Source organism: Lactuca saligna, chromosome 4 (assembly GCF_052625555.1).
Source record: "Lactuca saligna cultivar CGN05327 chromosome 4, ASM5262555v1, whole genome shotgun sequence".
Lineage (NCBI taxonomy): Eukaryota > Viridiplantae > Streptophyta > Magnoliopsida > Asterales > Asteraceae > Lactuca > Lactuca saligna.
In genome coordinates this window covers 51,848,821-51,920,909 of record NC_136420.1, presented here as the reverse complement: position 1 = coordinate 51,920,909, position 72,089 = coordinate 51,848,821, and the positions used below count along the sequence as shown (strand labels likewise).

The 72,089-nt window shown below is 36.0% G+C and overlaps 2 protein-coding genes, 2 non-coding genes and 1 pseudogene across 4 annotated transcripts; 2 read left to right on the top strand and 3 right to left on the bottom strand.

The window, feature by feature from the left end:
• Positions 1-5,328: 5,328 nt before the first annotated feature.
• Positions 5,329-7,504, bottom strand: LOC145041838 (hypothetical protein At1g04090-like). Its single transcript, XM_078990045.1, has 2 exons — positions 7,150-7,504; positions 5,329-7,029 (listed from the first exon to the last, which is right to left on the bottom strand). Exons 1-2 carry the CDS (start codon positions 7,331-7,333, stop codon positions 5,456-5,458), a joined length of 1,758 nt encoding a protein of 585 aa, XP_078846171.1. The 5' UTR covers positions 7,334-7,504; the 3' UTR covers positions 5,329-5,455.
• A 47,457-nt stretch (positions 7,505-54,961) lies between these two features.
• LOC145039604 (hypothetical protein At1g04090 pseudogene) lies at positions 54,962-56,987 on the bottom strand (annotated as a pseudogene).
• Positions 56,988-60,657: 3,670 nt separating this feature from the next.
• LOC145044386 (U6 spliceosomal RNA) lies at positions 60,658-60,760 on the top strand. Its single transcript, XR_013681340.1, has one exon. It is a non-coding gene; the product is annotated as a U6 spliceosomal RNA (small nuclear RNA).
• Positions 60,761-66,872: 6,112 nt separating this feature from the next.
• On the top strand, positions 66,873-66,944 carry TRNAD-GUC (transfer RNA aspartic acid (anticodon GUC)). The gene has a single exon. It is a non-coding gene; the product is annotated as a tRNA-Asp (tRNA).
• Positions 66,945-67,073: 129 nt separating this feature from the next.
• LOC145041837 (hypothetical protein At1g04090-like) lies at positions 67,074-69,006 on the bottom strand. Its single transcript, XM_078990044.1, has 2 exons — positions 68,859-69,006; positions 67,074-68,653 (listed from the first exon to the last, which is right to left on the bottom strand). The coding sequence occupies exons 1-2, from the start codon at positions 68,971-68,973 to the stop codon at positions 67,098-67,100; spliced, it is 1,671 nt and encodes a 556-aa protein (XP_078846170.1). The 5' UTR covers positions 68,974-69,006; the 3' UTR covers positions 67,074-67,097.
• Positions 69,007-72,089: the final 3,083 nt, after the last annotated feature.

Here is a 72,089-nt window from a genome sequence, read left to right as displayed (position 1 = left end):
CAAGTGTTTACCATGCATTTTTGCTAGTTGTTGATCGGGATATGTGTGGAACAAGGGTTGGTTCCAGGGTGCTAATAAGTGCTCCAACAAGGAGTTTGTCTTGACGAATCCAAGTAGTATAAGCAGGATTCGTAGTGGTGGTGGATGTAACTGTAGTTGATGTAGTGGTAACAGTAGGAGATGGTGCTGGAAAGGTACCATCTAGGATCTTGAAGAGACCGTATCCAATGAGGGCTACTTCGATTGGATTTTCCATGACAAATAGTGTAACATCCCGATTTTAGGTACTTTTTATTAATTATTGAATCTTTATCAAAAGTGGCACATTTGGTTCCTTAGAGTGAATGGCTTGCAAATTGGTTATACGCAGGGCGTATGTAAGAGTACGCGCGACGTACTCATGCAGTTTGGAACACGGATGACCAACTAGTACGCTGGGCATACGTGTGGTGCGTTGGACGTACTAGCCCAGACTTCAAACCCTAATTTTAAGGGTTGACCCTATTTAAAGAACATTTTGTCTTCATTTGATCAACCTTATCAGCCACCAAACCCTCCCTAAAACCCTAATCCCGAGTTATCTTGCTTGTGTGAGCTTTCACAAGTTTTTGAGTGTTCTTGGTGCTTGTAGTGGAAGAAGGAGACTAGAGAAGAAGGAGTGAGTGCTAACAAGCTTGAAGATCCAGAAACCTTTCCTCTTTGTGCATCATTTTCAGGTATAAAGTCTATACCTTGGCAAGCTTTTCATTAGATCTTCATGGTTGAAGTTTTATGAACTTTTGTCCCCAAGATTGCACCTTTATGGCTTTGGAGCACACCAGGAAATTGTAGCTGTCCTTTCATGCATTTTAGGACCTATGGATTCATAAAAATGGTTTCTTCATTATTCTCTTTGGTTCATGTATGAGTGTAGTATCTTAGAGTGTGTTACAAGTTAAATTTGTTGCATTGGGTCCTTCCTAGCCATGCAAAGGTTTAAAGCCAACGACTTTATGGTTTAAGATATCTTAAAATAGTCAGATCTAAGGTTGGGTTAGTTGTATTAAGGGATTAAGACACTAAGTTGGTGGAAGTAGAGGCAGACGAAGTACGTCGGGTGTAATCCTAGGCGTAGCCAGTTCTGCGCTCGATGGATGCTGATTTCGTTGTACTCCCCGCGTAAGAAGTGGTGTGCTTAATGTACTCGCTGGACAGTTGACTTTTGACCTTTGGTCAAGATTTGGGGTTTTGGACCATGAGAAGGGCAAAATAGTATTTTTTTTTCCCTTAGGAGATTTAGGTGTGGGATTTGGACTCACAAGTGGATTGTGGACCTTAATTATTAATCAGGGTTAATTATTTTGTTGATTAGGCAGAGTCTAGATCTGACAGTTCAGATGTGAGATTTACTTGTCGTCAATATCAGGTTAGTCTCCTCACTTATGCTTACCCGTGTGGTAGAATAGATGTATTTGTACTGACCAACTGGGTCTAGATGTTATGATTATGTTATGTTGTGTATATTGTTGATAGTCCCCAGAGTTGCTGATAACCCATAACTATTTATTTTATGTTGTGTTGTATGTGGTTCCGAGGACCGCGGGAAGGCGAATGTCTAATTGTACACACCCGGTGAGAGATTTACTACTAGGCCAGTTTTATGAACTCTGATATTTGTGATACTAGTTGTTTTGGGATAATATGTATTTGATAACTTGGTTGTAAGGATGGCAAAAAAAGCCCGAACTCAATAGGGAAACCCGAAATCCGATTATTTCGGGTCGGATAACGGGTCGTTATCGGGTTTTTTATTGGGTTCGGGGCAGGGAGTGGATTCTCCTCGCCCACGTATTCAAAGATAAAATACTTACTGTGGACAATCTTTTTAGTTTTTAAAAATATTGTATGAATGATATTTTTTATGTTTTGACGTATTATACTAAACTTATATCAAATAATTTTTTTAGTTATTAACAATTATTTATGTTTTGACGTATTATACTAAACTTAAATCAAATAATTTTTAATATAACGTTCAATTTATTTTATTAAATTGATGCATCATATTTTTAAATTTAAATGGGAGGCTAAAACATGTTTTTTTATAAGACATCGGGATACTCTAAAACGGAATAAAGATTTTGTTATTAATTGTTATAAACCCGATAAGATACCCGAAACCTGATGGGAAAACCCGAACCCATTGGGGCGCCCCGATAAGATACCCGAAAAATATCGGAGCGGGTTTGGGAAACCATGCCCCACCTCGAACCCGCCCCATTGCCATTCCTACTTGGTTGTGAAATCTTAATTTTGGTAATTTGAAAATGAAAATTTTGGGTTAAGTTTTGTGGTGTTACAAATAGTTGGTAGTTGTTAGTTTTAGGACGTTGGTGAGATTAACAGCTACCAGTGGAGTATCGGGATCATTTGTATTTGGAATGGTGACTTAAGCCATTAAAGACATGCTTGAGAAAGCAAGAAGAAAAAAAAAATGAATTGGGGCTAGGATGAAGCCTGCTCTAATACCATGAAGAGGATACGGGAATTAGGGACGTCAACGGGGGCAAACGGGGTGGGGATTGCATCCGCCGCCCCCACCCCCAAAGTTTTCTTGTTCCCCCGCCCCCGCCCCCGCCCCCGAATCCCAAGATTACCCCCGCCCCCGCCCCCGTTTCCCCGTCCCCGTTTAGGTTGACTTTTTTTTGGGCGAACGAAGGTGTTCTTTAGGCTAAAAGAAGTTATTTTTTGAGCTAAAAAAACCATTTTGGATAAAAATAGTTATTTATAACACAATTTTATATATTTAAAATAAAAATATTATAACATCTTAAAAACGTTATAGTATAAACTTAAAAACATGATATTTGATTGAATTTTGAAAGTTCAAAATCATTGCTATTATTTATTATATTTTTATAATTAATATATATTAATATAAATAATATATTAACGGGATCCCCATTGGGGGTTTGGGACGGGACTACCCACCCCCGCCCCCGCCCCCGAATCTAAAACGGGGATTAACATTGCCCCCGCCCCCGCTCCCGTCCCCGACTTTTTAAACAAATATTTCTCATTCGGGATCGAAACTCCACGGGACTTTTTGACATCCCTAACGGGAATATTGAGAAGCAATATAAATATCTTCTATTGATACATGGGTATATATAGTACATAACATATGCTACAAAAGTGGAACAGAAGTATAATATCCTAAAATATAGGAACTAATTAAATATAGGAACTAATTATCTTGAATGAATATTCTTATCTTTATCTCTTATACGCCTCGACATGGTCAAAGGGACATTGCCACATGAAGAAAATTTTGGAATTAGGGAGTGGTTTGACAAAAAAAAAAAAAACTTATAGTTTATTAACTTATATAGCTTATTGGCTTGTAAACTAAACTAATAAGTTAGAGTCGAGTAATTTATGAAATGCTACACAAGTTCATATTATGCCTAAAAAGAGGTATGCCTTCCCACATAGGGTGTTTCAATACTAATTTATCAGAAGACTCCACAGGGATCTCGAACATTCTGGAAGGGACTTGGGCTGTTTTGTATTTGATATTAGGTCATATATATCTCTTTTGTACGTATATATGATATATCCCACAACAACTGTAAAATGTAAAACTTAATAGAAACATATTTAGTTTGTGTATGTATATAGCATGACTATCCCAATCGTGTGAAAGACAAAATTCTTATATGTTTTTTTATTAGTATTTATATCGTATATTAATATGCACATTTCTTTTTTAACCCAAACACATATTTGCACGCCACAATTTAAAAATATAATTTCGTTATGAAATTTAAGAGAGTTTTTTTTTTTTGCCGGAAGATAAATCTTGCAAGAAACAACATAATAGAATTGGTTGTCATGTAGTAAGATAAAAGAAACCTGAAAAGAAACAACAATCTAATATTTAGAATGATGATTCCAAATAATTTATACTAGAAGATATTCAAAATTAGATGGAAGTCAAAAAGATAAAATATGAGTGTGCATAATATGTAGAAACGTAACGTATTGGAAACCATTTGAAATATGCTTCTTATCCTAACACCAATATCTTTCTTCATATAAATTCGATTTTAGAATATAGAAATTATAATATTTATTAAATTAATGTATTATAGGGTTGTTATTCGGGTCAGAATCGAACCGAACTGACCCAAACTCGAATAACATGGAAACCGAATACCGAAAATCGAACCGATTAACCAATACGGGTTCGGTTCGGTTCAGATATTAATTTGTTTGGTTCGGTTATTACCCGAATAACCTGAATGATATATACAAGATGATTAAGGACCTAGTATAACTGAAAAAACCGAATAAACCGTATTAGGATTCTATAACCGGAATAATAGAATATGAATGTACTTTTATGCATCAATGTAAAACATTCAAATATTAATATAACACAATAACATATTGGAAGAATAACATTTACATAGTAGATTAACATAATGAAAATTAACTTCTTACTTGAGTTTATTGAGTTAAAGTCTAATTTTTTATGATTAGACAAAATAGGAATTCGTAAATCCTTAGAAATAATAGAAGGGGTCGATTTTTGAAAGTCTGAAATAAGAGGAATGATCGAAAAAAGTGATTTCGAGTTTGGAAATAGTCGAGAAGATTAGTCGATTTTGAAACGACGAGAACGAGCGTAGGGTTTTTTTTTTTCCTGTTATGAACGACGAGGACAAAAGTATGAATCGTGATTTTGATTTCTGACGTTAAGAGAAAGGGGACGAAGAATGTTTATTCGGGTCGGGTATTTAGAACCGAATAAGTTCTTATTTGGATAACCCGAGAACCCCGAGAACTGAATAAACATAATATTGATACCTGAAACCTGGATTAAATTGCTTATTGAGGCCTAATTTGGTTCGGGTTTCGGTTCGGTTCGGATTTTCGAACCAAATTCTCATCCGTAAATGAAAATTCTAACTTTTTAAGTTGCAAGTTAAATTAGTTTCTTGTAAAAAGCCAATATTATATGAATTGATTTAAACTACATGACAAATAAAACTTTACAAGTTTTAAACGACCAAATTGAATATTGGTTGATTCGGCCTATGAAAACTTGAAACAACGTTTGTCAAGATGCTCCATATTTGTCTTTATATTATTTTATATAAACTGAAATGTCCATTTTAATTCGTCATAAATATATTACTATTAAGATTTTTTAATTGTACTTTACTGTTTTACTTATTACAAATTTATCCAAAATGATATTACTACCTTTGACATCATCGGCGTTAGATACCAAATGACATAACATGTCAAATAGTACAACGTATAACACAAAACGAAGGAATATGCCGTTTATACACGATCTTATATATCACAAACAACCCTTGATTTTTCATATATATGATACATTTTTTATCATTTTATAAACCAATCAGAAATTTGTAACAAAATTTAAGTATAAAACAAGAATTCATCACATTTCATCTCTACTCCAACTGTTTTTCACTTTAGGTCCCGTGGGCCCATCCTCACCCAACACCTCTCTAGGAATACTCTTGATTAACTTGTCAAAAGCAGATTTCAACTTCCCTATCATAACCTTCTCCAATTTATTAATTTCTTTGTCAAGGTCATAATCAATTTTTGGACCCCATTTTCTCAAATAGTTTAACCATGGTGGCTCAACCACTATCGACCCTAAGTACTCCGCCGCAACCACCATCGCCCTAACGCCGGTATCCATCACCTTATCACTTTTTGCAGTATCGTCTCTTATTCCAATATCGACTCCTTGGGGACCAATCAACACTAACCCTGGTTTAGGGTAGGAGGCGTGACCATTTAACGATGAGTACACTATTGGTTTATTACCACTAGCGTACTCAAGAACCGAAGCACTCACCCATGTCCCCCAACTATGTTGTGCAAAAAAGACGCTGTTTAATTCACCATTAAAATTGCTGACCCTTAATGTTACATGCTCCCAATCACCCACATGTTCCCCTATTTTTCCCAATGAAATGTTGATTAACCCTACTTTGGCTCTTGATGCCCCATTAAAAGGATAAAAGAGCCAAATGGCAATATCCGTAAATAACCCTCCATACATGGGTTTGATGTGGAAATAAGCATTTGAATCTTGTAAGTCGCCTTTCTTAACCCTTTCTTTACTTGAACCATCTTTTGGGAGGTCAAGCCAATATGTGTCATCATTTGAACCACCTTGTGGGAGATTTGAACCATTTTGGGCAATAGGGATAGGGTTTGACTCATCTCCTTTGTGATACACCAAAGCCCCATTTTGAAAGAACCAATCAACGGAAGAAGGAAGGTAGAGTTCGTTAGGATGAAAGTAAACAAGTGGAGAATATGTTTGAACTAAGGTTTCAATTTGGTTCAAATTTGGCATCGAATTTACCAAACTACCCTTCAAATTCTTCAAACAAGATATTGACAATGGGTTACTCCCTATCCCATTTTCAACCACAAAACCTCCCATCGGTGCACCCATGGCTTCAACACCTCTATTTATTGGCCTAGTGCTATACACATTGAACCCATTCACATTTAAACTCTTATTTGGTCCCCATATCCATGTGTCGCTCTCCAAAGAGTCCGTTAAGTCAGACCTAACACAACGGACTCTTTCAAGAGGAGGTTTATCTGGTGTGCTAGTAACGACGTACCCGATGGCCCTATAGCCATCGGGTGGGTTTGGAAACCAAATGTAGCCATCCCCATCTTTCTTGATATTGAAAGAGACACTACTCCAAACAAGAGTGTAATCAATTGGTAGTTTGAGAGTAGGGTTTGAAGAGTCATTTGTGACATCTTTACCAACAAGAACATGCCCAAATAAAGGCATGTTGTTTGGTTGGCTATAAAACCCTAAAATAAAAAACCCTTGGGGGATGGAAACCGGGTTATAAAAGGTTGCACCGACATTTCCGGGTCCTCCCTCATTGGCTGCCCATATCTTGTCGAATGTTGATACTTGACTCACTTGTAATCCTCCTAAATCCATGGTTCCACCACCAAACCCTCCACCTAAAACCAAATTTGAAAACTACACATCAAATATCCTTGTGAATATATATACAAGTCAATGTCAATGTGGTTTCAATGTCTTAAGGGAGAAAATGGAAAGAAATATATATACAAACAAACCTGGAGGCCAATTAGGCAACGGGGAAGGAAGTTTGAAGCTAGTTTGGATCCCAGCAAGCTCCCTCCTTGACGAACCATCTTCTAAAGAAGACAATGACAGGTTCAACGATTCCACCATTGTTGTGACACTGAAGAATAAGAAGATTATAACAACAGTGAAGAATACACTGAGTGATGAATCCATCTTGAAGAAGATGGACCCAACTCTCGATAACAAAATACAAATGATGCTTTCTTTATTGTACGAATCCTGGGGGTTGCTCAGAACTGGTTTTGTGTGTATATGTAGTCGTGGATATCATCGACTATTTGTTGTGTGGTGTTATGGATATGCATGTGAATGGTCAGTATGCTAATTAAATAGAGATAGATAGATGGGAAGTTACCAGAAATTTGGGAGAATGGCAAATATTGGTACCTTTATTTTAATAGTAGTTATGGATATTATATTTTTCTTTAATGTGTATTAAATTGGTTTGTAACGTTTCTGTTTTATAAACATATATATGTTATTAACTGTAGTATTTTATTTTTGGAAATGTGTTAGTTATAAATTATTATTAGAAAAGAGAAGTTGTTATCGAATGAATTGGTACGTTTACACTCGAACAACATTAGTTTTATCATTGTTTTGTCGGATCTAATGTTTAACATTTTGACTTTAGGCCTTTGTTTCATTTTTCTATATCTTCTACCACGACACTTATTTTGGGAGAGAATATTAGGTGTAGATGTATGCAGGTTAACTTGGTTTGCTAACATGATCGATCAAATGATTACACAAAGAATATGTTAGCTTGAGCATTATTATGAAACGTGTATAATCATGGTTGATAGGATTGATCGTGAACACATTGAGTTTGACTTTTTTTACTTTAAATTTTCATTTTAGTCACAAAAAAAAAAAAAAAAAAAATCTCATGCTGTTCCAGCACACACACACAAATATATATATATATATATATATATATATATATATATATATATATATATATATATATATATATATATATATATATATATATATATATATATATATATATATATATTCAAAATAAAAACAGTAAATAGTATAAAAACGTAAAAATATTATATTTATATTATTATTCAGTAACGAATGTTGTATATATGTATTGTTGAAGTAGTTCTAATATGAATATTAACGTTTGATTATTCATATATTCATTTTAATGTTACTATTCTATTATAAATTTATATTTGTGTATTTTTATAGTAAATTCTAATTTTAGTTTTTCCTATGACTAATCATTTATTCATTGTTGAATAATGACATAAAACTATGGATATAAAATTCATCGCAGAATAATAACATAAAAATAGTATTTTTACGTTTTCACACTATTTATTATCTTTATTTGAATTATATATATATATATATATATATATATATATATATATATATATATATATATATATATATATATATATATATAGAGTTAGGTTCATGTGAGACGGCCTAATTTTGTGAGATCGTGAGATGCATTTTTTTGTTATTTTTATTATTTTTAATTTTTTTAATTTTTAAAATTTTTTTTTAATTAATTCAAGTTCCGAAAATAATATTTAAAAAAAGAATTTTTTGATTTTTCCATTTATTTTGCATTTTAAAATTATTTTTAGAATATGTACATTGTAATATTATATTTAGAATATTTCACGTATTTTTTAAAAAAAAAAAGGATTTTTTTTAATTTTTTTTAGTTAATTCAAGTTCCGAAAATAATATTTAAAAAAAAGAATATTTAGATTTTTCCATTTATTTTGCATTTTAAAATTATTTTTTAGAATATGTCAGTGTAATATTCTATTTAGAATATTTCACGTATTTAAAAAAAAAACGGGATTTTTTTTTTATTTTTTGTAATTAATTCAAGTTTCGAAAATAATATTTAAAAAAAGAATTTTTGGATTTTTCCATTTATTTTGCATTTTAAAATTATTTTTAGATTTGGTCTCACGGTCTCACAAAATTAGAATAGTCTCAAATGAACTTGAACATATATATATATATATATATATATATATATATATATATATATATATATATATATATATATATATATATATATATATATATATAACATTTTAGATATTTCTTGAAATTTAAGAAGTACAACTCTTACTACATCATGTACAACCAACTTATGCTTACTATTCAATAGAGAGATTAAATTTCCATTTCAGAAACTAATTACATTAAATATTAATGCTTAATAAATAATTAAACAATACTCTTCAATCAATTAAATCACTTTCCTTCTTTATTCCCCAATCACATGTTCTTATCCCTAGCATTTCCCCATTAAAACTCACACTCAGTTTATCTAGTCATTTCAATTTCAAATTGTGAATCCTAAAATCACATATTCTCTATTTACAAAGTTCCAAGGAATATGAGCACATAATAAAAAAATTTATTGTTTAGGTGAAATTTCTATAATAATCTTTCTCTGAATGTTACTTTTTTTCTTACCATAGACCTAATTTGATTTATTGTTAAAATAACGTGCCCTCAATGGAAATAATGGTAATTTTGGGTCTCGATGGTGATGTTGATATGATTCACCATCGATCCAGATTGCTTCACCGACCTCTACTGATGGTTTGTCTGTTGCTCCTATACAAGGTATGCGATTCAAAACTATCATTTGGCTATGGTTTCTTACTGTAATTCAAAGCAGGAAGTATCAACTTTCTTCACCTTCTCTATCTATCTCCAGTCAAACCATATCTCCCCCCCCCCTCTTTCTCTATCCACTTTCTAAATTCACCTCGACTTCAATGTAAACTTAGTTATTTAGTCGGCTAATTTCAAGTGGTTTATGCTCTGAGTTAAAAATTATGATGCGTATTTGTTAATGGAAGTTGCCACTGAATAAAACCATTTATGGTTTTACTTTCTCCGTTTGTTATGCCTTGAATTGGTAAGAACGATATTATAGAAATTTAGGTAAGTGACAAAGAACACCATGTGTTTGATAAAATGCCTATTTGAAATAAGCAATTTTGTGATTAGAAAGTAAAAGATACATTTTTCACTTAAACATTACCATTTCAACTACATTTTTGTTGTTTAAAAAGATAAGGGAGATGATTTTAGTTTTCTTTGAAGCTAATTGAGAACATAACTAGCAGAATTGACTTTGGTTTGTTTTCTTAACTGTAGAAAATAAGATCACTTACTTATCTTCAACAGAAGCTATACAGACATGTGCACCTTACAGATGCTAGACCTGAAACAAGATATGGATGGAAAATGTGAAAATTTGAAGAGATAAATGGTGGGAAAATGGAAAATTTAGAATGAGATATGGAGAAAATAACAACAGTGAATTGAAGCTTAGTCCTGACCTTCACTAGATTCGACACCTATCTGATGTAAGAATCTTTTAAATTGGTCTTTATTTAAATGATGGCCAAAAAATGAGAAAACCAAGTCAATGAAGGCAAGATCCGTCTTTTGACCCCCCTTACAAAATGAGTACGTTTGAGCTTTCTCACGAGTGCTTTTCTTTTCCTTCATTTATCCCTCTTTTGGGGTGTGTGCTTTTTATAGTTTATGAACTGCGCTTTGTTTATATTCATTTTCCCTTGGTGTTTGTGATATTTATGTTCTTTTGTTTTGCCAAATCCATTAAATTTAAATTTACTTGATGCATTTCTTTTGTGTATGTTACAAAGTTGTTTTGACACCTCTAACAAGCCAAAGGTCCTATGGGAATGTCCCTTAGCCACACGATCTTATTCACAAAGAACAACAAAAGGAGGTCATCTTATTTCCTAATCCACCGGAGTTTCTGACATTGTCCCAAGGGTATATATAAAATAAGACCAAAATGATTATTACTTTCTTGGCAAACTTCAAATTAAAAATTACATGTTTCTCTATGATGCTATCTGGTATGGATTTTAGAGCTATTATGAATGATGTTGAGAACACCAAAAACATGATATGCATTCACAATGAAATTAGAGGTAGAGTGTTAGCATTTTAATTTTTGATTCAATTTAGTTTGATGTTTCTTAATCAGGGTAACAGACTATTCAAAGAAGGAAAATTTTCACTTGCCAAAGCCAAGTACGATAAGGTATACAACATCATTATTAAAGACTTTGAAATCAATGGTTTTTATATGCATTTTGTTGCTTGAAGGTTCTATGTGAATTAAATCATGTAAATACTCAAGATAATGAGGTAAAAGAGTTTCGTTCTTAAATCTAATTACATACTATACCATAATATATATATATATATATATATATATATATATATATATATATATATATATATATATATATATCATGATTGCTTTAAATAATGTGGTTTGTAGGCTGGAACTAGGTAAGTAACAACATATTTTTGCTTTTCAAAATGCACAACAAGTGTTCGATGGATTGCCTCAATAAAACCAATGAAAGTAAGTTTATTTTTTCTTGACTTTTAACAAGAATGATCCATTACATCAATGTGAACATGTGGTTAGTACGTCTCTGAAAATGATCGATCTTGATTTCCTTTTTCAAGGAGTAGTACAACCTCAACCCATCCCACATAACCTGTCGACATATAACATAACTAATGCATATACAGATAATCAGACAGTAACACAACTAGTCGTACAGATCTACCAAAATGGCATAGAAACTAGCATGCATAACTAATTCATACTCAACATAATACCAAATACTAGGATATCAGATCCAATGAGCCGATATTGGTGTCTTCGACCCCTTAGTATAGTGAGGATAACTCACCTCACAAATGTCGTACTGAAGTGATAAGCTCAAACTCTTGAATTACAGCCACAGACTCCATCACCTATATTTGCCACAATACCATTTCTATAAATTTTCAATTTACTAAAATACCCCTAAAAGTCAAACTGATCAATCATTGGTCAAAGTCAAAGTCAATGATCAAGGTCAATAGTCCATGTTGACCTAACTCGTCGAGTCCTTCTAGAACTCGAGAAGTCGTGAAACCCCCAGTTGACTCGTCGAGTTTCCAGACAACTCGTCGAGTCCATGTGTGTCCACAAGTCGAGAAAACCCTAATTGACTTGTCGAGTCATCTCGTTGACTCGCCGAGTTCATGTAGAACCTTTAAAGGCTAATCTTCATTGGACTCGCCAAGTTGGTCATGCAACTCGTCAAGTCTCTTCAGTCCTTTCTCCATTCAGATATTTTTAAGCCACCCCAAAGCTCCATATTTTCGATCTAAGCTCCTAAGGCATACTTCATACGTAAAGTTGGAAACTTTACGTACATGCAAGGTGTTAAGGGCCAAAATAAAGCTAAAGAAGAAGTTCTAGGTGAGGAAAATTCATTATCCTGCTAAAGGCTAAAGCTTTATGATTATAAGGACCAAGATGAGCCTAGATCTAAAGTTACAACTTCAGATCATGGCTGAACACCCGAAATGAATCACCGATCATGCTAAAATGGCCGTAATCTCAAACATAGAAAGATCTAGCTAGAAGGAGGTCAAGGTGATGACTTATTACCCTCAAGTTATGCTAGAATGGAGTAGAATTCAGACCCATAACTTTTCCTTGCTCCAAGATTCTTGATCTTCAAGCTCCTCTCACGAAGATCTTCCTTCCAAGCTTAATAGCACATAGATATGGAAAGTAATTGCGATTTAGGGTTTCTGAGGTCAAAGGGACCTGTAAGGGAGGCTAAGGGAGGCCAATGACCCTTTAAATAGGGTCTTATTTAAATGGTGCAAAACCTCAAAAATCAGGGTTTCATCCTCCAGCTCCAAATCGTCGACTCGTATCCTACGACTCGTCGAGTTGGTAACTTAAGACACGTGGCCAAATCCATTCCTACTCGGCGAGTCAGGGCATCCAACTCGTTGAGTAGACCTTTCAAAATGAAAATATGAGACTGTAAAGTTTATACCTGAGAGTCAGAGTGTTACAGTCTACCCACATTTTCATTGATAATAACGAAAAACAAGGTAATTGTTGTTGGAATTATATGACAATTTTTTTAACTTTATTTATAAGAAAATATCACATTTCTTCTCATACCTTTTTTTACCTTTCATCATCTATGAACAAATGAATTACCATTTCACCCTTACAGACCAACAACCTTTTTTCAGATTATCCATCGGCACAAGTTGCGAAGGAAAAAAGGGAAAATAGGTAAAGGATTGATTTCTTAATACGTTAGTCCATTTTTTCCGGCTTAAACCATTAATTCAAAAAGAGACAACCGTGTACAATGGTCTATATTAAGTTCCTAACATAAACGAAAGCTATGATGCTATAATTTGACATAAAACATAATACTTTACTCATTTTATAGCAGCCTACTTTCTATTTAAAGCACAATGGCTATAAGATGACATGATTAGAGAGTAGGTTTCTAGAAAATTCCGTTTTTTTGGCTTCTATCTATTAACCCGAAAATTTATACAAAGCTCTATCTCTCTCTTTTGACATAAGTACTCTAATCGACACATGCAATTCAGAGTAGTAACGGTATAAGTTTTTTATGTGTTATGATTCATGCTTTTTCCAAGAAAATATCACCAAATGCCTAAATAATCATTTGAGATTATGATTCATCTTATATCCATGTTTTTATATTCATTTTCACTAAAATCCTAATAAAGAAGAAATAGGAGTAAAGTTTTTTCTCAAAAAAAATTCCACCGATAACCCAAATAAACAAGAAAAAGGACTTAAATTGGACTAGGATTTGCCTTTGTTTTATACATCTTCAACCTTGGGATGACATGCCTGAAAAAAGGAGCCTAATTTATAATTGTGTATTTTTTCTTTGTATATCCCCTGTTTATTTCATCATATTGGTCTATCAATAAAACCATAATGAACAAAGGAAATATTCTATTTCAGTATCATCTTTTCTCAACCCATCACATCAATTTGTTATTCATTTCATCTTTTCTACAAAAACCCTTAGTTAACAAGAAAAGAGTCTTAATTTATTATTAGGTAAACAAAAATCATCTTGGTATCTCTTAATTTTATCCCCTCTCAAATATTTTCCATGAAAGGATCTCAATATATTAATCGGTTTTCTGTTTTTTCTTTTTACCTTGCAGAAAAGAACAATGGGGACACAAAATATTTGTCTTTTGGTGTTATGTTTACTGTTTGTGATATCATCAATTGTGGATGCTGATACTATAATATTTTATTTTCTATTTTAAATTATAAATTATATGTATTTCATTCTATTTTCTTTGTGTTCTGTAGAAGAAGAAATGAACCAAAGATGTTATGCACATTGACAACCTATGGGTAGGCCTAAGACCTTTAAAGCAAGAGATGTTGATGTAAGTACTCATTAACATTTAAATATTTGTAAGACTTTATCTTTTTAATTTTTTATTCTTGCAATTATGTTTATTAGATTATGATTGCTCTTGCTTTTCAAATGGATAAAGCTACCGAACATTGAAGATATGAAAGGTTTGTAAATCCTTTTATTTTTTTTATTAAAAAGGTCTTGTGGTCTTTAAATTTATGGAAGAAAACATAGATTTATTTATATTTTTATATGTTTTTGGGTTAAAAATTATAAAGATCTATGCAGGTTGAAGGTTTAAATAGTGGAAGAGATGTATCTAGTGAAGGGAACCGTCAGTTCTATTCATTTATATGTACATTTTTATCTAAAGTTATGAACTTTATAAAAGTTAATTGTTCATTTTTAAGTTTGTTAATGATCTTGATAATCAAGCTCAAAAGCAGCCTAAGGGTGATGGCATTCAGGTCTTTTACCTAAATGGATAATGTCTAATTTACCATTTTCTTTAAAATACTAATATTTCATTTATTTGCAGGTAGAAACAAAAGATATCATTTTTATATGTGGTGAGGCCTTTGTTGATCTGGAGAGAACCATTTATGAAAGGTATTAATGATATAATATACTTATGAATTATTCTAATATATTCTTATTTGAATATTTACTATTTTGATGTAGACGACCAAATTCATCTATTAGGCTTGGTGTGCCCGTGAGCACTAATATGAGAATTGGAATTGGGAAATAAAGAAAAACATTTTCTTGCTTTAAATTCAATTTTTACAGCATCTTACTTAGTTTCGGGTTTAGTGCTTTTCTCAATATATGGTTGTGCATTCTCTTTAGTTAACAGAAGTGATCTGAATTGAAAACTCTATTTTATTCTTTCTTTATTTTGCCTATACTCTTAATGTATAAAAGTCAAACATCTAAAAATATGTTTCAAACATGTCTCTAATATTCAATTTTCTTACAATTGGTTGATTAAAAGTAAACATCGTTTTAATCTATGCATATGTTTTTTTCTTAATCAACAACATGCTGTAGAATGGAATACATTCTAACCTACGCAACACAGGGATCCTTCTCTAGTTATTATTAAAAATCATGCTATAAAGGAACAACAAAGTAAAGCATGCAGTAGCAAGTTGCTAGCAAATTGCATCACCAATTACTCCATCTAAGACTAAGACTGAAAACTATTTTTTAACACCCAATCTTTCCAATTTGAGCCCCGTGATATTTAATGTAAGGATCTTTCCCTCAACCAAAAAGGAATTAATCATGAAGAGGTCAGACAGATCAAGAGTCTACTTCCAATCCCAATACCAAAAAAAATATAGATTCTTCCTGCTAATACATACATACTATAGGCATCGAAAAATAATGCATTATAATACTATCTAAAACCGTCTTAACCAAAGTATAGAGACCGCCAATAATGTCTTTATATTGCTTTGAAGTTCTAGAAGCATAGTGTTTAACATCATACATGTTACATAATTGGCATCATTGAGGTGATCTCGTTGGAAGATCTCACATCCCTTGATTCTCCAAAGTCACGCTCATCGGGAACTAATTTGTCTGGTTGGAAATTGGTTTGTCAAGAGCATAATGTTTACATTCAATTCTAAGAATCATTATTATGTTCTAATGTCATTTGGGGGTCTTATGATTTAGTTTATAATCAGGTCCAAAAGAGGATCGGGTCAGAAAAATGCAATTTAACATGTTTGATATTATGTTTAAACTCTTGTACTGGTCCATCAAAAGGGAAGTATTTGGTACCCTCTTTCACAAAGTGGGATTCGGTCCAAGGTTTGAACAAAACCCCCCATTTTACCATTTTTCCCTATACACGCCTCCACAAAGTAGGATTCAATTTTTTTTGCAGTGAAATAATCAATTTGTTGATGTGGATATTAAAATTTTTTGCTGAGATTTTGTTGTTGCTATTTGTTATGGTCGTTGTTGTTGATTGTTGTTGAGCTGTGATTTTTTTCTACAATTGTATGGTCCAAATGGAATAATTGAATGAGTAATTTGTGTGTATGTTTGCATATTTGTTTCTATGTGTGTGTATATTGTTGTGTATGTGTATGAATTTGTCTGTATTTTTTTTTACTCTTATGTGTGTATGCATTGTTTGTGCATAATCATGTAATGGTAAACAACTTAATTCATTCAACAACTTTTTAAGTGTATTCCTACATCCAATTGGAGTGAAATAGATGATACTTTTGTTGATTTTGCAGCATGCTGCTAGAGTGATACTTGGATTGGTGGTGGGGATACTTTCAGAAACAGTTCTTTTTATGATAAGAACCATCGCCCAAGATCGTAAGAAGACCACATTCACAGCTTCTTAACTAAAGAAGAATCAGTTGATTTTTGTGGGTAAATCTTTATAAATTCTTGTATTTTTGCAATTTTTGGGTAGAAGAAATTTTTTTGTTTACATTAGTGTCTATTTATCTGATTTGGGTTATTGTATTGTACATGGTTTTTGTATTAGGAATGTAAATGGATATTGGAATCATTATATACATATATATATATATATATATATATATATATATATATATATATATATATATATATATGGGCTTAGGGTATTCTAATTAATTATTACGTGGATCTAAAAATGATTATGGGCCAATGATTTTACTTATTTTAAGAAAGTGATTAATACATATTATTAAATTAAAGATAATTAAAAAAATACCATCTAATTTCATTCTAAGGGTATTTTAGTCAATTAACATAAATTAAAAAAAAGGAAAATTGTAAAATTTAAGGAATAATTAATTCTTTAAATTTGTAACAACCCAATTTTTCAAAGGAAAATTTTTCATTTTTGATTAGACAAACCCATCTCCATAAATTACAAAATCCATATATAATTGTTTTAAAACTCATGTCAATTACAGCTTTTATTTAAAAACATCAGAGTGACCCATAAAATGCATGTGAGAGAGTGCACGCTGCACCACCAAGCATTACCATTTCCCTTAGGCTCCGATGTACCTCAACAAATCCACAACCTGTAAGCTAATGCTTAGTGAGTCCCCTTCAAAGCATACCCCACACATAATCCACATAACACATATCATATTAGCTATAAAAGCTATATATATCACATATGTCATGCATACATAAACCTGTAAGGATGCCGAGGAGTCCCCCAGGGTCTTATACCTTCGTGCCATGGGATACCCCACATGGTCTTTACTTAGGAATGCCATGGGTTCCCCCACATGGTCTTATATCTAATTGTCACGGGCTCCCCCAAGGTCTTCCATGCAAGAACATACATAATTAACTAGGATATCATGTATCACAGAAGTATCTATCATACTACATAACACATATATAAACATATAAGGATTGCGTGGGCTCCCCCAGGGTCTTATACCATTCTACCATGGGCATGGTCTTTACCTAGGAATTTCATGGGCTTCCCCACGTGGTCTTATATCCAATTGCCACGGGCTCCCCTGGGGTCTTCTATGCAAATATCATATAATCACTAGCATACCACTTAGCATAAAGCTAACTATCATACCATATCTACTACAACTAGTGTACCACATAACATAAAATGGTCCGACCTTGGTGCCTTGGACCCATTGGTATGGTGAGAAGACTCACCTCTGTCCGAAGAATTCAAAAGCTGCTCTCCTAACTGTTTGTAACCTCTCATGCTGAACAATGATAACATTACCCAAAGTTAGGGCTAAACACAATCCAACTGAAATACCCAAACTCCAAGTCCTTTCCCAATGTCCCAAAAGGTATTCCTTAGTTAATGGGCCCAAATTCCATATTCAAAATCGTTAATGGGCCTCATAGACCAATAAAGCCCAATCATAACATCCATAGCGCAAAAGAGATAAACTAGCCCATTAATCCCAAAACATGACCATGCCCAACGAATAATTGATGCCCAAAAGCCCAAAAGCCCAAAGCAAGTCTAAGTCCAACTGATGTGCGTACGCCCAGTGTACCACATGGGTACGCGCAACGTACTGAGTCCTTGCACAGTTCGCACGGATTACGCTAACTTACACCCAACGTACTAACAGATTAAGCACTTTCTTCCATTAAGTGCTTAATACTCGATGTTCTAACGTTGAAAACCAGATCTGAGCTCATTAAGACGTCCTAGGGCATAAAGTTGGCAACTGTATCCCTTGCATGTTCTATGGGACTTAAAAACTTCATTGTTCATACTAGGACTTCATATAAGGTTCCAAACTCTTGCATGGAGTCTAGATACTCTCCAAGCTAGCGCCTTTATGCATCTAGCATGCTCACAAGGCTCAGATCTAACTATTCCAACCTCTGGAGTTGCTCAACCCTCAAGAGAAGGTCCAAAACCAATAAAAAGGACCATAAAGAAAAACCTAACTAGATCTAAAGAACAAGAAGGCAAGATCAAAGCTTTATAACTCTAGAAGCTCCTCAATGTGAATTAGATATAGATTCTTGAAGCCCAATGCCACTCCAAGCTTGCTTGGGACCTTCTTCTTCTTGAATGAACACTACAAAGGCCACAAATACACTCCTTAAGCTCAAAACACACTCTCAAATGGTATTAGGGTTTTCAGAGACGTTTGAAGGCGAAAGAGGCTGATTAAGGTGAGGCTCAATTGAGCTAAAGATGTTTATATAGGCCTCAAGTCCGTAAATTAGGGTTTGGACATCCGTCACATGTACGCCCAACGTACTCTTGGTACGACCAACGTATTTTTGTCCCTCCGCGATCATTCTTGCAAAGTACGCTAAGCGTACCCATGAGTACGCCCAACGTACTTAAGGGACCTATTATGCAATATTTTCACATTTTCAATGGTTTCAGGGTAATACCTAATTTTCAAGCATACCCATGAGTACGCCCATGTCCATTCGCAGCCCCTTCGGTGCTGCAATTGCACCTTTACAAGCTTCACTTCCTTGTTCCGAATACCCTTGGTATTTCTATCCAAAATTGCAACGGGCCTCTCAATGTAGTTTAGGCTCTCGCCTGCCTGAATGAAGTCTAGAGAAACGATTGTGGACTTGTCAAGGACACAATTCCGAAGTTGTGACACGTGGAAGGTGTTGTGAATCTGGCTAAGCTCGTCCGGCAGATCCAAGCGATACGCCACCTTGCCCACCTGGTCTGTAATCGATAACGGGCCTATATATCAAGGTCTTATCCTGCCCCTCTTTCGAAACCTGATAACCCCCTTCCAGAGCGACACTTTCAGTAACACAAAGTCCCCCACCTGGAACTCAAGATCCGATATCCACCGGTCAACATAACTTTTCTGATGACTCTACGCGACCTGCAACCGGTCGTGCACCTGCTGAATCAGCCTGGTAGTATTGAGCACTACCTTGGTTCTCCCCATGACCCAGTACCCAATCTCGTCCCAACAAACCGGAGTCCTGCACCTCCGACCATACAACATCTCGAATGGAGCTTGGTCGATACTAGCATGATAACTGTTATTATACGAAAACTCTGCCAATGGGAGGTATGTGTCCCAACTCCCTCTAGAATCCAGTATGCATGCTCGAAGCATGTCCTACAGTTTTTGGATCGTCCTCTCGCTTCGGCCATCGGTCTGAGGTGGTACATCATGCTAAAATGTAGCTGAGTGCCCAGTTCCTCGTGGAACTTCTTCCAGAACCTAGATGTAAACCAAAAATCCCTGTCAGAGACTACTGACACTGGCATCCTGTGTCTAGCCACTACCTCTTGCACATAAATATCTGCCAACTTCTCAGCGGACATACTCTCAGAAATCATAATGAAGTTGGCACTCTTTGTCAGTCTTTCCATGATCACCATTTAGTATCCACGCCCCTCACCATCCTCGGTAACTTCGTGATGAAGTCCATAGTGATCTCTTCCCATTTCCACATGCGAATGGGTAATGGCTGTACCTTGACATGGGGCCACTAATTCTCGGCCTTGACCTTCCTGCAGGTCAAGCGCCGTTCCACAAACCAGACGATCTCCTGCTTCATACAGGGCCACCAATAACTCAGTCTTAAGTCCCTATACATCTTCGTAGCCCCTTGGTATATAGAGAACTTGGACTTGTGCGCCTCCTCTAATATCCTCTATCTCACTCCTCCAGTTACAGATACCCACACTCGGCCAAACTGTGTCAAAAGGCCACGACTATCCTTAATAAACAAAGGATATTGTCCCCGAATCCGCACTATCTTCCAACTCTCTTTCTTCACTACCTTGACCTAGGCCTCCTTGATCATGTCCAACAATGGAGAGATCACCTTCATCCTCATACAAATGTTCCCAATCGGGGAACCTGCCGTCTTGCGGATCAAAGCATCGGACACCACGTTGGCCTTCACTGGATGGTATAGGATCTATCATAATCATTCACCATGTCCATCCACCTCCTTTGTTGCATGTTGTGGTTCTACTGATCCATCAAATACTTCAAACTCTTGTGATCAGTATAGATGGTGTACCACACTCCATACAAGTACTGCCTCCAGATCTTGAGGGCGAACACCACTGCCCCCAAGTTCCTAGCCGTGAGTGGGGTAATTCACCTCATGAGGCTTCAACTGTCTCGAGGTGTAAACTATCACGTGCCCCCTCTGCATCAATACCGCGCCTAACCCTGAAATCGATGTGTCTCAGTACACCACCAAATTGTCTAACCCCGCGGGTAGTACTAGGATCAGAGCCTCGCATAACCTCCATATCAGGGTCTCAAATGCCAATTGCTGATTCGTGCCCCGCCGAAATATCACATTCTTCTTGGTCAAGCGAGTCAAGGGTACAACAATCTTGGAGAAATCCTGGATAAAACTCCGATAATAGCCCGCTAAACCCAAGAAGTTATGGATCTCAGACACATTCATTGGTACTTCCCACGGCATCACTGCCTCAACCTTGCTTGGATCAACCGAATTACCCTCCTGGTTGATGATGTGCCCCAAAAATTGTACCTCTCACAGGCAAAAATCACACTAGGAGATCTTGACTTACAACCTCTCTGTCCTCAGGATCTCCAGTACCTCTCTCAGATGTTGCTCATGCTGCTCCCTAGTCTTAGAATAGACTAGGATATCATCAATAAAAACGATCACCGACCAATCCAGCATCGGTCTACACACCCTGTTCACGAGATCCATGAACGCTGTTGGGGCATTGGTGAGCCTAAACATCATCACCACAAACTCATAATGCCCACACCGAGTCCTGATATCTGTATTTGGTATATCCTAATCACGAATCCTCATTTGATGGTACCCCGACCGAAGATCAATCTTGGAAAACCAAGACGCACCCTGCAGCTGATCGAACAAATCATCGATCCTCGGGAATGGATAACGGTTCTTCACCGTTAGTTTGTTTAGCTCTCGGTAATCAATACACATCATGTGTGATCCATCCTTCTTTTTCACGAACATGATCGGTGCTCCCCACGGGGAACTGATCGGATGGATGAACCCTCAGTCTAGCAGCACTTGAAGCTGTGTCGATAACTCATGTATCTTTGGTGGTGCCAACCGCTATGGTGCCTTCACTATCGGAGCGGAACCCAGCAGCAAAACAATGCGAAACTCCACCTGCTTCTCTGGAGGCACTCCTGGTAACTCTTTGGGAAAAACATCCCGAAATTCTTGTACAACTGGCACACTGCCCACATCTGTCGTGGTCTCAACCCTCGTATCTAAGATATAAGCCTGTAATCTCGTACATCCATGTTGCAGAAATCTCCTAGCCCTAGCAGCAAAACAGAGAGTTGGCCCCTGCGAGGTTCTCTCACCATGTATAACCAGTTCTCCCCCACTTGGAGTTCGAACCCTAACCAACTGGTGCTCGCAATCAATCATGACCACATTGGCCCCCATCCAATCCATCCCGACAATCACATTCAACCCTCACAACGGTATTGGGAATAGATCAACGTGAAACCTCTCGCCAAGCACATTCAGGATGCAGTCCTGATACACCCTCGCAACACTCATAGTGCAGTCATCTGCAATCTCTACCTCGAGTGGGGAATCCAAAGTTCCCTGTGCATCCCGGAACTTCTTGCTAAGTGTGAGAGACACGAACGATCGGGTAGCACCCGAATCAAATAAAACATGAGCCGACATACCATTGACCAAAAAGGTCCTAACCACAACATCTGGCTCTGCCCGAGCCTCCTCGGTAGTCAGCTGAAATGCATGACTTTTCACTGCCAGGGCATCCGCCTTAGCAAGGTGGCCATCAGTAATCCTCATCGTGGTGGGCGTGGGTGCCACCACTGCTCCTCCCCCTCCCTATAACCTCAGACATTTGACCTTTTATGGCCAGTCTGGTTGCAGTGAAAACATATCAAGTCCTTCTTGGGGAAATCCCTGCTAAAATGGCCATGCTGGCCACAAGAGTAATATCTAGAGCCTACTGTCTGACAAGCCCCATACCGGCCCCGGCCCTGCTGGCCCCTGCTATAAGTGTCTGAGGTCTTAGGATTCTTAGCCTGACCCACCATTGCATGTGCCTACTTCGGCTTCCCCTTGGTGCGGAAGTCCAACTCCTTCTCCCTCTCACGAGCCTTCTCTACCATCTCATTAAGGATTTTGGAACCTGTAAAGCTCCCAAACTCCCAAATATCATCCCTCAGAATGGAATGATATCTCTTCCTCCACATATCCTCATCGGTAGCATACTGTAGGATCAATAATGCGCACTCCCGAAACTTGGCGGTGATCTCTACCATAATCTCGGTGGTCTGATGGAGTTCCTGGAACTATCTCACCATCCACTACGCCTCAATGGCTAGTGCAAAATCCAAGTCAAATTGTGGAATGAACTTGGCCCATGTCATCTCATCCGCACCGACTGCTCTTATCTGGCTAGTAACCTCGCCCCACCAATCTCGGGCTCTGTCTCTCAGCATACAAGAAGCAAATGCCACCTTTACAGCATCCGGGCAAGAACTCGTGCGCTGGGCATTCTCGATATCCGCCACCCAGTGTCGGATAACAATGGGGTCCCTGACCCTGAAAAATTACGACGCTCCGCACGCCTTGAACTCCCGGAATGAAGGAGTTCGGGCCCCAACCTGGCCTGCATCAATCTCGACTTTGAATTCCCTGAGCCTCTCCTCCATAATCTCCACATACCCTCCTTGAACATCCCAAAGATAATTGGGGTAGTGTCAAGGATGAACCTCGTAACCTCGGTTACAATAAGCTCATGCATCCTCTCATCGATGGCATCGATAATGTCGCCTGATCCAGCCCCGAATCCAGATCCCGATCCTGATCCCCATGCTCTAAATCATGTCGCCACCATGCTGAACTGAAATGCTATAAATCATAATTATTAGGATATCCATATAAGGGATCTTCCCATACTGGTCCTCCTTGGAGTTGTCATATTTAACATTGTTTCGGGTACAAGTCCTATACTTTCAGTAGTATGGGCCCAATACTACCTTCCATACCTATCTATACCTCTCCCAATGCTCTACATGATACCTTCAATTCGTCCCAAAATAAATAACATCCCACAGACTACCGCATATCTCAAATCATAGGTTGTCCTAAGATTTGCTCCACCTATACTAATCATATCCAATTGCCTTTATGCATGCAATTTATACACAGAAAAGAATCAAATAGACTTTCAAATAAAAGATTCTACCCTAGGACCACAACCATACAAGGAACAGGAAATAAGGCCAAATCAATCATTCTAAGGCTATAAGCACCTAACCATATAAAATTTTAAAAGCATACACATAGCAAGTTCCATACAATCATCAAAACTCAAATATTAGTATAACATGGCTAACACATTGGGGAACTACTTACTTGGCACGGCTGATCACGCGCATTGCACTCTCATCTTTTCCTTTCTTTAAAAGTTTTTTATTTTATTTTTGAAAACAAATTTTTACCATTTCCTTAGTTTGAGTCCAGACACACGTGAGAGTGTACCCGAATCCCTCAACCCAAGGCTCTGATACCAACTTGTAACAACCCAATTTTTCAAAGGAAATTTTTTCATTTTCGATTACCCAAACACATTTCCATAAATAACAAACTACAGATATAATTGTTTTCAAACTCATGTCAATTACAGCTTTTATATAAAAACATCACTGTGTCCCATAAAACTCCTATGAGAGAGTGCACACCATGCCATCAAGCCTTTCCCTTGCCCTTAGGCTCCTATGTACCTGAAACAAATCCACAACCTGTAAGCTAATGCTTATTGTGTCACCCTCAGAGCATACCCCACACACAATCCACATAACACATATCATATTAGCTATAAACGCTATATATACCACATAATCCATGCATACATAAACCTGTAAGGATGCCGAGGGGTCCCCCAGGGTCTTATACCTTCGTGCCATGGGATACCCCACATGGTCTATACTAAGAATGCCATAGGCTCACCCACATGGTCTGTAACAACAGCAAAATTCAGGTCAAAATTTAAAATTTTATAAAACTGTAATTAAGTATACTAAGTGGTAGATATTGTAACAAGGTTTTCATACATATAAAGAACAGTAAAATCCGAGTTATAACGAAGAAGTTATGACCATTCTAAGTTTCCCAACAAAAACCGGCAATACGAAGTTACGTAAAAATGCAAAGTTTCAACAAAACACTTTCTGACCTTAGGTGTCTAAATGAAAGTCATAAATATCGTTAAACTACAAACATGCATAAAAAGAACGCTCAAATCGGACATCATATGAATAAGTTATGAATTTTTAAAGAAATTCCTTAAACACGTCACTTTAATAAATAAATAATAAAAATAATTTCGGAATTTGCCAACGGAATCTAAATGAAAGTTGTAGATCGTAGTCTCACCTTCGCGGGGATATAAAGAACGCCAAAAACGGAGTTCGTATGAGGGAGATATGAATTTTTGAAGTTTGATAATTAATTTATATATAATTTTTATTCAAAATTCGGTATTATCCGAAGAGGAGTCAGCCTAGGGCTATAGTACGCGCCGCGTACCCTAGTACGCCCCGCGTACTGAGAGGCCACGGCCTCGGATCGTCCACGTCGCCCCTATGCGAGCTATCCCTCTCCCGTCCCATTCGAGACGCTGCAGCCGAGGAAGCGGTCAGCAATGACGTCCCGTACGCGCCGCGTACGGGAGTACGCCCCGCGTACGCAAGCTGATCCGCCCCCCTATAAAAGGGATGCGAGGGCTCCCGAAAAAAGGGCTCATTCTCTCTCATTTCTCTTGCGTTTTCCTCGTTTTCCGTGCTCGTACTACCCCGAAGCCCTGGTCGCTTCGTGCAAGATCCGAAGGTTGATACACTCCCGAGACTCCCGAGATTTCCCGAGAATCTCGAGAGATCCGCTTTCCCGAAACGAAACTCTGCCGTTTTTCCATCTCGCTATCTTCAAGTTGTCAAGTGAGTTCATACCCCTTTCTAACACACTTTAAATACATTTTTAAATACTTTTACACTCTTTTAGGGGGGGAATACAAGTAAACATACGGTTATTATCGTGTATTTTATAAAGTTTCACTTCACTTATATTGTCAAATAAACCACTTGGAACTCATTACTATTATGGAAAACTCTTGTCATACTTTGTGTGCATTAGACTTATACGAAGCATATAATGATCTTTCATTGTTAAATCGTTTTATACATTCTAAAAACTTATGATTTTGCTTTATCAAACATTGTGAAAAAGGATAAACTTTGCATACAAAACTATCACTTTAATATAGACTTAATTGAGAATCCATGAGACGCGTACATCTTCAAACGTTACTTTTCTTTATTAGAAAGTACTGCAGTAAGTCCTGTCTATAACCAGAATCTCCCGCGACGAGAACGTGTCAAATGTGTATAGATCTATACGGGAAGTCATGATCCCGCACCCTGACTGTTAGCTACAGTCCGTCTTTTGGGGTGACAGTTGTCATAGCACTGCGACGCCTGAAGAACGTCATTACAGGCATATTATGTTTAGTATGGTTATAAAACTCATCGGATATACAATTATTATGATATTCAGTTTTGATGAACGAGTAGCTATTAAAACTATTCTTCATCCAACCGGTTCGATCTTCGCGTAGTTTTATTATATATAAAACTATGACACAACTTACGAGAAACGTCAGTTTCTTGCAATTTTCGGTCTTAGAGACTGCCATTTTGTGTGAGGAAAATAAGGGTTTTTCCTGCATACAAACCAAACAACTAATAGGAAAATAAGGGATTTTCCCGGTGCAATCATTTACAACTTATAACAAAAATATTTATATGCATTTCATACTTTTATAAGAAAATAAGGGTTTTCTTGGAAAACACAACAACTCGTATCTCAACCATTAGGGAAAATATGGGATTTTCTGGATCTAATGCATTCACTTTCAACACAACAAATCACAACTCTTTACATTTGAAATGCTTCGTTTTCTGGGAAACATACACCCATTTTGGAATGGCATCAAATTTTTCTAAACTACTTATGAACTCACCAACTTAATTGTTGACACTTTTTCTTTGAAATAACTTGTATTCTCAGGGAACCGCTAAGCAGGTTGGGAATCAACTTTTGGGATTAACGCACTGGCATTAATTACTTCTTTTGAATGATGTTTATGTATTTATCTTTTGAACATGTAATGAATAAAATTATGTAAACATCTTGGAAACTTTAATATATATGGTGGTGTGTACTTTCCTTTCTATGAACTGTTATGATACTGAATATGACGTCCTCCGCCCCCGAACGTTTCCGCCGTTCTGGTTTGGGGGTGTGACATGGTCTTATATCCAACTACTATGGGCTCCCCCAAGGGTCTTCCATGCAATAACATACATAATCAACTGGCATATAATATATCACAAAAGTATCTATCATACTACATAACACATATATAACCATATAAGGATCTTGTGGGCTCCCCCACGGTCTTATACCATCGTTCCATAGGCTACACCATATGGTCTTTACCTAGGAATGCTATGGGCTCCTCTACATGGTCTTATATCCAATTCCCACGAGCTCCCCCCGAGGTCTTCCATGAAAATATCATATAATCACTAGCATACCACTTAGCATAAAGCTAACTATCATACCACATATCTCCACTACATCTAGTGTACCACATAACATAAAATCGGCCGGCCTTGATGCCTTAGACCCATTGGTATGGTGATAAGACTTACCTCTATCCGAAGAATCCAAAAGCTGCTCTCCTAACTGTCAGTAACCTCCCGTTCTGAACAATGATAACATTACCCAAGGTTAGGGCTAAACACATTCCAATTGAAATACCCAAACTCCAAGTCCTTTCCCAATGGCCCAACATGTCTTCCTTGGTTAATAGGCCCAAAGTCCATATTCAAAATCATTAATGGGCCTTATGGCCCAATAAAGCCCAATCATAACATCCATGGCCCAAAAAAGATAAATAGGACCACCAATCCCAAAACATGACCAAGCCTAATGACTAATTGAGACCTAAAAGCCCAAAACAAGTCTAATTCCAACTGATGTGCGTACTCCCGGTGTACCACACCGGTACGCGCAACGTATTGATTCCTTGAGCAATACATGGGGCGTACGCTAACTTATGCCCAACGTACTAACAGATTAAGCGCTTCCTTCCATTAAGTGCTTAATACTCGATGTTCTAACGTCGAAAACAAGATCTGAGCTCATTAAGATGTCAAAGGGGATAAAGCTGGCAACTTTATGCCCTTGCATGCTCTAAGGGACTTAAAAACTTCATTCTTAACACTAGGACTTCATATAAGGTTCCAAACTCTTGCATGGAGTCTAGATACTCTCCAAGCTAGTGCCTTTAGGTATCTAGCATGTTCACAAGGCTCAGATCTAACTATTCCAACCTCTGGAGTTGCTCAACTCTCAAGAGAAGGTCCAAAACCAAAAAAAAGGACCATAAAGAAAACCCTAACTAGATCTAAAGAACAAGAAGGCAAGATCAAAGCTTTATAACTCCAGAAGCTCCTCAAGGTGAATTAGATATAGATTCTTGAAGCCCAATGCCTGTCACACCCCCAAACCAGAACGGCGGAAACGTTCGGGGGCGGAGGACGTCATATTCAGTATCATAACAGTTCATAGAAAGGAAAGTACACACCACCATATATATTAAAGTTTCCAAGATGTTTACATAATTGTATTCATTACATGTTCAAAAGATAAATACATAAACATCATCCAAAAGAAGTAATTAACACCAGCGCGTTAATCCCAAAAGTTGATTTCCAAACCTGCTTAGCGGTTCCCTGAGAATACAAGTTATTTCAAAGAAAAAGTGTCAACAATTAAGTTGGTGAGTTCATAAGTAGTTTAGAAAAATTGGATGCCATTCCAAAATGGGTGTATATTTTCCAGAAAACGCAGCATTTCAAATGTAAAGAGTTGTGATTTGTTGTGTTGAAAGTGAATGTATTAGATCCAGAAAATCCCATATTTTCCCTAATGGTTGAGATACGAGTTGTTGTGTTTTCCAAGAAAAACCCTTATTTTCTTATAAAAGTATGAAATGCATATAAATGTTCATGTTATAAGTTGTAAATAATTGCACCAGGAAAATCCCTTATTTTCCTATTAGTTGTTTGGTTTGTATGCAGGAGAAACCCTTATTTTCCTAACATAAATGGCAGTCTCTAAGACCGAAAATCGCAAGAAACCGACGTTCTCAAAAGTTGTGTCATATACGAAGATCGCATTTATTAGATGAAGAATAGTTTTAATAGCTACTCGTTCATAAAAGCATAATACCATAATAATTGTATATCCGATGAGTTTTATAACCATACTAAACATAATATGCCTGTAACGACGTTCTTCAGGCGTCGCAGCGTTATGACAACTGTCACCCCAAAAGACGGACTGTAGCTAACAGTCAGGGCGCGGGATCATGACTTCCCGTATAGATCTATACACATTTGACACGTTCTCCGAACGGGAGACTCTGGTTATAGACATGACTTGCAGCATTACTTTCTAATAAAGAAAAGTAACGTTTGAAGATATACACGTCTCATGGATTCTCAATTAAGCCCGTATTAAAGTGATAGTTTTCTATGCAAAGTTTATCCTTTTTCACAATGTTTGACAAAGCAAAATCATAAGTTTTTAGAATGTATAAAACGACTTAACAATGAAAGTTACTTTGAAATCATTATATACTTTGTATAATGTCTAATGCACGCAAAGTATGACAAGAGTTTTCCATAATAGTAATGAGTTCCAAGTGATTTATTCGATAAAACAAGTGAAGTGAAACTTTATAAAATACACGATAATAACCGTATGTTTACTTGTATTCCCCCCCCCCCCCCTAAAAGAGTATAAAAGCATTTAAAATGTATTTAAAGTGTGTTTGAAAGGGGTATGAACTCACTTGAAAGTTTGAAGATAGCAAGATGGAAAACCGGGCAAAGTTTCGTCTCGGGAAATGGATTTTCCTCGGAAATCTCGGGATTCCTCGGGAGAAAAATCGACCTTCGGGACTTGCACAAAATGACCAGGGCTTCGGGGTAGTGCGAGCACGGAAAACGAGGTAAAACGCAAGAAAAAGGAGAGAGAATTGGCCATTTTCCCGGGAACCCTCGCATGCTATTTATAGGGGGCCTGAGAGGCCTCGTACGCGGGGCGTACGCGTACGTCATGCGTAACTGAAGCCTCGACTGCCTCGGCCTCGGATGGGACGGCTCAGGCAGTCGGGTCGGATGGGACAGCGGGTCGGATGCCTCGCATAGGGCGACGTGGACGGTTTGAGGCCAAGTTCCTCCGGTACGCGGGGCGTACAGGAGTACGCAGCGCGTACCTCGGATGAGGACGCTGACTCCCCTTCGGATAATACCGAAGTTTTAATAAAAAATATATATAAATTATTTTTCAAACTTCGAAAATTCATATCTCCTTCATACGAACTCCGTTATTGATGTTCTTTATATCCCCGCGAAGGTGAGACTAAGATCTACAACTTTCATTTAGATTCCGTTGGCAAATTCCGGAATTATTTTTATTATTTATTTATTAAAATGACGTGATTAAGGAATTTCTTTAAAAATTCATAACTTATTCATACGATGTCCGATTTGAGCGTTCTTTTTATGCATGTTTGTAGTTTAACGATATCTACGACTTTCATTTAGACACCTAAGGTCGGAAAGTGTTTTATAGAAACTTTGCGTTTTGACGCAACTTCGTATTGCCGGTTTTTGTCGTAAAACTTAGAATGATCATAACTTCTTCGTTATAACTCGGATTTTTGTGTTATTTATATGTTTGAAAACCTTAAGATGATAACTACCACATAGTGTACTCCAAATAGAGTTTTTGAATACTTCATTTTTCGATGATATTCTAATTCCTTTCTCAAAGAGGTTACAGGACTCGATTTTTACTAACTTGAAAGAGCGGGTTGTTACATCATCCCCCCGTTAGAGGGAATTTCGTCCCGAAATTTTAATACAAAAGAAGAGTCTTAGGGGCTGGGGAAGAGATGTGGATACTTCTGTTGCATTTGATCTTCTCGTTCCCACGTGAACTCAGGTCCCCTCTTAGCATTCCATCGGACCTTTACTATTGGAATGCGACTCTGTTTAGTTCGTTTAACTTCCCTATCCATGATCTCGACGGGTTCTTCCACAAAGTTAAGATTTTCATTTAGTTCGATCTCATCGAGTGGAATTACAAGTGTTTCGTCGGACAAACACTTCTTCAGGTTTGATACGTGGAATACTGGATGTACTTTGTTAAGCTCTATTGGAAGTCGGAGTTTGTAGGCTACTGGACCAACCCTTGAAATGATTTCGAAGGGTCCAATGTACCTAGGATTTAGATTCCCACGCTTTCCAAAGCATATCATGCCCTTCCAGGGTGAGACCTTCAGTAGTACCCGATCGCCAATCTGAAATTCCAAGGGTTTACGTCTTTTGTCGGCATAGCTCTTTTGCCTATCCCTCGAGGATTTCAGTCATTCTCGTATTTGCACGATCTTTTCAGTAGTTTCTCTGATGATCTCTGGACCAGTGAGGGTGCTATCAGGGACTAGACCTTTTTCTAGTTGTGTGTCGCCCACTTCCGTCCAGCACAAAGGTGATCTGCACTTACGGCCGTAAAGGGCTTAAAATGGAGCAGTATTGATACTAGTATGATAACTATTGTTATAAGAGAACTCAACCAAAGGTAAGTTAACATCCCATGCTTTACCAAAGTCGATTACACATGCTCGCAACATGTCTTCCAAGGTTTGGATCGTTCTTTCGCTCTGTCCGTCAGTTTGGGGGTGATAGGCTGTACTCATGTCCAATCTTGTTCCCATGGATTTTTGCAATGATTGCCAGAATCTAGACGTGAATCTGCTGTCTCTATCCGAGATGATAGACATTGGCACTCCATGGAGTCGTACGATCTCTCGGATGTAGATTCTCGATAGCTTTTCCATTTTATCAGTTTCCTTGATTGCTAGGAAATGAGCGGACTTGGTTAATCTATCGACGATTACCCAAATAGTATCTTGGCCACCCTGAGTTTTGGGCAGTTTCGTTATGAAGTCCATGGAAATCTGCTCCCATTTCCACTCAGGAATTTCAGTTTGTTGGAGTAGTCCTGAGGGTTTCTGGTGTTCTATTTTGATCTTGGCGCAAGTCAAACACTTGCTCACATATGTAGCGATCTCTGCTATCATGTTTGGCCACCAGTAGAGTTGTTTGAGATCTTGATACATCTTGTCTGACCCGGGGTGTACGGAGTATGGAGTCTTGTGTGCCTCGCTCATAACTACCTCTCTAAGTCCACCAAACTTGGGCGTCCATATTCGGTTCATGAGGTAGCGTGCTCCGTCACTCTTGATTTTTAAATTCTTGTCCATTCCCCTAAGGGTCTCACCTGTCACGTTTTCGGGTTTCAGGGCCTCTATTTGAGCTTCCTTGACTTGTGTCGACAGGTGCGAATGGATTGACATGGCTAATGACTTCACTCTTCGGCCAGAGTACTCCTTACGACTAAGGGCATCTGCCACGACGTTAGCCTTTCCTGGACGATAGCGAATCTCACATTCGTAGTCGTTGAGCAATTCGACCCAACGTCGCTGTCTCATGTTCAACTCCTTCTGGTCGAAGATGTGTTGTAGGCTCTTGTGGTCTGTAAAGATAGTGCATTTGGTACCATATAGGTAGTGTCTCCAGATTTTAAGAGCAAAGACCATCGCCCCAAGTTCTAAATCATGAGTGGTGTAATTGACCTCATGCGTTTTCAGTTGTCGTGAGGCATATGCAATAACCTTTCCCCTCTGCATTAGTACACAGCCCAACCCTTGCTTCGAAGCGTCGCAATACACCACAAAATCTTCGGTCCCTTCTGGGAGAGAAAGGATGGGCGCACTGCAAAGGGCCTGTTTCAAAGTCTGAAATGCAGCATCTTGCTTTTCTCCCCAATCGTAGGTCACACCTTTCTGGGTTAAGGCGGTAAGAGGCTTTGCGATGCTGGAGAAATTCTGTATGAACCTTTGGTAATAACCAGCAAGACCTAGAAATTGGCGAATTTCTGTTGGTGTAGTTGGCGCAGACCAGTTCTTGATAGCCTTGATTTTTGATGGATCCACGTGGATTCCTTCCTTGCTGACCACGTGACCGAGGAAGTCCACCTTTCTAATCCAAAATTCACATTTTGAGAATTTTGCATATAGTCTCTCAGTCCGTAACGTCTCTAAAACTTGTCTCAGATGTTGACCATGCTCTTCTTTATTCTTTGAATAAATGAGTATGTCGTCTATGAATACTATCCCGAATTTATCCAAGAATGGACGACATACCCGATTCATTAGATCCATGAACATGGCCGGGGCCTTGGTTAGTCCGAACGGCATCACTACGAACTCGTAATGTCCGTATCGTGTTCGGAAGGCCGTCTTGGGAATATCACTCTCCAGGACTCGCAGCTGGTGATATCCCGACCTCAGATCGATCTTGGAGAAGTAGTTGGCTCCTTGGAGTTGGTCGAATAAGTCATCGATTCGGGGTAGGAGGTATCGATTCTTGATGGTAAGTTTGTTGAGTTCTCGGTAGTCGATGCACATTCTGAATGATCCATCCTTCTTTTTCATGAACAGTACGGGTGCTCCCCATGGCGAGAAGCTCGGCCTGATGAATCCTTTTCCAAGTAGTTCATTCAGTTGGCTGGATAGCTCTTGCATCTCTGCCGGGGCTAATCGATAGGGTGCTTTGGCTACTGGGGTAACTCCGGGAACTAGATCGATTCGGAACTCAACTTGTCTCGCGGGTGGTATTCCCGGAAGGTCCTCGGGAAAAACGTCGGGAAAATCGCGTACGTCGGGCATACTCTTGATGTCTTGGACTTCGCGTTTCACATCTACAACATGTGCCAAGAACACGTGACACTCCTTGCGTAGGCATTTCCGAGCTTGGATACTTGAGATGATACGAAGAGTGGTACTTGGTTTGTCGCCCAAGACAATGAAAGTTTCGCCGGTTGGCAGATTAAGGCGAACGGCCTTATCGTAACATAGAATGTCCGCATGATGAGAACTCAGCCAATCCATGCCAATGATGACATCGAAACTCTTAATCGAGACTGGCATGAGGTTTATTGAAAAGGGATTATCGTTTAAAGTTAGGGTGCAGTTTAAGTATATCTCCTTAGTGCCTTCGGTTTTCCCGTTGGCCATTTCTACTATGAATGGTTCACTTAATGATTGTGGTATTGATTTTAGCAAGCCTTTAAAGTCGTGACTCACAAAACTCCTTTCCGCTCCACTATCAAACAAAATGCATGCATACGAGTTATCGAGAAGAAACGTACCCGTAACAACAGTAGGGTCCGCAATGGCTTCATCTTGTCCCATTGCGAAAACTCGTCCCCTTCCGCCGGTATTCCGGTTGTTTGCCTTTGGGCAGTCCCTGCGGTAGTGCCCCGTGTCTCCGCACTCAAAGCAGGCGCGGCTTACCCCGGTATTAGTAGTGGGGACGAATGGTTGGGTTGGCCCTTTGCAATAGCAGGCTGTATGTCCCTTCTTATTACACTTGGTGCATTGAAGATCAGGACAAGGACCGTGGTGGTGGAAGCTGCATCGGTTGCATTTAGGAAGTTTCCCATTATATGAGCTTGTGGGGGCAGGGTTCACAGGTACAGTCATAGCGTGGGTCGCTATTACTTGTTGTTTCTTGGGGTTTTCCTGGAGAGTTTGTCCCCTCCTTTTGTTCCAAGGCCTACTCTGGCCCTGAGCCTCCCTAGGTGGATTTGCGGTTGTTGAAATGATACTGGGTTTTACTCCGTGGTCGATGAGTCGCTGAGCCAGGCGTTTAGCGCTGTTGTAGGTAACAGGGCCGGAAGCTAGGACATGCCCTTGAATCTGGGGTGACAACCCCCAAATGTACCTTTCAACCTTCTTTGATTCTGGGTTGACCATGGTAGGGCACAGTGCAGCGAGGTCGTTGAACCTAGTTGTGTAGGTGACTAGGTCAGACCCAGTCATTTTCAGATTCCAGAGCTCCTGCTCCAGCTTTTGCACTTCGCCCCTTGGGCAGTATTCTTCCAGTAGTAGAACCTTTAGATCGTCCCAACTCATGGCGTTGGCGACAGTGAGCGTCACTGAATTCACATGGCTTTTCCACCAAGTGAGGGTTCGATCCACGAAAGTGCAAGCAGCGAACTTGACTTTGCTTGCTTCTAGGCATGAGCAGATCTCGAAGACCGTTTCGGTCTTCTCGAACCATTGCATTAGTGCAATGACTCCCCCAGTTTCATTAAAAGTTTTTGGCTTAGCGTTAGAGAACTCCTTGTAAGTACATTCTCTTCCTTGACCATGACCAATGCCATGATTTGGATGATTCGTGCTGCTTCCCGCCCCTCCATTTCCGTGGGAGTTTATTTGCGAGAGGGCTGCAGTTACTGCTGCTGTGATAGCAGCCTGGACCATGGCTGGATCATAAGCTGGTGGTGGAGGTGGTGGTGGTACCGTGTCCGGCCTGGGCCTTAGGTTTGGACGAGGAGGCATCGTGCTGCCAAAAGAAAAAAAATATGGAAAAATTTATAAGTTTTGGCAGTTCAGAGTTGAATGATATTGAGTTAACTTCTAATAGTTTTAAGAAGTTGGGTTTGACTGACACAATGTCTTGAGCTTGAAAGTAAAGTTTGAATAGATGTACCAATGAATCGAACGAATTGCGCATGATTAACAACAACAAGAAAAGGGGTATACCCTTATATATATTAAACATATAGTTGTGTTATAGCGGGGTCTAGACAAAATTTCTTGGCCTTTCTAAAGGCCTCCGATTACAGAACAATTTAAAGAAGATAATACTTTTATCCGAAGTCCTAATTTATAACAAAATTTGAGAGTTGGGCAAGTACTACTTGCGGTGCGCTTTGCGTTTGGAGCTCGACTCTGTGTTGGACTGCTTCGACTCCATGAGGCGTATATCAAACGCAGCTTGTTGTTCTCTTAATTCTGCGAAGGCCGCATTTGCTTGTGCTTGAAACGCTTCGGCGCGAATGTGGATGTCGTTCTGCAACAACTCTAGGCGGTTGATATCAGCCGTGTGGATTTGTACTTCCACATTGACCTCTCGGATTCGGTTGGCTTGCACTCCGGATTGATAACACTGGTTGGCGAGTTTGCCAACCATGACCGGAAGTGCTCGGTCGGCTGATCCCCCGCCTCTCACATCATAGAAGTCTCGGCACATGTCGTAAGGAGGGCATAAGCTTTGTTGTTGGCTCCAATGATGGAGGTGACTTCCCCACACTGGAGTGGGTCCTTGGAAATTCCTCATGTGGACGGGAGATTGTGGGATTGGTGGATTTATAATTTCTGGCTCCGAATCCATGCCAGAGTCATCCCCTCCCTCCAACTCTATAGGCTCTTCGTCTTCTTCAGGATCTTCTTCAATCCACCCTCCATTACCTTGGTTGGGGTAGTAGGGGTCATTGGGGTGATGGAATCCCGCCATTTAGACTGTACGAGAATAGAGTTAAAAGTTTACTACAAGCTAGAGCACATGAAACTTACGCTTAAGTTTAATGGTTGACGGTACTCGAATACTCCCTCAATATTCTTTAGCGATATGCTTTTCGTAAGTTTTAAATTTGTTGTCCATTACAGACGCTCCTTGGCATATGTTAGTCGGCTCTTGGACAAATATAGTTGATCAGGCTATATTCTTCCCAGTTCCGATTACATGTCCCAAGGCGTACCTGTGCTGCACAACTTATTTATAATACTTCTAAAGTTATTTACTATGAAACTGTTATTAGTATAAAAATGAGTGCATGCTTACCTTAAAACTAATAGGTTTACTTTCAAAAGTATGAATTTTTCTCAGAGTGTTTTTTCCCAGTTGAGTTTATAGTTGTATATCAAAAAGGAATGGTTTTGATATACTTAATTCCCTATAAACAAAGCTCTGATACCAATCTGTCACACCCCCAAACCAGAACGGCGGAAACGTTCGGGGGCGGAGGACGTCATATTCAGTATCAGAACATTTCATAGAAAGGAAAGTACACACCACCATATATATTAAAGTTTCCAAGATGTTTACATAATTGTATTCATTACGTGTTCAAAAGATAAATACATAAACATCATCCAAAAGAAGTAATTAACGCCAGCGCGTTAATCCCAAAAGTTGATTTCCAAACCTGCTTAGCGGTTCCCTGAGAATACAAGTTATTTCAAGAAAAAGTGTCAACAATTAAGTTGGTGAGTTCATAAGTAGTTTAGAAAAATTGGATGCCATTCCAAAATGGGTGTATATTTTCCAGAAAACGCAGCATTTCAAATGTAAAGAGTTGTGATTTGTTGTGTTGAAAGTGAATGTATTAGATCCAGAAAATCCCATATTTTCCCTAATGGTTGAGATACGAGTTGTTGTGTTTTCCAAGAAAAACCCTTATTTTCTTATAAAAGTATGAAATACATATAAATGTTCGTGTTATAAGTTGTAAATAATTGCACCAGGAAAATCCCTTATTTTCCTATTAGTTGTTTGGTTTGTATGCAGGAGAAACCCTTATTTTCATAACATAAATGGCAGTCTCTAAGACCGAAAATCGAAAGAAACCGACGTTCTCAAAAGTTGTGTCATAGTTTTATATAGTAAAACTATACGAAGATCGCATTTATTAGATGAAGAATAGTTTTAATAGCTACTCGTTCATAAAATCATAATACCATAATAATTGTATATCCGATGAGTTTTATAACCATACTAAACATAATATGCCTGTAACGACGTTCTTCAGGCGTCGCAGCGTTATGACAACTGTCACCCCAAAAGACGAACTGTAGCTAACAGTCAGGGCGCGGGATCATGACTTCCCGTATAGATCTATACACATTTGACACGTTCTCCGAACGGGAGACTCTGGTTATAGACAGGACTTGCAGTATTACTTTCTAATAAAGAAAAGTAACGTTTGAAGATATACACGTCTCATGGATTCTCAACTAAGTCCGTATTAAAGTGATAGTTTTCTATGCAAAGTTTATCCTTTTTCACAATGTTTGACAAAGCAAAATCATAAGTTTTTAGAATGTATAAAACGACTTAACAATTAAAGTTACTTTGAAATCATTATATACTTTGTATAATGTCTAATGCACGCAAAGTATGACAAGAGTTTTCCATAATAGTAATGAGTTCCAAGTGATTTATTCGATAAAATAAGTGAAGTGAAACTTTATAAAATACACGATAATAACCGTATGTTTACTTGTATTCCCCCCTAAAAGAGTATAAAAGCATTTAAAATGTATTTAAAGTGTGTTTGAAAGGGGTATGAACTCACTTGAAAGTTTGAAGATAGCAAGATGGAAAACCGGGCAGAGTTTCGTCTCGGGAAATGGATTTTCCTCGGAAATCTCGGGATTCATCGGGAGAAAAATCGACCTTCGGGACTTGCACAAAATGACCAGGGCTTCGGGGTAGTGTGAGCACGGAAAACGAGGTAAAACGCAAGAAAAAGGAGAGAGAATTGGCCATTTTCCCGGGAACCCTCGCATGCTATTTATAGGGGGCCTGAGAGGCCTCGTACGCGGGGCGTACGCGTACGTCATGCGTGACCGAAGCCTCGACTGCCTCGGCCTCGGATGGGACGGCTCAGGCAGTCGGGTCGGATGGGACAGCGGGTCGAACGGGCGGGTCGGATGCCTCGCATAGGGCGACGTGGACGGTTTGAGGCCAAGTTCCTCGGGTACGCGGGGCGTATAGGAGTACGCAGCGCGTACCTCGGATGAGGACGCTGACTCCCCTTCGGATAATACCGAAGTTTTAATAAAAAATATATATAAATTATTTATCAAACTTCAAAAATTCATATCTCCTTCATACGAACTCCGTTTTTGACGTTCTTTATATCCTTGCGAAGGTGAGACTACGATCTACAACTTTCATTTAGATTCCGTTGGCAAATTCTGGAATTATTTTTATTATTTATTTATTAAAATGACGTGATTAAGGAATTTCTTTAAAAATTCATAACTTATTCATACGATGTCCGATTTGAGCGTTCTTTTTATGCATATTTGTAGTTTAACGATATCTACGACTTTCATTTAGACACCTAAGGTCGGAAAGTGTTTTATTGAAACTTTGCGTTTTTACGCAACTTCGTATTGTCGGTTTTTGTCGTAAAACTTAGAATGATCATAACTTCTTCGTTATAACTCGGATTTTTGTGTTATTTATATGTTTGGAAACCTTAAGACGATAACTACCACATAGTGTACTCCAAATAGAGTTTTTGAATACTTCATTTTTCGATGATATTCTAATTCCTTTCTCAAAGAGGTTACAGGACTCGATTTTTACTGACTTGAAAGAGCGGGTTGTTACAATGCCACTCCAAGCTTGCTTGACAACTTCTTCTTCTTGAATGAACACTATAAAGGCCACAAATGCATTCCTTAATCTCAAAACACACTCTCAAATGCTATTAGGGTTTTCAGAGATGTTTGAAGGTGAAGGAGACTAATTAAGGTGAGGCTCAATTGAGTTAAAGATGTTTATATAGGCCTTAAGTCTGGAAATTAGGGTTTGGACATCCGTCACGTACGCCCAACGTACTCTTGGTACGACTATCGTACTGTTGTCCCTCCACGATCACTCTTGCAAAGTACGCTAAGCGTACGCATGAGTACACCCAACGTACTTAAGGGACCTATTATGCAAAATTTTCAAATTTTCAAGGGCTTCAAGGTAATACCTGATTTGGAGTGTTACAAAACTTTAAAATTTTGATTTTTTGGATATAAATATATTAATTCGGACATTCTAAAAGAATGTATTTGTGATTATCTTTAAAAAAACATTAAATTCTGATAGAGTACTATAAACATATATTATAAATATTAATAAATTTTAATGAATACAAATATTATATGAAAATAATTTTAGTATCTTAAAATTAGTAATTACATTCATTCTTAACAAATACAACTATGAGCTTACATAAATAACATTCATTCTGAAAGAATATAAGTAATAATGGTTAACAATTATATTTACTCTTTAAGAATAAAACTGAGTACGATTAAAAATCAAATAAAAAAACAACATTCTTAAACTTTGAGTGTGATCATTCTTTGGTTCATTATTCAAGCCATTTCTATCAAGTCTTCATGTCATTCTTCAAGAAATTCCTTTGTGCCCTTGACCATAACATTTTATGAGAATAACTGTCATGAAATCATATTTTGTCAGAATAAGTGGCATTTAGAGAGAAACATCTACATCAGTAGACTGTTGATTAATTTTTTTCAACAAAAACCTTTAAAATTATCTTCATATTTAGGCATTTATTTATACTAAGATATTCTAATAGAACACATTTATACTAACATACTCTAAAAGAATACACTACATATATTATGATATAATACACATGTCCATCCATAACATAGGATAGGATCTGGATCTTGCAATTACCAATCCATAACATAGGATCTAGACCATGTATTCATTAGTTACAACCAAAATAAAATGTGAAAATTCCAAGTTTTTTTTGCAATGGACGAATTATGATGTGATCATTAATAGTTAATATTCTAGTGGTATAGAATGAGAATATTAATAAATGTGTGAGAAAAAGAATTAAACTATAATAAACTAATATTGTAGATCTAATGCACATATGTCAAATTTGAAATGAAAAGCCAACTGAAAAAGAGATACAGTGCATGTTTACACACTCAACCGAATACATACAAAGAAAAAGAAATAAAATGGAACCTTGCTTATCACGTAAATTTTCTTGTTTTTTCTTCCTAAATTGTTCAAACTTTACATCTGTAATTCCACAAGAATCATAAAAATGACATAAATGCCTTTTGTCATTAAAAATTAAAATTACATACCTTTCATGAAAGATAGAGAAGAACCAAAATTAGCACCAGCAAAACTTGGTGAAATAAGGGCATCAAGGGAAATGAAACCAGATACAAATACGTACCTGAAAAAAAAAATCAATAGTCGGTTCAAAAACTTGGTAAATATCTAAATTAAGATGAATAACGCCTATTGAATCAAAAATACCTTTTTTTTCATGAAATTGTGAATCAAATATCATTCTGGATATAACATGAGAAGATTGAGATAGAGAAAGAGAGGGGCTACCCAGGGTCTATTTCACCCACGAGTCTATTTCAACTCATATGTCAGCACATGGAGGTATCGGGTCTATTTCACCCCACATATATATATATATATATATATATATATATATATATATATATATATATATATATATATATATATATCAAACAGGCATAGGAAGACAACACATAAAAGAAGAATCACAAAGACTACGAGAACATACAATCCCTACTGTCCTACAGTATACTGAGCAAATTGAATCGGAGAATCCCTACGATAACCAATCAAATAAAACCCTAATTAATAATTGGGCCATAAACCATAACAGGGAATCTAATTCATTAGTCCCAACACCCAAGGTAAAAGACCATTTTACCCTTCCCTCACTTGGCCTAATAACTGAGGCCTGACTCAACGACACTAAAAGCCCAATTATGGCCTAAATCCAAAAGATACTCACGGTCCATTATGGGCCTAAATCCATGAAGGCACAAAGCCTAACAACAACCCAAATTCTGAAAAAGTTGTAGCCCAACAAAGGCCCAAAACCCTATAGTCCAAAGATAGCCCAAACCACAAAAGCCCATAACCAGGTCGCGAACGCTAAGTGTTCCAGATGTACGCCCAACATTCAGGGTGGCTATGCCTGATTTGGGAGTCAAACATGTACGCACTTGAACGCCCGCCATACGCCCCCTTCTAAGCCATTATGTCATTAAGTCCTTATTGCTTAAGACTAAATGACCAAATTTCAGATCCAATCCTTGTGGAATGCCTTAATCCATAAAGTCACTAACTTGGAGCCTTTGCATGGATCAAATGAACTCAAACCCTAGATTTAGCATCCTACTTTGACTAAATGGACATAAACTCATGCATGGTTGGTCCTCAAGCATTAAGATGCTAACTTTATGGATTATGTATCTCAAAAACATGAGGAGGAGAAACTCATAACTTCTGGAGTGGAAGAATCCCACTAGACCTCCTTTATGTGACCAAAAAGTGTCCAAAACTTCACAACTAGATCTAAGAATATAATGAGCAAGTTCCAAGCTTTATACCTCAATGTAACTGGAAATGATGAGTGGAATATGGATCTACAAGCTTCCCCTTGATCAAGGCTCATTCTCCAATTTTCTTCTTCTTCAAGGTTCACTAAACACACACAAAGAGGTCAAATCTCTCTGGATGGGCTAGGGTTTCGAAATGAGGCTAAAAAGGTAATGAAGGGTGGGAAATGAGAGAACCTTGGGATATAATGTTGCTTAAATAGGGTTCAAACCCTAAAAATTAGGGTCTAGATATTGCCATATTCATACACATTTTATGGCAATATTTTAATAAATTTTGATTAATATTTTGGTTATTTGCAAAGATAAGTGGTACTTATAAGATTGAATTATGTTTTACAGCCAAAAGGAGCAATCTTGAGGAATAAGGACTAAAAGTGATAAGAGGCGGAACTTTGTATGATTGAAGAATTAAAGAAAAAGAAATCCCAACGAAAAATTAAATCCACATTGTGGACTTCACTTACACGACATGGAGATGGAGATTCCAAAAGATGAGTATAGGGGAAGTCAAGTCCTTGCCTGATAAGGATTCCTTCAAATTCATGACGTGGAATCCCAATCCACGACGTGGAGTATAAATTTCCGAAAAATACATATACTTGAGTTGTTTTAAGATTTTGGGGACATTTGGGAGATTGAAGGGTTCTAGAAATGATTTTCTGGAAGAGTAAAGGCAGAGGAATTGAGCTTAGATACCAAGGAAGAAGGAGTTGAAGATTATAATTTCCACTTTTAATTTGGTACAATTGACAATGTTTTCCATTATTGAATTTGCTTGTTTAGTTTCATCCATGAGTAGCTAAATCTAGCTACTCTTTATTTAGCTAGATGAAAATTAAACTCATGGATTAGTTAATTGATGATGTATTTTTATAGTTGGTTATATGCTTGTGTTTGATTGCTAATACCTAGCATGTTAGAGTTTGATACTTAAATTGCTTAAATTCATGTTCTATGTAGCTTAGTGAATATTAAATTGCATGAACTTGAACCCAAGTAATTTAATTGTTAGATCTAGGATCAACTAAATCGTAGTTAAGTGATTAAAGTATTAAAATTTAGCTATGATGGAGAACATATATTGTGACTACAATTGTGTTTGTTTAATCAATCTTTTATAGATCCAATCATAATTAATAATTGATTCCGTGTTAAATTATGTGTGACCATGCAAAACTCTACATGAATTAATTCAACATTAGTAAATTTTGACTTGAATTGCTAATAATATTTTTATTGGTAACCAACTTAAATTATCCATAATTAATAGCTAACCATTGAAGAAAACTGGATTCAACTAAACATGAGTGTTTTTAGACATTGATTGAATATTAATAAGTAGGAGAGTAAGTTTGCCTGAACTTGTAAAATCAAATTAAAATCCATTGACTTTTGCTTGTTTTAGGTTAATTTATAGTAGATAAATTAGTTAGCTAATTCGTTCCCTGAGTTCGACCCCAACTTACTTTACTATACTATAATCCGACTAGGTACACTGCCTAAGTGCATTTTAGCTAGTTAAGTTGGTTAGGTTATAAATTTAAAACTAGATAGGTATAATCTGCACCACTGATGTGAATATTTAATGCACTAGTTTTTTATTTATAATTCCTAATTTATCTCATCTAAACCACACCTTACATGCAGTGAACCTGATCGAGTATAGTATAGCCTTGATAAGAAAGGGTGTCGAACACAAGAGGAACGGTAGTGAAATAATATTAGAATGTTTGAATACATGTTATACAAAAACACAAAAAAGTAATAAGAAAAGTTTTATTAAATTAAATCTTAACCAAACAACTAAATAGTAAATATCGATAAACTGACAGAAAACAAATTTCTTTAGGTACCTTGGTTTAAACATATTACATCTTAAAATCATAGATAATGACACACACAGATTTGTTTATTCATGTTCACCGATTTCTAAAATGATTAGGGTCATGTTCACTATTACTAATCCTTTAGCAAACAAGTCAATTCAAACAGTGATCAGTTGATTAAACTAACATGTTTCCTAGTGTTCAGTTCGTAGCAAGCAAGATGTGTAATATTAGTTAACTAAATATGTCAATTCAATCAACTTTTATGTGGTTGTTCATCATACATGCTCACACATCGATTTACTTATTTTATAGTTAACCCTAGTTTCATGTTCACTATTCCTAGGCATATAATCTTATGTTCACAAAACTAAATGATTCAAGCAATTAAGAAGATGTTCATGCAACTCAATAACTTGATATTTAACAGAAAATAATTATAATCAAGACATAAGGATCTTTAACAAGCTCGACAAGATAAATTAAACACAAATAAAACAATCCAATATAGCAATTAATCCACAAATTCAAGGTTTCATCTAATCATAAACACAAAGCAAATGGTTTTAATACAAAAATCATAAAGTAAAAATATAGTGGCATCACAATGGAATGCTAAAGATGGTCACATTAACAAATCACGTGATTACCAATATGAATCCGCTCTCTAATCCTTCAGATCTTCGCTCCTGCCAGCTTAACGGCCCTCCGGCCGCCTTCTAGACCCTTAAAATGGCCAAATATGTGTTACTTGTTGACTAAGGATCAATGGTAGTCGAAATCTCCCTTTTGGTTGGCCGAAATTTGAAATTTATAAACACTGGAACCGAGTTACGTGCCCTGGGCGTAAGTCGGTGTACACTGGGCATACTAAGAAAACCATCTTGATCCATTCTTCAGACCCAAGCCCAGTACGATGGGTGTACTCACTAACTACGCAGGGCGTACTCTTCATCTCAGCAGTACGCTTGGCGTAAATGATATTACATTGGGCGTAATTGATGCCTTTAGCGATTTTCTTTCTTTTTGCTTCTAATCTCGAATTTCGTTCCAATTCTTTCTTTTCCACTCTATCGATAACTAATAGCTGTAAATTATAATTCATAGCATTATAAGTACCTTTTAGTCCTAAATAAGAATGACAAAGGTTAAAATATTAAGATATGATTAATAAAAATATGTATAAAAATACACAAATCAAAATACCCCACACTTAGCCTTTGCTTGCCCTTAAGCAAAATTACTTTTAATTTACCAATATCGCATAAAACAATCCATTTTAAACCCAACCATTATCCCAAGACCGCAATGCATGTATTTGTGTATAAATTTTTCCTAGGAAACTTATGACTCCTAAATACTCACAATCCTTATGAACATTCACCCCTTATTTTATACGGCACTCGTTCCTACAACCCTCCGAATCAATCCTCAGAACCCTTTCTTAACCTCAAGGTATTTTTGGTTAAGCAACCCAAGCATACATAATCTAGAAATTACAACTTTAGATACAGAATTTGAGCTCTCAGAATTCTTCACTTCTTTGATATTTGATATTTGATTTCTTTGAATTCACCACCTTCTTTTTTCGATTTTTGGTATCTTCAAAAAAAATTTCAGAAATTTTGATATTTGTTCTTCATACTTTGATTGCTCCAAAAATTCTTCAACTTTTGGTAATTTCTCTCTTTTTTCACATGTAACTCACTTTTTTTTCTCTCAAAGCCTACATGCTTAAGCAAGGGTGCTTAACTTCAGCATTTATTAGCTAAAGGTATTAGTCTATGTGCAATGACTACATAAGCTTTCTTGGATAGATTTCAGGTTTAGGCTGCAAAACATGTTATACCATATAAACTACTAGATTGCCCTTTCATACCTTATGACCTTTCACTAGGAAATGGGAAGCCACAAATAAACTATAACATATGTTCGCTCAGGTAAACATTTGGGTTCTCATCGGATCATCCCACATAATATTAGAAAAAAATTTAATTATCACTAGATTTTCCTAAATTAAACTATTATTTCAAGTTTATAAATTTTTAAAATTTTCTAATCTAGCAATTTTTAATTTTCCAATTTAAATTCCTTTTTCGACCGCCTACCCCACACTTATTTTATACAATGCCTCATTATATGCATAAAACTAATTAAACAAATAAAAGCAGTAAAAAGGGAGAAAAAGGAATAGACTCCCATGTGGTAGTAGTGGCGAGATCGAATGGGGTTGCTAAAAGTTGCTCCATAAATTTGTTGGATGACTGAAATTGGAACTGCTGCTTCTGAATTTGCAGGAAAAAAAATCAAGAACACTGACTTTTGCAAGGTGGTGAAAATAATTGAAAACTAATGCAATGGATAGTGACCATGATGTGGGAAAGTGTCGACTACGCTGTCTCGTCGAGTGGGGTGAAATCTATATTAGGAATAATAGCATGGCCACGATGTGGTAAGTACTAGTCACATCGTGGTATCGAGAATGGAAGCCTCCACTCGTGATGAGAAACTCCCCCACGCCATAGGAAAGTGTCAACCATATTGTGGCAGTCGAGACAATAATAATGTATCGCGTCAAAATATAACTCCATATTGTGGGAATAGCTCATCCATGCCATAGGAATCAATGTATGGAAGAAATGCCACTCTTCTAAATAATATACTCTCACAATATCGACACGCACGCCACACTTATGAAAAATTGTGGGTCTTGACTATAAACTTTAAACTCTCACATGGCTTTCTCTCTCGTGATAAAACAACAGTCGGACCTAGCTGCTGAACTTACTGCCAACTTTCTACAGGCGAAAAATCTGCAAAGATTTAAAACAATCAAAGAGAAGCAACATGGAAAACAAAACTACATAAACTGAAAATAAATAAAACATCCTAATTAAAACACACCAAAATAGTAATTAAAAACTAATAAGTCTAACAAAATAAAATAAGTTAACATAAAAGGATAACCAGGTCACTCATCATCCCTGTCGTCATGTTGTTGTGTCCCTGATGTGCCTGCTCCATGTCGCGACTGGTATGGTGGAGGAAAAGGAACCGAGTAATGAAAACCCTGATGGGCAAAGAATGCGGTCATCACATCCCAATACCACTATTGTCTACTCTTCATGTGTGGACAACGCTCATCCAGGTGCTGGAATCTCTCATCTATGCGCTGAAATCCCTCGTCCATGCGCTGAGCCAAGTAACGTAAATCTATTTCGGGCTCAGGTCCCTACTGCGCTCCTCGAGGAACTAGTCTACGCCTCTCGCGTCTCTCAGGCGCTGGCTCATCTGCCCCCTCCTCGTCGGCCATGTCATCTGGTCGTATCCGGATAATACCATCCTCACATCGTTGAAGTACTTGCATCGATATCAACTGTAAACTCACCGACCTCGTATCATAGAACACCATAGATCTAGTGATATCCCTCATCAACAACTGATATGATCAAGTTAAGCGTGTGGTGAAGTGCCCACCACAAATCGAGCTATCCTCCAGAAGCCCCCTAGCCCTCCTCCCCATGTAAGCAGCTAAACCAACCGGGAGGTTCAGGTGCCTCCCTGGAGTAACAAGAGTCCACAGGAAATACAAATATGTAGAAGCCACTCTCTCATTATTCTTATGATGTGTGAGAGACATAGAAATCAAACGATGCAATAATTTGTAAGTGGTGGACCGAATCATCTTCTCCCGAGTAGTGGGTGGTATGTAAACTCCCCCAGTAATATCAGCCTAAAAAGTATTTTCGTTGTAATCATTCAGCTGTTTCGTAACACAATCATTAAGGAAGGTAGGAAAGTGGACACTCCTCGTCTCGTCTGCAGTATAAATCCCAACTCTTGTAGGGATGGCAAAAAATCCCGATCATTTCGGGTCGGGTAACAGGTCATTATCGGGTTTTTATCAGGTTCAGGATAGGGAGTGGGTTCTCCTCGCCCCGATTATATATATATATATATATATATATATATATATATATATATATATATATATATATATATATATATACACACACACACACACACATACGCATCATTTTGATGTTAATTGCATACATTGAAAGATAAAATACTTACTGTAGAAAATCTTTTTAGTTTTAAAAATATGGTGTGAATGATCATTTTTTATGTTTTGACGTATTACACTAAACTTAAATCAAATAATCTTTTTAGTTACTAACAATTATTTATGTTTTGATATATTATACTAAACTTAAATCAAATAATTTTTAATATTACGTCCATTTTATTTTATTAAAGTGATGCATCATATTTTTAATTTAAAAGGGAGGCTAGAACATGTATTTTTTATAATACATCGGGATACTTTAAAACGGAATAAAGATTTTGTTATGAATTGTTATAAACCCGATAAGATACTCAAAACCCGACGGGAAACCCCGAAACCCAATGGGGCGCCCCGATAAGATACCCGAAAAATATCGGGGCGGGTTTGGGAAACCATGCCCCGCCCCGAACCCGCCCTGTTGCCATTCCTAAACTTTGGTGGCAAGCTCAATCGCGCTGCACCCCTGACACACACCACCATGTCTAAAAGAAAAAATTGTCCTGTCATCGGGTGTCTTCCTAGGGTCATAGGAAACTGTAGAATAGAACTCCAGCAAAAATTCCCGATAAACATGTTCCACAATCCTGAACGGTCTGCCCCAACCTCGGCATACAAATAATGACACACCACTCGCGTCCGAGTAGGTGTATTGCAAAAAATTCCGGATCAATTCGTCTAGTCTAGTCTGGGGTCGAATGAAGGTGTGATTCCAATCTCTTTGATGAGCAGTAAACATAAATTGTTCAAATATTTGCCACAAGTTTCATCATTTAAGCTTCGTGGGAATTGCAAGAAGCGGTGATCAATTAAATCCTCGGGTGGGTTTCGTCTTTGAATTCTTCGAGCCATAATCTGCAACAATAAGAACAAAACAAAACCAACACAAAATACCCACAACATAAAATTAGATGGAAAAAATGTGCTAAGCAAGGCCTTTACGTTGGGCGTACGTCCAGAAGCTCGAACCAGGTCTCTGTTCATCCTCGGTTTAGCCATGATCATTATTCAATAAAATTATGTAGGGGAAATACGTAGGGTAGTCAAAAATCGAGGGTTCTACACTGGGCGTACGTCCAGCGAACGATGGGCATACATCCGAATACCAAATTGTTGGTTTGTACATGAGTTAGAGGCTAATTTAAGTCCAAGGGTTTAGTCTATTGGCCTGAATCGATCTATTTGAGCATAATCGAACATAAATTCACATGGAATCGACCCCAATTCAAGAAGTGCAATAAACCCTAGATTTTAATAAAGCTTAGTCTAACCAATTTCTAGAAATTAAACATAAATTTAAGCCAAAGGGTAACCGAAAATCATACCTTTGTGTCGATTTCTACAAGAAAAGAAGAAAATTTGAAATCTTTATGAAGAATTAGGCTATCACAGCATAGGGTGTGAATTAGATATGAAAGAGGAACAAAAAGTCAAAGGGATAAAGACATTACCTGTCACTAAGTGACGTTGGGCATACCTTCAAAATAAGTGGGGCGTACTTACAATTTCGTGAATTACTTAGTCCCGATCATTTGTTGTGTACGCTTGGCGTAATTCGATTTACACTGGGCGTAAATATAATAAATTTAATTCCTTTTGCCTATTTAAATTTTCTTTTTCCAACTAATTCAATTAGGGACTTCAAAATATTTAATTTCTGCAAACAGTGGCCACAACTTTTTGACAAGTGACACGTTATCATAAAAATAAATAAAATAACTAAAAGTAAATAAGATATCATGATCACTCGTCTTCGTCGAAATCAAACAACAATTGTTGATTAAATCTCTTGCATGCAAGAAGTGGTTTGTGAAAACAACTTTCGGGACCCGTTAGTCTATTTCCTTTGTTTTCTTTGCACCATTAACTAAAAATAGAACAAGAGTTGACCCAACTAGTCAAGAATAGCAAAAGCTCAGTCTTCCACTTAACCACCATGATACACCTTGCTATACTACGCGCTCATGGATTGAGTTGGACAAATCACCAAAATAGTGGACTAAACAAGTCAAGAATTCCCTAATCGCTTGCAATCTCAAAACTCATGCAAAAGGTAAAGCCAAACAATGCGTATGATCACAAATTCCTGGAAATAACAACAAAAACCTTCCCGACAAGTGAAATGATATCAACGGAAATAAAACTAAAAATAATATAAAAACAAATAACGAATAATCAAATAAACTAAATTAATTGAAAGTCGTCCCCCGGCAACCGCGCCAAAAACTTGATGTGAATATTTAATGCACTAGTTTTTTATTTATAATTCCTAATTTATCGCATCTAAACCACACCTTACAAACAGTGAACGCGATCGAGTATAGTATAGATTTTATAAGCAAGTGTGTCGAACATAAGGGGAACGGTAGTGAATTAATATTAGCATGTTTGATTATAGGTTATACAAAAACACAAAAAAGTAATAAGAAAAGTTTTATTAAATTAAATCTCAACCAATCAACTAAATAGTAAATATCGATAAACTAACAGAAAAAATCTCTTTAGGTACCTTGGTTTAAACATGTAATAACTCACAAATATATATATATATATATATATATATATATATATATATATATATATATATATATATATATATATATATATAAACAAATATTTATAATCAGATTATAATTAATTTATATATAAGTTCTTTTTCTGTAAATAAAAGCAGGAGTAATTAGTCTTAATTAGGCAAAAATAATGAGGTTTAATCCTAAAACCCGTCATCTTCAATGGAGGAGTGAATTGAAGCAAATCATAAGTCTTTAGCAGTTACAATGTTAGACACTATATAAAGCTCGAAAAACCCTATGAAAACCCCACTAGAATTGCAAGAAACAACTGAGATTTGAAGGAGAAATCGGGTGTGGAAGTTCTTGAAGTGTTTTTGGAGTTTTCTCTTGAAATTAAGGTATGATTATTCGAGTTCAGCTTGTTATAGTTGCTAAGATAGGCTTATATACATATTAAACGTATTTTGGTTCAACCTACTGTGTCAATTTCGTCCAACTAAAAACAATTTGACAAAGAATTTTAAGGAACATTTTTCTTATATAAATTGTCTAATCCCCTGTGTTATGGGGCGAATATTAAGTAATTGATTATGGATTATTGTTAGATAGAAGTAGAGATAAATAGTGATGATTTTTAATAAATTATTTGAAATAGTATGTCAAAAATGGTGTAGGAGAAGGTTTCTCGGGTAAAGCAGGAGACGAATTCGGGTATGGGTTATTGAATGTTAATAAGTGGGTAATGACTAATGAGTCAAACCTATTAACTTTTCTTTTAAAAGAAATGTGAAAACTTTATATTTTTTTAGTCAAACAGAAAAGGTGAATTACGTTCGGGGCCCACTGTTAGAATTTTACTGTTTTGCTTGTTTTCAAACTCAAGTACGTGCTATTTTCCAAGTAAATAGAAAATGTTATTTTAAACTATGATCACTTTCAGTTTTATTTATTTTAGACTATAAAATCAAAAATTACATATTTAACCCCTGAATTTTATAACTTGTTGATTACTTAACGTTACAGATTTAATATATGGAATTTAACCCTGCCGAGTGTATTTTAATGTTAAAACTATTTCTAGACATTAACGAAAGATGACATATACTTTTCTTAAGTGAAGTATTATAAATTGTTCAAGAAGGTTATTATAAAATAATAATTTATAATTGCTATTAGTCGGTTGGATGAGACACGTAGACAGTTGAACCAAAATGATCGCATAAGATGTTTTTCTAGAATTATGTCCTCAGAAAATATATTGGTTAAATGTAGGGTGCGTGTAGCGTGACAAACTTTGGTTAAGACCTAACGCCAACTAGGTGAGTTTCGTTGATTCTAAATTATTTGCAATTATATGTTACTGTTGTTATTGCTATAAATATTTGTGTGAAATTTTGTGAATTATTTTATATAAAAGGGTGAAAATGGTGGGTGACATATAGGGAACAGGTGTATTTACACGGACATATTATTAGTCGTCGTACAGGGCGTTAGTACGCGGCGGAGAGCTTACGCTCTGTTTATCTAGCCGTAAGCATATTTGTTGTGCCCGGCGGAGGGACTCGTTCCTTGGAAATGACAATAGTTCCCTAATGTGTTATCAAGGGTGGAAAGAAATGAAAAGAATTATATTGAAAAATCGTTGCATTATTTTTATTTTATTGACATCAATATGCATGAAAACCACGAACTCACTAGGCCCTAGGCTTACCCATTAGAATCTTTAAATGCATGCAACTCAGAAAATAATGTAGCAAGTGGCAGCGGGAATGGAAAGGATAAAGTTCAGACTTGAAGAAGACGACAAGTTTTGAGGAAGACGTAGCGCATCAAGTGTTTAATTAAATTTCTATTTGTTTCCGCTATTATTATTAATAATTACATTAGTATTTGAATCTTGATTTTTGGAAGTTTTGGGACTATGTTAAGTTATATTTATATTTGAAATTTGGGGCGTTACAAAACATGTTACATCTTAAAATCATAGATAATTGCACACACAGATTTGTTTATTCATGTTCACCGATTTTTAAAATGATTAGGTTAATGTTCACTATTACTAATCCTTTAGCAAACAAGTCAATTCAAACAGTGACCAGTTGATTAAACTAACATGTTTCCTAGTTCTTAGTTCGTATTAAGCAAGACTTGTAATATTAGTTAACTAAATATATCAATTCAATCAACTTTTATGTGGTTGTTCATCACACATGCTCACACATTGATTTACTTATTTTCTAGTTAACCTTAGTTTCATGTTCACTATGCCTAGGCATATAATCTTATGTTCACAAAACTATATGATTCAAGCAATTAAGAAGATGTTCATGTAACTCAATTACTTGATATTTAACAAAAAATAATTTTCATCAATATATAAGGATCTTTAACAAGCTCGACAAGATAAATTAAACACGAATAAAACAATCCAATATAGCAATTAATCCACAAATTCAAGGTTTCATCTAATCATAAACACAAAGCAAATGGTTTTAATACCAAAATCAGAAAGTAAAAACATAGTTGCATCACAATGGAATGCTAAACATGGTCACATTAACAAACGACATGATTACTGACACAAATCTGCTATCTAATCCTTTAGATCTTCTGCGGTAGCCTTCTAGACCCTCAAAACCACCAAACATGTGTTACTTGTCGACTAAGGATCGATGGTAGTCGAAATCTCCCTTCTGGTTGGCCGAATTTGCTATTTATAAACATTGGAACCGAATTACGTACGTTGGGCGTACTAAGAAAACCATCCTGATCCATTCTTCGGACCCAAGCCTAGTACGTTGGGCGTACTCACTAACCACGAGGGGCGTACTCTTCATCTTAGCAGTACGCTTGGCTTAAATGATATTACGCTAGGTGTAATGGCTGCCTTTAGTGATTTTCTTTCTTTTTGCTTCTAAGCCCGAATTCCGTTCCGATCCTTTCTTTTCTGCTCTATCGACAACTAATAGCTGTAAATTATAATTAAAAACATTATAAGTACCTTTTAGTCCTAAATAAGAATAATAATAGCTAAAATATTAAGATATGATATATAAAAATATGTATAAACGTACACATATCAACCACATTAGGTTTGCACTCTGGCCACCTACGCCCAATGTACGTACCTAACTCCCAAAATTACGAGAATGCAATTTCGACCCAATTTTGCAATCAATTCACATCCAAGGTCTAAAATGAAATAAATTCTCATACATAAGGTTTAAAATGAAAATACCTCAATATCAAGATGTTACAAGCGTTGGTCCCTGGCCTCTTCCACCTTTTAACTTGCTACATACAAACACATGATCAATAATTTAACAAATTCCTTAAAACTTGTCACCACTTACTACGAGCTAAACTCGGCGACCATTTGTCACCAAACTAATTAAACCTCATAATAATACTATTATTGGCTTAAACCTGTAAGCGTTAGCTACATTTCATGCATTTGGTAACTCCTGTAAATTAGGGTTTATAACCCTTATTATCCAGACTATGTATTTAACTGTAAGATTTATCTTTTAATCTTACAATAGGGTTCATAATAGCATCATATCACGGATTCCCGTAACACATACTCGGGTCTAACAACCCACCGCAAAGTATTACATAAACGTAAGTATGTAATAATAGGATAAAAATACATCAACTAATCTCGTAACTCAACCCTTGTATCCCATATGCTAGTATGACTCTTCGAATGACACAAAACACTCATATATATACTATACTGAAATAGTGTTGAAGTAATCAGGTGGCCGCACCGCATCCACGTTTCTCTCTAGAAAATCGTCACGTGTTGTAGTCGTTGCCATGTGTCATGTATGATCGCCACATGTCCCGTCGACTTACTTCGCCTCCATGCCACTGTGAGAACAAGGTCATGCTGTGTGCCTGTGCCAGATGGCCATTTACCATTTGACTTTGACTTTTTTGACTTTTTCCTAATAGCAATATATTTTTATCTCTACTTCAAATGGCCATAACTTTCACCCAAGTATTAAAGTTTAGAACATAGGAAATGAATATTTTTGAGTCATGTGTGAGGTCGTTGTTATATATGGTTTATGCTAATTATCTTCTACACACTCACTTGTAGAAGTTAGTTTGATTATAAGCTCTCTTGTTTGCACATTATGTTGATAAAAGGTGGGGGTGACATGTGGATGTAGATCATTAAATATAACAATTTCTAAGTCAACATTTGTAAATCATTAAATATAACAATTTATTAAACAAACAGGAAAAATATGCAACTTCATGCTATGTAATAGTGTTTGATTTTTATACATATATATAATACAAGTTTTTTGATCATCTCATAAGCAAATAATGTGATAAATAAAACATTTTATAAATTATAAATGAAATTCTATAAAACAAATGTTCATCCCATCTCATCTCCACTCCACTCGTGTTTAGCTTTGGGTCCAAGTGGCCCATCCTCACCTAAAACCTCTCTTGGAACACTTTTCCTAAACTTGTAAAAAGCCTTTTTCAACTTCCATATCATAACTTTCTCCACTTTATTAAGTTCTTTGTCAAGATCATACTGAATTTTTGGACCCCATTTTCTAAAATAGTTTAACCATGGTGGTTCAACTACTATTGAGCCTAGGTACTCTGCTGCAACCACGGTTGCCCGGTCTCCGGTGTCCATCACCTTATTACTTTTTTCCATATCATCTCTGAGTCCAATATCGACTCCGTGGGGGCCAATCAAGACTAGTCCAGGTTTAGGGTAGGATGCATGACCGTTTAGTGATGAGTATACTACTGGTTTATTGCCAATTGCATACTCAAGAACCGAAGCACTCACCCATGTCCCCGAACTATGTTGTGCAAAGAATACACTTTTTAATCCACCGTTGAAATTACTAACTCTTAATGTGATATGTTCCCAATCACTAACATGTTCTCCTACTTTTTCTAATGAAATGTTGATGAACTCAACTTTGGCTCTTGATGCCCCATTAAAAGGGTAAAAAAGCCAAATGGCAATGTCTGTAAATAACCCTCCATACATTGGTTTGATATGGAAATAAGAACTTGCATTTTGTAGGTTACCTTTCTTGATCCTTTCTTTACTTGAACCATCTTTTGGAAGGTCCAACCAATAGGTACCATCATTCGAACCACCTTGAGGGAGATTTGAACCATTTTGGTCAACAAGGATATGGTTTGACTCGTCCCCTTTGTGGTAAACCAATGCACCATTCTGAAATAACCAATCAACTGAGCAAGGAAGGTAGCGTTCATTAGGATGAAAATAAACCATAGGAGAATATGTCTGAATTAGGGTTTTAATTTGGTCCAAATTTGGCATTGAATTTACTAAACTACCCTTCAAATTCTTCAAACAGGATATTGACAATGTGCTGCCCCCTATCCCATTTTCAACCACAAAACCTCCTATTGGTGCACTCATGGCTTCAACACCTCTATTCATCGGCCTAGAACTATAGACATTAAACCCATTTACATTTAAACTCTTGCTTGATCCCCATATCCATACGTCGCTCTCTAAAGTATCCGTCAAGTCAAACTTAACACATCGAACTCTTTCAAGAGCGGGTTTTTCTGATGAAGTAGTAACGATATAGCCAACAGCCATGTAGCCATCTGGTGGGTTTGGGTACCATATGTAGCCATCACCATCTTTCTTGATATTTACAGAGACACTACTCCATACAAGAGTGTAATCAGTTGGTGGTTTGAGAGTAGGGTTTAAAGGGTCATCTGTAACATCTTTTCCCACAAGAACATGCCCAAATAAAGGCATGTTGTTGGGTTGGCTGTAAAACCCTAAAATTTCAAATCCTTGAGGTATGGAAACCGGGTCATAAAATGTTGCACCAACATTACCGGGTCCTCCCTCGTTGGCTGCCCAAATCTTGTTGAATGTTGATACTTGACGCACTTGTAATCCTCCTAAATCCATGGTTCCACCACCAAACCCTCCACCTAAAAATAATTATAAAAAAATATAAATCACCATTGTGATTACAAGTCAATATCATCGAGTTTTGTTATGTGGTTTCTTGTGTTAACGAAGAGAAATATAAATGGGGCTTGTTGTAATCTATAACAATAGGAAGAAAAAGACTTTTTTCTGTGTATTGAATATGAACAAGCTACCAAAATACATATATGTACATGTACAACAAGAAGAAAGATACTACGATTTGGTAATAACTATTAACTAAACTACCATTTGGTAATAACTAACTCTAATGACTGTGGTTTAGTTCGGCTAACATTTGTGCATTGGAATGAAAAGAAAGATACAAACCGGGAGGCCATTTGGGCAAAGGAGAAGGAAGTTTGAAGCTGGTTTTGATCCCCACAAGCTCTCTCCTAGGCGAAACATCTTTCTGATCATATGCTAATGATCGATTTGATGATTCCACCATTGTTGCACCATTGAAGAACAAGAAGATTATAACAACAGTGAAAAATACACAGACCAAAGAATGCATCTTGAAGGAGATGGACCCAACTTAGGATAACAATACAACAAAAGATGCTTTAATTCTTCTATGTATAATTCTAGGGGTTGCTCCTAACTTAGTTGGTTTGGTGTGTGTATGTGTGTATATGTCATTGTGGGTATCATCAAAGGTTAATTTGTGTGTGGTGTTATATATATGGATGTGTATGTGAATGGGAAATTGCCGATAACATAGAGACAACTAGATGGGAAGTTGCCAAACTTTGGTAGAATGACACACGTTAATTTACTTTTGTTGGGTAAAATTTCAGGAGTGGATCAGTGGAGTATGGATATTTATTATCCTTCAATCTGTAATATTAATTTATTTGGTTTTAAACTACTATGCATGCAACGTGTTTTTCTTATAACATATATGAGCATGTTATCATAATATTTTGTTTATGGGAATGGTTTATTTATAATTAAAAACAGAAAAGTTGTTATTATCAAATGAGTTGGCACGTTTCTCCACAAACAAGTGAACAACAGTAGTTTGAACATTGTTTTCGTTCGGATGTAAATGTTTATGATTTTGACGTTCTGTTTTATTTACTCTGCATGCTAAACTGTCGTTTTATAGAGAGAACAATACATTGTTAGCCTGTTGGGTTTAAGTATATATGTATGATTCTTCGTGTAAAAAGTTGGTTGGATGTGATTTGTAAATTGTATTTTTAAAAATTAAATATTACTCTCACTGCTTAAATATAAATTATATACAATATTTAATAATTCTGGTATGATACCCATATTAAAAAGCATGTATATATATACAGTTAAATTCTAATTAAAAAAAATGTAAAAAGAAAATTGTAATATATAGTAAATCGGAACAAAATTTTATTCAGAAAATAGGGCAAATTTATTAAAAAAAAAATACAAAGTAAATATTAAAATAAATAAAGTAAAGTAAAAAACTTGGGATCAAATTCATGATAAATTAAGTGAACTTGGGAACTTAGATAACCACCGATATCAGATCACATAGTATAATGGTACAATTTTGAAATCAAATAACTTTAATTTGGCCCTCCAAAAACAATTGACTAAATAACTACACAGAAAAATAGTTGGATGATTGTGTTTTATTTATTTATTTATTTATTTATTTATTTATTTATTTATTTAGTAGGTTATAATTCGTGGAAACTACAGAAGATAAGTTAAAAAAAATTTATAGACCAAAAAATTAATAACCGTAAAAAAAAACATTTTATTTTGGATGGTAAGTAAGTACAACTTTATTTAGGGATGAGCAAATGGACCGGGGAACCGGCCGGAACCGGTATCGGAACCGGAACCGGCACCGGAACCGGAATCCGATGGAACCGGTCGGGCTGGGACCGGGACGTTATTTTTGTGGATTTTTGGAACCGGGAACCGGTAGGAACCGGAACCGATATAACCGGAACCGTTAGAACCGGCAAAAACCGGAACCGTATTATGCTATTTTTCAAGGACCGGTTCCAACATTTGAAGACACGACAAGAACCGGTAGGAACCGGGAACCGATAGAACCGGAACCAATAGAACTGCCGGACCGGTTCGGTTCTTGATTTTGGCCGAAGCCGGTTCCCGGTTCCGGTCCGATTCGGGCCGGTTCGGTCCTTTTGTTCATCCCTAACTTTATTTGATAAGTAAAATAAACATAAGAGTTTAACATAAATTTTGAAATACTTCCTTAAACACAATATTGGAAGTTTTATTAGTCAAATTATCATTCTTATCTAAAATCAATAACTTCAATCATTCTTTGCTCTTTTCTCTAGATAAAGCAATATATAACTGACCGTGTGAGAAAACCGGGACTCGCAAAAACAACCTAACCTTTTTCAACGATTGGCCACGACTTTTATTTATGGTCATAGCAAAACAAACCGCTAGGGGAAATTGTCTCCTTTTGAACTTGTATGAAATTTTATTGTCTGAAGGTGTTAAAGACAACCTTGAAATAAAAACTCGAAATCCAATGTTACTTCCAGTTAAGACCACTATTTCTATGACGCGATTACCCAATGATACCACCTGAAGTCTAGTTCCATTACAGAACCCATTTTTATGGTCGATATTTCTTAGTAATATAACCGGAACACCAACCTTTAAAATCAACTTATGGGTTAGCAAATTGGAGATTTTAAGTCCATTTAGAACATTAGGTGAATATAAACTCTCATCTAACTAATTGTAAATAAACTTTCTGATAGATGCTATCTGAACTAAGGTATTTTTTTCCTTCTCCAGGAAACATTGAAATCAGACGATCGTTTATTTCTTTAGCAGCTTCATTTTTTGGTGCAAATTAAAATAACATACAATTGATTGGATGTGTCACAGTCAAAATTTATTAAATTTTTGATATTGACACCACCATAAGTTTGTTTTATAAGGTTTAAGATATTATTTTTATTGTTCAGTAGGTAAAATAATAATTGTAGGCATAAAAAATAAAATATAATTTAATTTAATAATAAAGATTAATTAATAATGATACACAAGACAACCCATTGCTGAGGTAACCATTCCTAAAATTTCACTCTCATTGCAACATATTGCAGAAAATTACTATTACTTTGTTTTTCACCGTTCAATTTCAAATTATCAAAATTTTAAAAACTCTCGATCTTTGATTTTCTAATAAGTCCGGACCTCACCATTTTCATATTGTGCCTCACCATTCACGTCTTTGCCACTGCCACCGTTTTCATATTACGGCGCACCATTCACCCTTTTCATATTTCAGTCACTGTTTTTTTTTCTATAGAAATGATTGAGTTGGCTCCAAACCATTTTGGAGAGATATCGTATTCTTTACATGATTTAGCATGGTTTTCATTAAGAATGATAGCCTTAGATTCCTCTTCTTATGCAAATATGAAGTACGCCATAACATCAATACATTTTGCTAAAATTGGTTCAAAGCAACATTCTATATTAAGTTAGTTTAAGTAAGCATTGTACTTCGGTTTTAATTAAGCTTCTAATTCAAAACAATATGGCCTTACATGAGATAACTCTTAATTTATATATTTTATACACAAAAAGATAAATTAATAAGTAGTTAAATACTCACTTAGAAAATGAGAATACTTTACACAACAACATTCTTAACACTAAAGTACATAATCTATATATTTGACATTTTAAACTTGAAATTATGATTTGCACTATCAACAATAACACATGAAGATCAAAACCAAAAGTCTAAAGCCAGTAAAAAATAGGGATAATGACTTAGGAGGGTAATAAAGTTTTTAGTTTGTCTGTATTAGGTCACTAAGGTTTTTTTTTGTGTATTAGACCAATATGGTTGTTATTACCGTTTAGAAATAGTCATTTTACCGGTTTTAACAGGTAAAAGGGACTATTTCTAAACGGTAATAACAACCATATTGGTCTAATACGTACAAAAAAAACCCTTAGTGACCTAATACGGACAAACGGGAAACCTTATTACCCTCCTAAGTCATTAACCCTGATTTTAAAGACATTGAGAATATATGACCATCAATAGTAAACTACTTCGTTTAGAACTCACGTCGTCCTATATAACCTACTACTCCTCTATATGGCGAAGCTCTTCATTTATAGTCGTCCCTTTGGGGACATCCGATAAAATTGGAACGATACAGAGAAGATTAGCATGGCCTCTGCACAAGGATGACACACACAAATCGAGAAATGGTCCAAAAATTTTTTTAACCCTTATTCGTCTTCTCTGGAACCCTAATTCCCTTTTCAAATGCTAATAGAGTTTAATTGCAATTCTTACGTTTCAGTAGTTCATCTACTGAAGTCATGATCAGACAACATGTGGATTCTATGGTCAGATTGATCTTCTTGTTGATATTTTCAACCATTTGCGGCAAGTAAGGGTGATCTTTCTTTCTATAAAGTCTCCTTTAAGTTTTTTACTTTTCCTGTCATTAAATTTCATGCTTTATAAACTTCCGTTTATGTGTTGTATATAGTATGTATGTGTTTGTTTAAGTGCGGATTTTTTTATTCATTTTGCAACTTCAGTTTCTTAGTTCATGTTGTGGTTTTTCTTTTTATAAAATAATTTTTAATAGACATCCTCTGCAAGTTCCTGTTGGTTTTAGATTTCCATTCGTTATCAAATCTAGATATTGATGGGAGGTATCAAAGTGAGATTGTTTTTGTACATATGGATGTGTTCATGTAAACATTTAAATGACAAAAAAAAGTTATTGATAAAATGTTGCATATTTATGTAATGAAGATCATCAATCTTATGAGTTTTTGGACTTAGAAGTTCTGGAATGGTTGTGAGATAAGTTTAAATGAAAGCAATTATTTTCAGCCAAACAAATCAGTCACATTGATTAGTAAGCATGTTTTCTAAATAATTAGGGTTAATGACTTAGGAGGGTAATAAGGTTTCCAGTTTATACGTATTAGGCCACTAAGGTTTTTTTTTGTGCGTATTAGACCAATATGGTTGTTATTACCGTTTAGAAATAATCCTTTTACCGGTTAAAACCGGTAAAAGGACTATTTCTAAACGGTAATAACAACCATATTGGTCTAATACACACAAAAAAAACCTTAGTGACCTAATACGGACAAACTGGAAACCTTATTACCCTCCTAAGTCATTATCCCAAAAAAATATCTAAAAACTTACTGTCTTATTCAGGAAGCTATGTAAAAGAGTTCTACCGCAAGAACCAAGTTTAAAATATTCAAGTTTAAGATATGCATATAGTAATCTCACATGGCAACCTAAAAATTCAAACATCAATTGAGTCATTTTCCTCCTCTATACTTGTTCTTTGCAACCTAACAACATAAAAAATAATGTGTTAGTCAAACATAGTATCCCATAGAAACTATAAACAATATTCATCTTCCATTTTGTAACATTTTATCCACCCCATACTCAAAATTGGGATTATTTCCCACCATAACCAATTCCTACTTTTTTTTTTTTTTTTTTTTTTTTTGAAAATCCTATTCTACAGAAAAGCAACTATAACAAATGAAAACATTATATCTTCAATATATATGTTATCATGGTTGATTGATGAATATGAAACAAATAATGAAACTAAGAGCAAATTAGAATACAAGAAAGAGTATCAATTGTAAGAAATGTCTTTTGGTTTAGATTTACACTAAAATGAGCTCCCACCATGTATTCTCAGCACCCATTACCTCTTTAACCATTTTTATCTAGGGTAAATGTTATTTTAGCCCTACAAACTTTTACAGTTTGTTTTAAAAAGTCCTTAATGTTTTTTTTTTTTTTTTTGCACTTTAGGCGCATAAACTTTCTTTTTACCTATCAAAAGTATCCTTTCACTTGTAGTAGTCGGTTGCCAATCTTATGTGGGTTTTTTAGTAAATAAAAATGAAACTAATTTAGAATCTTCTTTAACATCATCTATTTCTCACTTTCCCCAAATCTCCTGTGTTCATCCACCTCTTGAATACAACTTCACACCACTAATCATTGCTGATAAGAAAGACAAGTCTTCAATCAACAAACACAAGTACACACAGTTGATTTCTCTCTACCGTAATGAATCCTCCGTCGGCAAAATTATGACATGAAAACTCCTCCTCACTAATGAACTCCACTACTGACCGTCATGTCGTCATTAGGTCTCAGACGATCAACACTTAATTTCAATTTTTTGGGTTTAAACATTGTTGGGTTCAAAGTTCAAGCATTGATGAACTCTTAATATCGCTGATGTGGGTTCAAACATGGATGAACTCGTGATCGACACCACCACCATCGTTGAACTCTTTCTCCCTTCCATAAATTCCTTTCTTTATAGTCAAGCTCCAAATATGCTCTAGATTTGTTCCAAAATTGTGTTCCGGGTCCGATTTTAATCTCCAGTTTTTGTTGGGTTTTATTTTATTTTCACTAGGTTTTACTTTTGTTGCATTGATTTAGTTTTCATTGGGAATCGATTGTGATGGTGGTGGAATAAATCTATGTTTTGACTGGGAGCATGTTCTTGAAGACTCGATGTTATGTCTTAAATGATTAAATCCTTGAAATCAACAGTGGTAGTTGTTGCACTAGGGATTTTGCTGGATAATGACTTAAAAGGGTAATATATTATTTGATTTGTACACATTTGGTCACTGAGTTTTTTTCGTCCACATTTACCCTTTCAACTTGTTAAACTGTACACATTCAATCCTTATGACCAGTTACTCCAGGTTAGCTGAGAAAATGACTTAATAGGGTAATATATTTATCATTTTTGTACACATTTAGTCCTTAATATTTTTTTGTTTCAAAATAAGTCATTTTTATTTTTGTACACATTCAGTACTTATAAATGTTTTCTTTATGTTTTTTTCACGATATCTTACATGGGACAATCATTGATGAAGTGTATGGGGCTATGTATATTTATATGTAATGTCTCGATTTCACAACAAAAAAATTTCTTTTTTAAATAAGGCAAAACTCCCTAATTATAAATCCATTATTAAGAAAAAATGTCTATTCCAAAATACATTCATCGAAAATTGAAGTAATATAACAAATGTGGAATCCTCAATATTTTTGATGTATGTGTACAGTCATGCATTCTCCTTTCCACAACCAATGATAGAACCTGAAAACATAAACAACTAGGTAAACACAAAGTTTAGTAAGCTTCCCCCAAAATACGTGATACAACAAACGTATTATCTGCATAACGGACCCACACTCATCAGATTGGAATACCTTGGCCCAATCAGTCATCAGACTGGAATGCCAAGATGCAACAGGTCCAATCAGTCATCAGATTGGAATACCCAAGGTTTGTTGGCATGCCGCGTTAAGCCAATCGCTCTTCTCGAGTCTTCGTACCTATAGTTTATAGCCGACCCACACCATGTATCTTGTCCTAAAACATATAGCAGGACCATCTTAACCTATCTCATCACCATATGACCATCCCACGTAAGATGTCGTGAGAAAAAACCTAAAAAAAATCATTCATAAGTACTGAATTAATACAAAAACAAAAAAGACTTATTTTACAACAAAAAAATATTAAGGACTAAATGTGTACAAAAATATTAAGGACTAAATGTGTACAAAGTGAGAAATATATTACCCTATTAAGTCATTTTTACCGGCTAACCTGGAGTAGCCGGTCATAAGGACTAAATATGTACAGTTTAACAAGTTGAAGGGGTAAATGTGGACGAAAAAAAACTTGGTGACTAAATGTGAACAGATCGAAAAATATATTACCCTTTTAAGTCATTATCCCTATATGGAATTGAGAAAAAAAATGTGTGAATAAAATATTTTAGTGAAAAATTTGTTTATGTTATACATTTATTACAAACCAGGATTTGTTTCTGATGTTTTTTGAAGCTTTATGGTTTAAAAGATCTTACTTGAGCTTCCTAACAATAAGAAATCCATGTCTATTTGCAGCAACGAGAAACCCAAAAACCTGTAACTCGAAGATACACACATACAAACCATATTTACGAGAGAAAGACGATAGATAACAAACGAAAGATAATAGATTTTGAATCATAATCATAAATGAGAGATTTATTTCTCTATAAAAAGATGATTAATGTGGTCAACCAAAATGTCACATGGAAGAGTTCAGTTGACCAAAATGCCACATAGCCACCAACTTACCTATATGACCGGGTGACCCCTTCAGTGATATTCCCCTTTTTAACACTAAATTTGAAACTTTGGTGACTTAGGATGCACAAAGAAAACTTCAATGACCAAATAAAATAAACTTTAAAAATTGGTTGGGCTATAATGACATTAACCCTTTTATCTAAAATCACTGATATCATCTTGTTGTTCCGTACTTTGACCATTACAACTCAAGTCAATAGCCAGCTAGAAGTTCTTGAAAATTAAGAGTTTTCATTTAAATCAAGAGAAAAAACACAAAAGAGATATGTATAACCTTAGCACTTTAAGAGGTGTTTGACCAAATCCACCGTGTTTGTGAAATTCCTGATGCAACTCAATGCAACTCAGATGCCTAGAAAATAGATTGGAGTTGAAAGGCATATAATCAAAAGAAGTAAACCAAGGACAAAAAAGATATGTAGGAACACAATCGAAGAAACCAAATATAACTATTCTAAAAATAACATAAAAACATCACATGAATAAGATGACTTAATTCCCAAAACACTATATGCTTAATCATATAGAACCCTGACAAGTCTCCAAGTGTATATCTGAGTTACTAAAGCTAAAATACAAAGATATTTTCTCTACCTTTCCCAAGTGGGGAATCCAACATTGTCTGCCAACTTATCATAGTATTCGAGATGGAAACGATATAAGCATTCCAAAATATATAAATAGTAACTATATTAGTTACAAAAAAAACTACAATCATTTTATAGGCTGCCAAAAAAAATAGATATCACATGATTTCTATAAGGATATTTATAGACCGAGATCTATAAGTTAAAAGAAAACGTTGAGCATGTCAAAATATTTCAGTAAATAATATGTAAAGCAGTAGAGAAGAGAATGATGGAATTAGACCATGTGGTATGGACGCTTACCAGAGGTTTAACAAATCAGCTACCATGGAGAAAGGATTGAATTTTCACAGTAAACTTATTTATTGAGTTGTAGTTGGTTAGAAGTAGAAGAAAAAGGACCAATTTGCGATCAGGTCATACGGAATTCAGATCTCATATCTTAACAACACCATCATTTTTTCCTTTAATCACCTACATTGTGGTGCGGTAGTTGGTTGGCGGCGTCACACGAACAACGACTGGTTGGATGGTTGTCGGGGTAAACGATGGAGAGGATTTAATGAAGTAAGCATCGTCTATGGCTAGGATTTTCGACATCCCTATGGAGTGATTGAATACAAAGAAAACATTTTGTGGTTGTTAAAAGTTGTGTAAACAAAATAATGTGGTTGGGAGGATGTTACGATCAAGCAGAACGAAATAAGACGTAGTTAAGGAATGTTTTGAAAATATAACAAAGTAAATAATAGAAAATTTTTGAAATTTTGAAAATCTAGTCTATTTGTTCTAATAACAGATGACACGTGGCAAAATAGAATAGACACGTGACAAAAATAAGTTTCGTTTATTAGAGAAGATACTAGATAGATTTTTTCCTTTCTTGTTGCATAAATGAAGATTTAGTTGAGGACCATGTATTTTAAACAACATGGTCTATTTATATTGTTTATTTTTCTATGATTTATTATTATTATTATTATTATTATTATTATTATTATTATTATTGTTGTTGTTTTTTTTTATATCGTAACAAGAATAAATCTAAAATGAATGACAGTCGGGGTAGCATATAGCAACTTTGATTACCAACACTTATTCAAATAATATTTTATACATATACCTTTAATGCAAAAATCACCAAGGTGCATTTTAGTCAAGCAAAATCTATGAAATATTTAGTTCTTATATAAAATACTATGATTTGTAAGAATTATTATTAGTAAACAGATTCCAACTAGATAAATACACCACGACTGCTTTCTTAGATTCTTTAAACTTACGTTTATCTAACTACCGATCAATATTAACTATTACTTGTTAATTAGTTGCTACTTTTACACATTTTGTTTTGCTTCTATTAAGGGACACTTGAAATACTTGATTAATCGTCATAAAATATATACAAACTCATATATTACATTTTATTTTGAACCAAAAAGTTATTCTCGTTGACATTCTTTTCTTCGTTTCAAATGCACTAATAATTACGAAGATTCTTTTATAATTCTTTGCTTAACAAAACGTAATATCGAGTTATATTCATTAAAATAGAAAATTGATTCAAGTTGTCGTTGTAGTATAGTGGTAAGTATTCCCGCCTGTCACGCGGGTGACCCGGGTTCGATCCCCGGCAACGGCGTTTTCTTTTTCAAAGGCATTTTTTTTTTTATTGGACTCTTAGGTGTGCCTGGCTGTTATTATTATTATTATTATCCAGTTTCTCTATTTTACCCATTTACAAAAAAACAATCCGTATAACGTAAAATAATGTATAAAAAGTAGATAATGTCATTCAATATTTCTCATCTCCATTCCAATTATTTTTCATTTTAGGACCAGAAGGACCTTCTTCCCCTAAAACTTCATTTGGAACGCCACTTACAGCTTTCTCAAATACTTCCTTTAGTTTCCCTGGCAAAACCTTCTTCACTTTCTCTATCTCCTTTACGATATCATAACTTACCTTTGGACCCCATTTTCTACTATAATTTAACCACGGTGGTTCCTCAACCATGGCCAAATACTCCGCCGCCACCACCGCCGCCCTAACTCCGGTATCCATCGCCGCCTTCCCTTTAGCCGTATCATTTCGTATCCCATTTCCACCCTTCCCTTGTAAAACAAGCCCCGGTTTGGAGTAAAACGCATGCCCGTTTAAAGACGCATATGCAACCGGTTTATTTCCATTTCCAAATTCGATTTGCGAAGCATCAAGCAGTGTACCTCCACTGTGTTCTGAAAAATAGATATATTTTAAACTGCCGTCGAAATTACTGATCCTTAATGTCAAATGCTCCCAATCACCAACGTGTTGCCCTATTTTGCCTAGTGAAATGGTGAGAAATTCCAATTTCACCCTTGCGGGTCCGTTGAACGGGTAAAATACCCATATGGCTATGTCTGTAAATGTTGCACCAAACATGGGCTTTATGTGGAAATATGCGTTAGCGTTGTCAAGATCACCTTTCTTGACTCTATCTTTAGCTGAATCATCGATGGGAAGGTCTAGCCAATATGAATCATCATCCGAACCACCTTGAGGAAGATTCGAACCATTTGGTTCAATCGGGTTAGGATTACTTTCTAACCCTTTTTGGTACAACAATGCTCCATTTTCAAAGTACCAATTAACCGTAGAAGGAAGATATTTTTCATCAGGGTGAAAATAAATTATTGGTGAATAAGCTTGAATCAAAGCCTCAATTTGGGCAAAATTTGGCATAGCCAAAAGGGTATTTGTGTTATTTTTTAAACAATAGGGTAATGACAAATCAGCCAAACCGTTTTGGACTAGAAATGAACCTATTGAAACACCCGTGGCTTGGGCCCCTCTATCTTTTGGTCTTGACCCATATACATTCAAACCATTGGGATCAATCTCATTCGTTAACCCCCAAATCCATCCATCAAATTCAACAATTTCTGTAAAATCCAATCGAACACATCGGATTTTTTCCAATGATGGCTTTTCTGGCGAGTTTGTGACGATGTATCCAACGGGTTTGTAGCCATTGGGAGGAACAGGGAGCCAAATGCATCCGATTTTGTCTTGTTTTATCTTTTGGGACTCACTGCTCCAAATGAGAGAGTAATCGATGGGCATGGCTAGCGATGATGGGTCATTTGAACTGGACTTGGCGGCTAGAACCCATCCAAATAGTGGCTTGTTGTTGGACTGGCTATAGTGACCAAGCACATGGTAGCTGTTAGGTATTGCAGATGGTTCATAGAATGTTGAACCTAGATTATCTGGTCCACCCTCGAGGGTGGACCAGATTTTGTTGAATGAAGTCACTTGACACACTTGTAATCCTCCTAAATCGATTGTCCCTTTTGCAAAGCCATTTCCTATCATCAGTTTAGAAGAAAAATCTTATCTTCAAAACATACACAATTAAATATGCAAATAAATTACATGTGAAAAACATGATCTACGGAAATTTAAACCTCAAGGTGAATATGTATGAAGCATAACTCTTCTATATATGAATTGGTACTTTATATTATGATAATTATAACCATCTAAAAGAAAGTAAAAGAATAAAAGCGTCACCTTGAGGAAAATTGGGTGGCTCAGGCTCCGAGGCTAATTTGAAAATGGTTTCAATTGGCAACGGCTTCTTTTTCTTGATGAAGATATTTGCTAATAAACTTATTAGAATTCCCATTTTATTTGGGCGCTTCAAGACTTCAAAACATCTCTATCTACACAAGTGTTATTTATAGGAAAAGGTATTGTTAAGTTTCGTACGCCAAAAAAAAGTGTTATCTATAAATAAGAATGAGAATATGACAGCAAATAGGTTTCTTGGTGTTTTCGTTATGATGAATTGAAATTTTATAAGTTCAAATCTTATCTTATGTTTAATATATTGGGTAGTTTATAAGTAACGAAATACTACAATTTAAAGACAACTTAATACAAATAATGTAGTGTTTTCTATATAAGATGCAATTTAAAAATCGTGTATTTAATCTTGTCCAACTCGATTGCATTAAATAACCTAAATCTTTTGAATAAGAACTTAGGTTTCAATAATCATATGAAAATTATTAAAGATGTCAAATATTGATATTGACCAACGTTTTATGAGTTTAAGTTTGATAGAGAATAATATTTCAGAAAAAAATAAATAAATAAATAAATAAATAAGAAGAAGATAAAAGAAAGACAAAAAGAATCGTTGGAAGAAGTGGATAGCGTGCAAGGTATCCATGAAAAATGGTTATTTAGGCGTCCAAGGCTTTTAACCAACCCCACTTGGACTTGGTATCTTTTTTGCTCTTTTTGGATTTATGCCGTATAAGTTAAGGTGGTAATTTTAATAAAATACAATGAGCAATGTTTGGCCGATTTTGATGATAGATTACAAATTTAGAGTATCATTCGGTTTTGAGAGGGACTTAAAATGTTGAAAACTGAAGCGAAACTCGACTTTGAAATATGAGTTGCATAACTTTATGACCTCATATTATTCCTACAAAATGGTATTATGTTAAAAGAGAAATTAAATATACTTTTTTCCTATTTTTTTTCTTATCTATTTAAAATGATAACAAATATACAAATTTAACATCCCATCAAATTTAAATTAAATCTAGCGACATTTACCGCTATCTAAAATATGTAGAAGGATGGTAAAAACAAAGAATAGAAAGATATTTAATTTCTTATTTTTAAAATATATTTAAGTTGTAGATTTCTTTTATCTCGTCTCTTTTTAACTTTCTCCTCAATGACAATGAGCATAGCATGGATCCTTGAAAGTATTCGCGTTTATAAATTATAATTATAGTCAAGATACATGGGCTTGGGCTACTATCTATGTTGTATTGCGGACCCTGAATGATTGCATCATCTCTAAGCCCTTTCATTCCGGATTGATAAAAATAACTCTTGGTTGTCAATAATAATTATCATGTATTTATCTTATCAATGGAGATGTGTACTTTCCTTTCATTTCATCCACATTACCTTATATATAGAGATTGAAAATAAATCAAAGAAAATATTACTTATATGAGATCTTAAATTCTTTTTTTAATCAATGAAACACATACTCACCCTCCAACCTCTACTTCTTTCTTGTTTTTTCTTACCCTCTTGACCTCTTCTACAATCAATGGCAAACAATGCTAAATTTCACCAGTCATCACAGCTTAATACATCAAATCCATAATTCCTATCACTTTGGAGATGGAAAGAGCCAATATTTTTTTTTTGTCTAAGCACTTTAAAATTCAATTTTGTGTATATCAAGTAATCAATCATATCATGGCAACAACACCACCTTCCATCGCTATTGTTGCCAATAAACAATTGGTCAAGACTTGATGTTAGTGTTTTTCGGTGGAGGTATGGTACTATATCTCGCAATCTCTTGCATATTATACTTCCACTCTACTTGATTTCCAAGCAAGCATGGGATCGCTTGAAAGCAAGCACGGGATCAATAATTATCGAGCACAAAACTCAAACAATTCTCCAATACATCCATCCAAGGTTTTAAATAATTATATATTCTAGCCAACATTGGTGTTCGAACATTCACTTCCCCCCCCCCCCCCCCGCTCTAACGTATCACTACCTTACTACTGATGCATATGATTGTGTTGCCACAGTTATCCAACAATCCGACTCGTTGCCATTCTTTTATAAAGATCGCTCCAAACTTATTTTGCAAGAAATCTGTCATGCCATACAAACCACAAATTAAACTAGCTCCACACTATATACCATAACCACCCTTGTTATCCCTATGACCGCCAAATAACCTTCTACTACCAACCCCGCCATATTGATATCTGAAAACAACATCCATAACACTGTAATCAATGGCTATACCTGTGAAAACCGAGGTGAGGATATAGTCGTAGAAACTACAATAACCAACACTACATGTATCCCTTTTCAGCTCAAATTCTATCTTGGGCTTGGGCTCAATCATAACAATGGACCACTAAGTTGTATCCATATCCAATTACACAATGGAAATGTCCATCCAATTACTGTATTATTCCCCAACATATCTAACACAATCAATGCAATTAATGGCCTTCAATACTCCACGAAAATTAATCGATATATAGGTCACTCTCTTTGTCCTAATGATATATTGGAATGAAAATATACATTAGAGATGCCATTTTGAAATTCTAAAAGTAGATTCCAATGCCATAAGAATGATATGAAGCACGAATCTGAAGGATATGGGAGTGAATCATTAGCAACTTATTTATGTTTTCTCTATGTTTTACTTCTAATTTGGGGCTTAAAACCCTTTTATTTTGTGCTTAGATGTAAATGAACCTTGATTTTGTGGTTTATTGTTATTTGGATCTACAAAGATATTTAATTCATCTTGTTTATTTAATCAAAGATCCATATAGTTAAAGATTGTGATTTTATGGTCGATTATTGAGTTTACAAAGTCTAGAGGGCCAACCTTACTATGTTTTCTTGAATCATATTTGTTTTATGACCATTAAACTACTATGACTAGTGAGGAACCAAATCATAAGGTTAGGTCCATAAAGTTATGAGCTTTAATGTATGTGATTGCATTAGATGATCATTATGTGAACCTAATTGATTGACATGACCATTGAAGGTCAATTAATCAACCAAATCTTACATAATATGAATGTAACACCCTCTTTATAATGATTTCCTAATACGGGGCCGTGACCCGAAGACTATCATAAGGCTTAGGGTCTTTGAGTAAGAAAGATTTAGACCTATTTGGGTGTGGATAAGGTAGGATAGATGATATGGAAATTCGGT

Coding starts and splice junctions, on each gene's coding strand:
- LOC145041838 (XM_078990045.1), bottom strand. CDS start 7,333: ATGGATTCATCACTCAGTGTATTCTTCACTGTTGTTATAATCTTCTTA. Junction 7,030..7,149: donor GTTGCCTAATTGGCCTCCAG/GTTTGTTTGTAT, acceptor ATTTGGTTTTAG/GTGGAGGGTTTGGTGGTGGA.
- LOC145041837 (XM_078990044.1), bottom strand. CDS start 68,973: ATGGGAATTCTAATAAGTTTATTAGCAAATATCTTCATCAAGAAAAAG. Junction 68,654..68,858: donor GCCACCCAATTTTCCTCAAG/GTGACGCTTTTA, acceptor AACTGATGATAG/GAAATGGCTTTGCAAAAGGG.